The 69,931-nt window shown below is 52.5% G+C and overlaps 4 protein-coding genes across 10 annotated transcripts in view; 3 read left to right on the top strand and 1 right to left on the bottom strand.

The window, feature by feature from the left end:
* The first annotated feature begins 4,114 nt into the window (after positions 1–4,114).
* LOC127585956 (uncharacterized) lies at positions 4,115–34,807 on the top strand. Its single transcript, XM_052043712.1, has 20 exons — positions 4,115–4,232; positions 4,715–4,972; positions 7,526–7,798; positions 8,106–8,369; positions 8,691–8,786; positions 9,000–9,032; positions 9,396–9,438; positions 11,988–12,064; positions 14,611–15,253; positions 15,341–15,912; positions 16,847–16,961; positions 18,709–18,893; positions 22,135–22,266; positions 26,223–26,480; positions 30,630–30,902; positions 31,218–31,481; positions 32,142–32,237; positions 32,451–32,483; positions 33,132–33,254; positions 34,296–34,807. Exons 1-20 carry the CDS (start codon positions 4,163–4,165, stop codon positions 34,376–34,378), a joined length of 3,891 nt encoding a protein of 1,296 aa, XP_051899672.1. The 5' UTR covers positions 4,115–4,162; the 3' UTR covers positions 34,379–34,807.
* LOC127586084 (40S ribosomal protein S23-like) lies at positions 16,205–16,573 on the top strand. Its single transcript, XM_052043893.1, has one exon. It carries the CDS (start codon positions 16,205–16,207, stop codon positions 16,571–16,573), a length of 369 nt encoding a protein of 122 aa, XP_051899853.1.
* An 8,482-nt stretch (positions 34,808–43,289) lies between the features above and the next one.
* Positions 43,290–58,654, top strand: LOC127586083 (class I histocompatibility antigen, F10 alpha chain-like). 6 transcript variants are annotated; one of them, XR_007958630.1, is made up of 8 exons: positions 43,290–43,434; positions 44,741–44,998; positions 51,125–51,397; positions 51,699–51,962; positions 52,645–52,740; positions 52,934–52,966; positions 53,536–53,691; positions 57,336–58,654. XR_007958630.1 is itself a non-coding variant. In XM_052043892.1 (8 exons), exons 1-7 carry the CDS (start codon positions 43,365–43,367, stop codon positions 53,580–53,582), a joined length of 1,041 nt encoding a protein of 346 aa, XP_051899852.1. In that variant the 5' UTR covers positions 43,290–43,364; the 3' UTR covers position 53,583; positions 57,336–57,348. The 6 variants fall into 6 exon arrangements, 2 of the variants coding, with proteins under 2 accessions (XP_051899852.1, XP_051899850.1); XR_007958631.1 differs by having other exon boundaries at positions 53,536–53,641; XR_007958628.1 differs by lacking the exon at positions 57,336–58,654 and adding an exon at positions 54,689–55,691.
* Positions 58,655–62,067: 3,413 nt separating this feature from the next.
* Positions 62,068–69,931, bottom strand: part of LOC127586082 (complement C4-like) — a 108,513-nt gene continuing 100,649 nt past the window's right edge. For both annotated transcript variants that reach the window (XM_052043889.1, XM_052043888.1), the window contains 4 exons: positions 68,304–68,396; positions 66,571–66,657; positions 63,837–63,966; positions 62,068–62,344 (listed from right to left, as the gene is read on the bottom strand). In XM_052043889.1, the coding sequence (XP_051899849.1) occupies positions 62,203–62,344; positions 63,837–63,966; positions 66,571–66,657; positions 68,304–68,396 (452 nt within the window). In that variant the 3' untranslated portion in view covers positions 62,068–62,202. The remainder of the gene's footprint in view (positions 62,345–63,836; positions 63,967–66,570; positions 66,658–68,303; positions 68,397–69,931) is intronic.

Raw genomic sequence — 69,931 nt, forward strand, 5'->3', positions numbered from 1 at the left:
CCAGGATGACGGGGTTCTGCAGTCCGCTGTGCTCCACCCGACAGGAGAACTGTCCCAGGTCCTCGGGATCGACCTGCACCCACTTCCAGATCTGGTGGGTCCCGTCGTGATTGGGCAGGAGCCCACTGGAGTGGGCCCCTATGGAGGATGGTCCCTTTCCTCCACAGGGTCACCTCGATGGACGAGGGGTGGAAGCCGGTGGCCAAGCAGGAGAGGTGGGGTGTGTGGGCTGAAGGGTTGAAGGTCACCTGGGGGGAACTGGGGCAAGGAAGAGGGGTGAGAGCAGGGTTCTGGGAAAGAGGACAGACAGACGCTGGCCCTTACACACGCCTCTGTAGATCCACCCCCACAAGGAGATCACCCACAGAGAATTCCAAGGAGAAGTTGCGAGATGTCTCCCACCTAGAATTCTACTTTTTGTAGGTAAGGACCATGTTCCACTTCACAGATGCATCAATCATACACTTCAGAGGCATAGACCGAGTGGACAGTCAGACTTTTCCCCAGGGCGACAATGGCTAACACGAGGGGACATAATTTTAAGGTGATTGGAGGAAGGTATAAGGGGGATGTCAGGGGTAAGTTTTTTCCCACAGAGGGTGGTGGGTGCATGGAACGCACTGCCTGCAGAGGTTGTGGGGGCAGATACATTAGGGACATTTAAGAGACTCTTAGGTAGACACATGAATGATAGAGAAATGGGGGGGGCTATGTGGGAGGGAAGGGTTAGTTAGATCTTAGAGCAGGATAAAATGTCAGCATAACGTTGTGGGCCGAAGGGCCTGTACTGCGCTGTAGTGTTCTATGTTCTACGTTATCTTCATTTAACATTGGAACTCCCGAGTGGTCCAACCACACTGTTCTGAAGTGTTTGTGGTATCCAGGGTCGTCTTCTGAATTCCTTTGCTTGCAAGTGGCGACCTTTCCCCAGTCCATTGGTGTTGGCGTCTGCTCATTCAACCACAGCTTCATGGCACTCCAACAATCTTGTAGATTTTGCTCATCCTCCGCTCTGTCGGTACTAACTTTACACATATGTAGTATGGGAGCACACGGCTGTCACGTGGCAGTAACAATACTGACCCCTCTGGTCGGAGGACAGCATTGCCTATTGTATCGGAAGTGACACCATTGTCAATCAAGGTTTGGCTCCACCCCACCCATCAGGTGTGGGCGTAGGGATTGGCCTAGGAGAGCACCTTTGTTCCAGAACCTGCCTGACCATTGGCCTTGGCAGGCATCTTTGCCTTTGACCTCCAAGTCATTGGCCTGTCTAAATTACCTGGCTGGGCTCCACCCAACCTCCCAGCACTATAAAAAGTGTTGCGCTCCCCCTCTTTACTACCCCAGGAGTAGTGAGACAATGCTGCAGAGACCAGTGGTAAGAGTGTGCATCTGGTTTGGGATCTGGTATCACGTGGTTTGGGAGTGTCTTAGTCGGATTCCAGTGAGTGTTAGGGCCAATGCTTGTTTGGGTCAAGGTATTCAGGCATTGAAGTGTTTATCCCTTGATAAACTGTACCTTGTTTATTGTGCGTGTGTGGGTATCTAATCCTCGTTGCGATTCCCCCTCACGTCCGCGGTCTCCTGTGTGTGTGTGTGTGACTGTGCATCTGTTCTCACTCATTCTGTCCCCCCGTTTGTCTTTGTGATCAAACTATTTTTAAAATCCAAAGCCTATGTCCAGAGCCCTCTGTCTTTAAGATTGCAAAAGAACCTTTTCACACAACACATCAACTGCCTGACTTGACGAGGAGACGAAATAGTGGTCAGAATTTGGATGCCATCAGATGGGTGCAGGCCGTATATATTCTTCACCTGCAGAAGTTCAGCCCAGGTCTCGGTGTGGATCCTCTTTGGACCATCTATCAGTTTTCTCAGGTTCAGCAGATTGGTGAGAAAACACCCGTCTTCTTTCGAGGGATTCATCGCCATTCTTGCGCAGCTTCACTTACTTGGTCTTTATTGGAGCCAGTCCTGTTTTCTCATCATTGTCATTATCCCTTCAATCACCAGAGGTGGCTGCAGAATCTGGGTCAGGTCCATTCTGCAGTCGCTCTATGTTCAGACGGAGGTGCTGCTTTGCTTTGTTGTCTGATGTAGGGGGTGTATCCCAAGGAGGAGGGGTCAGTGACAGGACCACCCCTCTGAGGACCTCTGTGGATGGTGGGACAAACAGACTTCTGACGATGTGTGGTGGGTGGACATTTAAGACCGGGGTTAAATTTCTTAATGTTCAAGCTTCTGTCACAGGCAGACATACCCAACAGAATAAACACGAGTGCAAGATTGAAAGAAAGAAATCTAAATATCGTCTGAGGTAGAATTAGGGTTTTTCAGGTGGGTTCAAGAACCTGACGGCAGTGGGGAAGAAGCTGTTGTTGAACCTTGAGGTGTGGGTCTTCAGGCTCCTGTACCTCCTGCCTGATGGCAGCATCAAGAAGAGGGCACGGCCCGGATGGTGGTGCTCCCCGATAATGGATGTTGCCTTCCTGAGACGTTGAGTGCGAGGTTGTTGTTACAACACCACTCAACCAGCTGATCTATCTCACTCCTGTACACCTTCTCGTCACCATCTGAGTTTCTACCAACAATAGTCTCAGCAGTGTTTGAGCTGTGCCAAGCCACACAGTCATGAGTGCAGAGAGAGTAGAGCAGTGGGCTGAGCACACATCCTTGAGATGCGCCTGTGTTGAGTGTCAGCGAGGAGGAGATGTTACTGCTGATCTGCACTGACTGTGGTCTCCCGATAAGGAAGTCAAGGGTGCAGTTGCAGAGGGAGGTCCAGAGGCCCAGGTTTTGAAGCTCATCTGTTAGTACTGAGGGGATGATGGTGTTGAACGCAGAGTTGTAATCGATAAACAGCAGCCTGATGTATGTCTTGCAGTTGTCTAGATGTTCCAAAGCAGAATAAAGATCCAGGGAGACTGCGCCTGCTGTAGACCTGTTACAGGAATAGGTGAACTGCTGTGGGTCCAGGTCCTTGCTCAGGCAGGAGTTAACTCTACCCATGACCAACCTCATCATAGTAGCCGTGAGTGCTACCAGGTGATAGTCGTTGAGGCAGCTCATTGATGCCCTGTTGAAGCAGGTGAGAACCTCCAGCTGCAGCAGTGAGAGGTTGAAGATGTCCTTGAGCACTCCAGCCAGTTGGTCAGCACAGGTTTTCAGTACCCTGTCGGGGCCTGATGCCTTGCGAGGATTCACCCCTCGAAGGATGTTTTGATGTCGGCCTTGGAGACGGAGATCACAGGATCGCTGGATGCTGCTGCAAGTAAGTTTTTCATTGCACCCGTGCACACCTGGACTTGTGCAGATGGCAATGAACTGCATTGTGACTGTGAGAGCGGTGCGACAGAGCAGCTCACTGACTGGGGCGGTCACTCTCACAAGCTCAAAGGTTCCGCCCAACCTTCATTTCCACCCCACACACAACCCATCCACACCCACACCCCATGCCAAACACACCCCGTCCACACCCTACCCCACCCCACCCACACCCTACCCCACCCCAAACACAACCCATCCACACCCACACCCCACCCCAAACACAACCCATCCACCCCAAACACAACCCATCCACCCCACCCCAAACACAACCCATCCACACACACACACCCCACCACAAACACACCCCGCCCACACCTCACCGCACCCACACCCCACCCCAGGCACAACCCATCCACCCCAAACACACCCCACCCCAACCACACCCTGCCCACACCCCACCCCAAACACAACCCATCCACACCCACACCCCACCCCAAACACACCTCGCCCACACCTCACCGCACCCACACCCCACCCCAGGCACAACCCATCCACCCCAAACACACCCCGCCCACACCTCACTGCACCCACACCCCACCCCAAACACACCCCATCCACCCCAAACACACCCCATCCACCCCAAACACACCCCGCCCACACTCCACCCCAACCCCGGCCACACCTCACCCCACCCACTCCCACCTACAGCTGGCTCCGCCCACCCACACCCCACTCCCCCGCCACCCCGCCCACACCAGACCACAACCTCAGCGCTCTCCTACCCGGAGACTGGTGACGTTTCCCCCGGCGATGTTTCTGATTGGACACAAGCCCCATCGGAAGCTGTAGGAACTGGTTCCCTTCACTTCTGTTGAGCTCTGGGGTCCCAGACATGGAGGGGACGGGCCCCCTGAGGGTGGGGCTGACAGTGTTGGTCCTCCTGTGTGGAGGGGTCTCCGCAGGTGAGTGATGGTGGGGGAGGGGTCAGTGTGGGTCTGGGGAGGGGGCATTGAGCCTCAGTGGGTGATGGGGGTTTGGGGGGGTTCAGAGGCTGGGGAAGGGGTTTCCCTCAGACGGGGGGGGGGAGTTGGGAGGGTGGGTGTCAGGGTGGGGAAGGTGGGGGACAGGGCTCGGGAACGGGGCCGGGGAGACAGTCGGGGTGGAGCTGGAGACGGGGCTTGGGTGGGGGGTGTGAGGGGAGGAAAGGGGGTGGGGGAGCGGTGAGGCCCCTGTGCCTGAGCCCACACGTGCGTGTGTGTCTCTGTGGGTGTGTGTGTCACTGGGGGTGTGTGTGTCACTGTGTGTGTGGGTGTGTGTTTAGGTCTGTGTTGCACCAACCAGCACCAACCTCAGTGAGGACCGGTGTGGGACAAGGCTGTGTCATTGCCCCAATGCCCCACCTTCCTCACTGTGATGTTACCCCTCACCTCTCTCTCTATTTCAGGCTCTCACTCTCTGCGATTTTTCCTGACATCCACAACTCAGATTCCCGGTTTCCCGCAGTTTGTGGGCGTCGGTTACGTGGACGGTGTCCAGTTCATCATGTACGACAGTGATCGGAAGTTGGTTCCCCGGGAGCAGTGGATGGTGGAGAGTGAGGGGGCTGTGGGCTGGAAGAGGAAGTTGTTTCTTGCCCAGGGTCAGGAGATAAACCTGAAAGATAATATTCCGTTGTTTATGTCTCGGACCAACCAGTCGGGCGGTGAGTCCCCGTCTCCCGTGTTCCCACCAGTTTATTCCCACAGGGAATGTTTTCAAAATTGAGGCAGAATCTGTGCATAAAGTAAGTGAGCCCAGGTTTCCCGGTGACTGGATTTAAGTGAGTGACTGGTCAGTGTTTCAAATGCGGCGGGGTCGTGGGGAAGGCACCGGACCGACTGTCTCACTTCCGCACACACTTTGGTTTTAATTTCAAAACTAGATTTTGTTCCCCAAAATATTCACAGGGAACACAACACAATCGGTACACGCCCTTGGTCACATTCCCAGTCTCATCCAGTTAATACATTCTGTGTGCAAAGCACCAATGCCTCTCGTGGTCTGTGTGCACAACCCACCCTTCCAGTGTTGCGGGACTGTTCCACAGGACCCAGCCCCTCAGACTGTGTTCCTTCCCCACAAAACCTCTGCGGTGACTCCACTGAACGTCAAGATGTGGAATCCTTGAAATGTGCAGAATGGAAGTGATTCATGTCCGGGAACGACCTCGGGCAGCAGAGCGGCTCAGCTGGTGGGGCGGATCTGCTGCAGATTCTACACGGACGTGAAGATCAACAGGGTAACGAGGGAGAGAACAGGTCCGCTTTAGGATCAGTGGGGTCACCACGTGTGGAGCCCCAGGAGACGGGTGAGGAGGATAAAGGAGGGAACGTGTGCTGGGAGGTGGAGGATGTGGGTGAGGTGCTCAATGAGTACTTTGCATCGTTATTCACCAAGGAGAAGGACGTGCAGGACAGTGAGATCAGTGTGGGGCGATCTGATGTGTTTGGGATTTCGAGATACAGGAGGAAGCAGTGTTGGGTCTCTTAAAGAACATGAAGGTGGATCATTCCCCAGGATCTGATGGGATATGGCCCAGGCTATTGAGAGAGGCAAGAGATGAGATTGCTGGGGCCTTGACCGATATCTTTGTGTCCTCTCTGGCCACAGGCGAGGTCCCAGAGCACTGGGGAGTAGTTGATGTTGTTGTTGCATTATTCAAGAAGGGAAATGGGGAAAATCCTGGAAAGTATTGACCAATGAGTCTCACATCAGTGGGAGGGAAGTTACTGCAGAGGATTGTTAAGGGCTGGGATTGATGAGCATTTGGAAGACCATGGCATAGTTAGGGACAGTCAGTGTGGCTTTGTGCAGGGCAAGTCATGTGGTACTAAGTCAACTGAGGTTTTCGAGGAGGTGACGGAGGTAAATGATGAAGGTCGAGCTGTGGGTGCTGTCTACAGAGGTGTAGATAGAGTAGACAGCCGGCATCTTTTTCCCAGGGTCGAAATGTCTAGTACCAGAGGGCGTGCATTTAAGGTGAGGGGGAAAGTTCAAAGGAGATGTGCGGGGCAGGTTTTTTTACACAGAGCGGTGAGTGCCTGGAATGTGCTGCCAGGGGTGGGGGTGGAGGTAGATATAATAGAGGCGTTTATGAGGCTCTCAGACAGGCACATGGATGTGCAGGGAGTGGGGGGATGTGGACATTGTGCAGGCAGAAGAGATCAGTTTAGTTCATCATTAATTACCAGATTAACTAGTTCAGCACAACATAGTGGGCCGAAGGGCCTGTTGCTGAGCTGTACTGTTCCATGGTCTGAATATCTGGATGAGCACTTGAATTGCCAAGGCAGAGAGGTGACGGACCAGGTGCTGGGAATGCACCAGTCCCCAGGGAAGGGTCTGCAGTGGAAAGGGTGAGCAGTTTCAATTTGTTGGGTGTCAACTGGGCCCAGCACATTGGTGCAACCATGAAGGTGTGCCAGCATCTCGACTTTCTTGGAAGCTTAAGGAGATTTGACACATCATTGAAGACTCTGACAAACCTCTGCAGATGTACCGAGGAAAGCATCCTGACTGGTTGCATCGGGGCCTGGTGTGGACACTCCAACACACAGGAACGCAAGGGGCTACAGAGAGTGGTGGACTCAGCCAGTTCCATCTCGGGTACAGCTCTCCCCACCATCGAGGACATCTACAAGAGGTGATATTTTAGGAAGGTGACGTCCATCATCAGGGACCCCCACCATCCGGGCCGTGCCCTCTTCTCGATGCTGCCATCAGGCAGGAGCTACAGGAGGCTGAAGACCTCACACCTCAAGGTTCAACAACAGCTTCTTCCCCACTGGCACCTGGTTCTTCATCCCACCTGAGAAACCCCAACACGACCTGGGACTGTCTTTCTTTGCTCTCTCTCAGATTGTTATTTTGTTCTGCAAGTTGTGTAAAATTGATGACAATTTATGTTTGCTGACGTTTGCCATGTCTGTAATGTACTGTGCTGTTGCTGACAGAGCTCATTTTCATGGCATTTGTCCCTAGTGCATGTGTCCCACTGACAATAAACTTGAACTGAAACGGGATGAGTGTGGATGGGTACTTGCTGGTCAGCATGGACATGTTGGGCCGAAGGGCCTGTTTCTGTGCTCTGTTACTCTGTACAGATGGTCTTGTTTACTTAAGGGCCCTTTAACTGCACGTGTCTGCTTCTCCGAACACGCAGAGCAAGTTCCAGGGGCTCCCTTAAACCCCTGTCAACTGTTTGTGTTGTTGACAGGAATCCACACCATCCAGCAGATGGTCGGCTGTGACCTGAAGGAGGATGGGACCACGAGCGGCTTTGCCCAGTACGGCTGGGACGGAGAGGACGTGATCAGCTTCGACAAGGAGCACATGGTGTGGGTGTCACCGGTACCGTGGGCAGTGGGCATGAAATACCAGTGGGATCAGGACATGGTTGACATTCAGAGAGGGAAGGACTTCCTGGAGACGGAGTGTATCGATTGGCTGAGGAGATTCGTGGAGTACGGAGAGAGGGAACTGCGAGTGGGTGAGTGGTGGGTGGGGGGAGATCCCAGGGTATTGGGGCAGGGAACTGAAGGTCACTGAGTGAGGAGGGTGGGTTGTCCTGAACAGGGGGAGGTGGGGGGGGGGGGGGGTGGGAACAGGGACGGTGGGAGTGAGTGTGTGGGTTCTGGGAATGTAGTGGCGAGGATGGTGGTGGTATCTCCGGGTGTGTGTGGTGGTCTCGATGGGTGGGAGTGGGATGTGGGGGTGGGTCTATGTAGGTGTGTGTGGAGGGGAGGGTCTGTCTGTCTGTCTCCCGGACCCTGCTCTCACCCCTTTCTTTCCCCCAGTCCCCCCCCAGGTTGCCTTCACCCCTACGGCCCAAACCCCCCACCTCTCCTGCTTGGCCACCGGCTTCCACCCCCCGTCCATCGAGGTGACCCTGTGGAGGGACGGGACCATCCTCCATGAGGCCCACTCCAGCGGGCTCCTGCCCAATCACGACGGGACCCACCAGATCCGGAAGTGGGTGCAGGTCGATCCTGAGGACCCGGGACAGTTCTCCTGTCGGGTGGAGCACAGCGGACTGCAGGATCCCGTCATCCAGGTTTACGGTGAGCTGGTCGGTCGCCGTAAGAGGGGGTCCAAGTGCACCCATGGGTGGGTCTGTCCATGGGGGGGGAGGGGGAGTTGTGGGGGGAAGTGTCTGAGGATCCGAGGGCTGTGCTGGGGGAGATCTTCAGATACTCCCTGAGGGATCTCGAGCCCCCAGTGTCCCAGGATAGGATGGATTGGGGCCGGTGTACCCAAGGATACGGTATAACAGTAGGGGACGGTACACCCTGTGTTAGTACAGTACGGGACAGTGCACCCTGTGTGATTCCGGCCCCTGTGTATCTGTCAGTCTCTGACACCCTCTCCGATTCTCTCCCCAGTGCGGGGGACTCACTCCCGGCTCCCACTCATCCTCGGGCTCCTGGTCGCTCTCATTGCTCCCACCATCGCTGTTGGTGCCGTCTACAGGTGGCGAGGTAGGGCAGGGGGAGGTGGGGTAACTGGGCAGGGACTGTGGGGGAGGGGTGTTGGGAGGGTGAGGGGTGTGGGGGAGTGTCCTGTGGCAGGGGAGGGACTGTGGGGGGTGGGGGTGTCATGGGGCTATGCCCATGGGTGGGGGGTGTCCGTGGGGGGTGAGGTGTGTGCGTCCCCTCCACCAGCCGCTCTCACCCACTCTCCTTGTTTTGCAGCGGGAGTGAAGAGGAACTACAATCCCACACCGAGTAAGCTCAATGTCGACCCTCCTCCCATCCCCACGTGACTGCGTGACTCTAAACTCCTCGTGGGTCCGACGTACTCAACGACTTGTTGTTCTGACCCCGGGGGTCGACCCAGAACGTTTCCACACGGTGTCTGAGCCCCGGAGTGTTCCCAGCACTTTTGTTCTCCCTCCTCCCCTCCCACTGGGCACCTCCTGAGGTTCTGTCCCTCTCTCTTTCTCTGCCTCTCTCATTCTAATTCTTTCCCTCCCACTGTCAGTTTCTCTCCCTCCCTCTCTACCTCTCACCCCCTCCCTGCATCTCTCCCTCCCACCCCCTCCCTCTCTGACAGCGACCAGTCTCTAACCCCTGCCCTTCCATTCACAGCTTCAGACGGTGCAGGATCCTCGGCCGGTTCCACCGCCAGCGAGTGAGGTACGAATGGTGTTGATGGACACTGTGCTCCGACACTACTGGGCTCCCACCTGGCTCAGTACGGACTCTCCTTACTGTATCGTCTCAGTGTGCCCCTTCGTTCCCCCGGTGTGTGGGTGAGGGGGAGAATCTGGGGGGATGGGTGGGAATGTGGGGAGAATGGGTTACAGGGAAAATCAGTGAAGGAATGGGATCACTCCATGGGCCGGTAGCGACTGGATGGGCCAAATGGTCGTCTTCTGTGGTGCAAGGAAATATGGAAATGTGTGAAGTCTCTCCATATCCCTCGATTCCCTTCATATCCAACAACCTGTTGACCCCAGTCCCGGATACACTCCACATCCCATTGGGAAGAAAATTCCAAGGATGCGCTGGCTCAGGGTGAAGACATTTTCTTCTCATCTCCCACATCTCACCTGGGGTCGAGTCAGACAGCAGGGAAACTGGCCCTTCGGCCCATTGAGTCAGCACCTGTCGTCACCGACCCAGTTACACTCTGAGCATTGGAGTTGTCGAGCAGTACAGCAGGGAAACAGGCCATTTGGCCCAGCTGGTCCATGCCGACCAAGATGCCCGTCTGAGCCAGTCCCATTTGGCTGTGTTGTTATATCCCTCTAAACCTTTCCTGTCCACAACCCCGTCCAAGAGTGTTTTAAATGTTGTTATTGTGGCTGCCTGAACCACTTCCTCTGGCAGCTGGTTCCATAGACCCACTGCCATTGGGTCCCTTTGGAAACTTTCCCCTCTCACCTTAAACTTATGTCCTCTAGTTCTTAATTCCCCAACCCAGGGATAAGGACTGTGTGTGTTCACCCTGTCTCTGCCCCTGATCATTTTATCCACCTCTACAAGGTCACCCCTCTGTCTCCTGCGCTCCAGGGAACAAAGTCCCAGCCTGCCCAACCTCTCCCTGTAATTCAGGCCCTCCAGTCCTGGCAACTGATACCCATGGGGGGAGGTTGATGCTGGTGTGTACTGGCGGGTACTGGTGATGGGAGGGGAAGGGTCTGAGGGAGGGGAGGGAATCGAGGTGGGAGGGGAAGGGGTGCAGTTGACCCTGGGTCCAACTGTTTGCTTCACTCTGATGCGACCAATTTCTCTTCCCCAGTGATCGGACTGGCGATCGGAGATAAAGAGAAACTCTCGGAGACGACAGAAAGACTCCGGGAATGTTTCACCTCGTCACTCTGAGCCAAAACTCCTTCATGCTGTAGGCAAACCCTCCAGATGTGGTCTCCGTGGATCTGTGTTGGTTCCATCAGCTCACACACACTGCAGTTGCTGTACACAACCGGCCCTGCCGTGCTCAACTGAACTGTTGTGGATATTTGTGATGTGTATCACACGCTAACTGTATTCGAAGTCTCTTATTCAACAGATCACACCACCGGTCCACATATGTCGATGCTCCGTTCATGCTGCACTGAATCAGATGGGATTCGTCCCCCGTCACCACCCTCTCTCTCCGGCTCCTCTCTCTCCCCCACTTCCCCATCTCCACATTTGTTGTTTTCCAACCTTTCCCAATTCTGGGGGAGGGTCATTGACTTGAAACGTGAAGCGTTTCCTCTCCCTGGAGCCTGCCATCGGTACGCTGCACTGGAACCTTATCGTGCCTTTTGTAAACATGTGCAAATATTGTAATTAATAGTAAATAACTCAGCATATAGAAGTGAGTAAAGGTTTGGTCTAAATGTTGTTGATTCACGGTGCTGTGTTATCCATTGGTCTGTCCTCAGTGTGAAACCAGTCCACCTTTTCCAAAGAAACTTTGAAGAACCAAATTCCCAGGATTCCACATCGAGAGAATTCCCTGCTCTGGGCTTACCAGCAGCAACAGAGAGGGAAGACCTTGGAATTGGGGCATGGGACTGATGGCATGGCTCTGAGTGATGGCAGGGCTTCAACGGTCTGAATGGCTCTGTATGGCATGAAGAACACTGTGACCAAAGGGCTGCTCAGTGGCACAGCAGGTAGAGCTGCTGCTTCACAGCTCCACAGACCCGGGTTCGATCCCGACCTCTGGCGCTGGCTGTGTGGAGTTGCATGTTCTCACCTTGACCGCGTGGGTTTCCCCCGGGTGCTCCGGTTTTCTCCCACATCCCAACGACGTGCAGCTCGGTGGGTTAATTGGCCGCTGTAAATTGTGAGTGAGGGGTAGAAACTGAGGGGAGTTGATGGGAAAGAGGGGAGAATGGGTTCCAGGGAAATGAGTGGGATTGCTCAGAGCTGGTGTGGGTTCGATGGGCTGAATGGCCTGCATCAAAAGGAAATGCATGAAGCCTGGACGGTGGGAGTGGAGGGGGAACCAGTCTGGGGTCCGGTCTGAGCTGGGTTCACCCAGAGGAAGGGTCTCTTGTCCCGAGTGTGTGTCACAGGGGAGGGGGGTGGGGCTGGCAAGGGGTGGTGGGCATGTCTGCGTCTCCTGTCTCTGGGAAGCCTCGCCCACCCACCACAGCCACAGGGCTGCGTCCTCGGCCCCCTCCTCTGCTCCCTGTACACTCACCACTTCGTGGCTAGATTCTGCTCCAACTCCATCTACAGGTCTGCAGATGACACCAGCGCAGTGGACCAGATCTCAAATGGCAGCAATTATCTGGAGGAAGGAGATCGAGAGCCTCGTGACGTGGTGTCAGGACAACAAACTTTCCCTCAACATCAGCAAAACCAAAGAGCTGGTCACTGAGTTCAGGAAGGGGGCGGTGCACATGTTCCTGTCCACATCAGTGGTGCTGAGGTTGAGAGGGTTGAAAGCTTCAAGTTCCAAGCATTGAACATCACCAATAGCCTGTCACGGACATCCACGTAGACACCATGGCCTAGAAAGCTCACCAGCACCTCCACTTCAGCTAAAGAAATTCAGCTTGTTGGAAGGTGGCACTTGTGATCCAACTGGAGCCATAAAGAGGGAGAGCACAGGAACAGACCCTTCGGCCCATTGAGTCCGTGCTGACAATCAACACTCATTGACACTGATCCCATTTTATTCTCCCCACATTCCCACCAACTCCCCCCAGGTTCTACCCCTCACCCACAGAATTCACAGCAGCCAATTCACCCACTGACCCCACACGTCTTTGGGATTTGGGAGGGAAAGATCAGTCGGTGGGAAACTTGCTGGGATTGACATTTCAGGAAGTGGGAACAGAGGGTCTCGGAAATAGTCACAGGACTGAGTGCAGTCAACACGGACATGAGAGGGGAATAACATCAGCTCGCTCGTGTGCATTTGGATCTTCAGAAGGGGAGGCCAAGGTAGAAGAACCCCAGGGGAATAGGGTTCTCTCTCTGTTCCCACCTCTCACCCACCAGCCTCTGTCTCTAACTCACCCCCTCCCCTTCCCCCACCTGCTTCCGTCTGTCCGTCACCCCCTCCCCCTCACCTGGGTCCACCCATTCACCCACAGAGACATTCGGCATGGCCCCGATGACCCTCACCGATTTTTATGGATGGACCACAGAAAGCATCCTACCCGGGTACAGCACAGCTTGGTGTGGCAACTGCTCTGGCCGAGACCGAAGGAAATGGCAGAGAGTTGTGGACACAGCCCAGTCCATCACGGAAACCAGCCTCCCCTCTGTGGTCTCCGTCTACACCCCGTTGCCTCGGGAAAGCAGCCGACATAGTCAACAGCCCCACCCACCCCGGACATTCTCTCTTCTCTCCCCACCCCCCCCCCCCCCCATCGGACAGAAGATACAACAGCTTGAGAACACGCACCACCAGGCTCAAGCACAGCTTCTATCCTACGGTTATCAGACCCTTGAATGTACATCTTGCACAATAAAGATGGAGTCTTGAGCTCACAATCTACCTCGTCGTGGCCCTTGCACCTTATTGTCTGTCTGCCTGCACTGCACTTTCTCTGTGACTGGGACACTTTATTCTGTGTTCTCTTGTTTCTTTTCCCTGTGCACCACCTCGATGTACTGATGTGCGGAATGATCTGTACAGATGGCGCGCAGACAAAAGCTTCTCACTGTATCTCGGTGCAGGTGACAACAACAAACCAATTACCAATGACCCTGTCTCCCCCTCTCCCTCCCCTCTTCATACCGGCTGCCCCTCCTCACTCTCAGTGCAGGGTCTCCACCCGAAACGTTGACCCTCCCTCTGCCTCCACAGATGCTGCCTGACCCACTGAGTTCCTCCAGTAGTTTGCTTTTTATGATCATATTGAATGGCGGGGGCAGTCTCGATGGGTCGAGTGGCCTCCTGTGTGTGTGAGTGTAATGTGAAAGGTCATGACTGCCATGTGACACCACTGAGTACTGGTCGAAAGTGACACCACTGTCAATCAGGGTTCAGGTCCACCCAGCCATTAGCAGCACACTCTTACCATTGACCCCCGTGCACACCTCTCATACCTGGCCATGACCCATTGGACTTGTTGAATTACCTGAGCTAACTCCACCCAGCTCTCCAGCATAATAAAGGATGCCCCAAGTGTGTGGCTCTTCCTCTTTTGATTGCTGCCAGGGTCGAAACCACGTCGAGGGACCACTGGTAGGAGTGTGCGCATCCACAGGGGTTCAGGGGCGTTTTTCAGTATAGATTCCCAGTAGCATAGAGCCATTGCTTGTCCCAGAGTTGGTGGGGGGGGGGGGGGGGGGGGGGTGGAGTGGTTCAGGCACCGTATTGCGTTTTCCCCTGACCATTTGTAAGTAGCTTACTGTGTGCGTGTGTTCGTGTGCGTGTGTCCGTGTGTGTGTGCGTGTGTTCGTGTGTGTGTATTCGTGCGCGTGCACTTCACCCCTGTTGCGACTCCCCTCACGTTTCGCGATCACCCGAGTGCGAGTGTGCAGCCGTTCCCGTTCATTCTGTTCCCGCGTTTGTCTTTGTAAATAAATTCTTTTTTAAAATCCTAAAACTGTGTCCAGGTCCCTCTGCCTTTGAGATCCAAAAGAACCTTTTCCCACAACAATTGGCGCTGAGGGAAGGGTCTTAAAGGCCATGGCCGGACACAGACGCGGGTAGGATGTTCTGGAACAAGGGGAAGAAGTAAAGTGCAGGCACTGAAGAGAGGATTCCCGGGTGGACCGACGAGAGCAGGGGATTTGGGAGCTTGGCCAGCATGCTGGCAGCCCACGGTAAGCCAGTGGACTGGGCTGAGCAGTTAGACCCACGTGGTAAGATCTGGGGCACCACGTGGTGGCCCTCCTCTAGAAGTCCGGGTTCCCCAGCGTCAAAGGGGTGTCTTCTGGCTCCTGGCGTCCCTCCTGAGGCGTCAGGTTGAGGTTACTAGCCAGCTGCAGAACAGGTCTTCAGAGGGAGAAAGAGATCGGGACACTCCGGGAGCAACGCTGCAGGAGGCAGTGCAGACTGCCCAAACTCGGGCCAATGACCTGAAGGCCAGGGGTACTGAGGTCACCTACTGGTTGAATCAGGTACAGCAGGCACAAGGCGCCCGCAGGCCCGGCTGGCAACCGGACCCGTTTAAAATCCAAGCTTTGGTCCAGCGTGGCGACAAGCTGGACGCATGGCTGGGGGACGGGGACATTTGGATGGTTGAGGATGAGGAGGGGGTGCCCGAAGAGGCCAAGCCCCATCACCGCCGCCCCCAGCCCTATGCGCCCAAGTCCCTGCAGGCTCGACCTGTCACCACGTGGTCCCAGGTCCACCGCAGGAGGGAAGGGAGTCAGGATGGGACCCCCCGCAGGGGAAAGTCCCTTTGGTCCCTCCCGAGACCACGGAGACCCGGGACTTCTCTGTTAAAGAGCTCACCCAGCTGGCAGATCGGTAGCGCCAGCAGTCGGGCGAACAGCTGGCCGCGTGGCTGCTCGAGCTGTGGGACGAGGGGGCCCCCAACGTGAGCCTCTCACCAGGAAGCGAGCGCCCTGGGGAGCTCGTCGAATCAGCAGAGTATTAATTAATAACGGCCTGTGGGCCCCACCAGGAGGGATCGGGGACACGCTACCCTGTGGGATTGGGTAGTGGCCGCCTTGAGGGTCCAGTACCCCACCCTCCTCGAGTGGGACCTATACGGGCGACCACAATGGAGCACTGTCATTGAGGGCACCAGGATCATCCGGGAATGGGCGCTGGTGACTGGCATTTACTCGGGGACAGGCGACTTCGAGCTGCTAGAAAACACCACCACGACCAGTGCGCTAGCAGCTTACCTGGTCGCCACTGCACGCCCCGATCTGAGGCCAGTGGTCCTGCCCCTCATGGGACCGGCCAGCAGGAAGACCGATCGGAAAGCCATCACTCTCCTGGAGGGGTTAGAATACATGCAGCGGGGGGTGGCCATGCAGGTCCGTAGAGCGGAGACGAGGGCTGGGGACACCACTTCTCGTCTCACGCGCAAACAGCTGTACCTGAAACTATTGCGCGCAGTGGTGGACCGTGCTAGCATAGACGGGGTCCCGACCTCGGCTCTACATGTGCGATGGAAGGAGCTCTGTGGGGGAAAGCCCAGCCGGGGGACGACCCGCGACCACCCCGGGGCCAAGACCGACACAGGGGGTGCCCCCAACCACCGGACCACGTCTGCGGCCCCTGCAGACACCGATACTGCCTCCGCCCCTCCCCCATCTGAAGCAGCCTTCCCTGCCCTCCGGGCTCAGCTCCGGGACCTGCTGCGACATGAAATGTCCCACTTTCGCCAGCAGGAACCCTCACCCATGGTGTGGCAGCCCCCACCCCGCTCCCATAGGATGAAGGCCAGGGTCCCCAGTGCGTCTGCTCCGTCACCCTTCCGCGCCCGGGGGACCTGAGGCCACACATACCTGTAGCGGTACACTGGGGAGCCTGCAGCATGCACGAGTGCCGTGGTCTCTTTACAGCCAGAAAGTTGCGTAACCTTCGTCATGATCAGAAATGGCATGACAAGCGGTACAAGAAGGCCCATTTGGGCACAGCCTTGAAGGCCAACCCATTTGGAGGTGCATCCCATGCCAAAGGGATAGTCTTGGAAAAAGTTGGCGTTGAGGCCAAGCAGCCCAATTCTGCCGTCAGAAAGTGTGTTCGGGTGCAACTTATTAAGAGTGGCAAGAAAATCACAGCTTCTGTTCTAAACGATGGTTGCTTGAATTTCATAGAGGAAGACAATGAAGTTCTGGTTGCTGGTTTTGGTCGTAAGGGACATGCTGTTGGTGATATTCCTGGTGTCCGCTTCGTTGGTTAAAGTAACCAATGTACCTTTGTTGGCCCTGTACAAAGGCAAGAAGGAGAGACCAAGATCTTAAATCTGTCATTGTATTAACAAATATGGAAAATAAAACATTTTAAAGGGAAAAAAAAGGGGAACGTGCAGAGGTGGTTGGCACTCGTCGACACGGGGCCCAAATGCAGATGGAGGGGTTGGGGTGGGGGGGTTCCCTTCTGCCCGCAAAGGAAGTCAGGGTCTGCATGACCATCGGGAACCAGCCTCCCCGAACTGTGACTGTTTTAACCGCAGACTCTACGGAATGTATACCGGGGATCAACGTCTTAAAGGGACAGTCCCTGCACACCAACTGGGGCAATTTCACCTTTGGAGCCGCCCAGGCCACGGTGGTTGTCAGGGCGGCCAAGTGGGATCTGGTCGTTGTTCCTCTTCCTTCTGAGGTTGTTTGCAGCTGGCAGTATAGGGTGCCAGGGGGACACCAAGACATCACAGAGGCCGTCCAAGCCCTGCTGCGGGACGGAGTCATTAGACCCACAGCCTCCCCTTTTAATAGCCCCATCTGGCCCACCGGCAAAAAGGAAGGGATGTGGTGCATGACGGTGGACTACTGGCACTTGAACAAGGCTGGCCCCCCCTCACATCCTCAGTACCTTACAACGTCACCTAGGTGGAGAATATCGCAGGGCGCCCAGACAAACCGTGCTATGCAGTGGTAGACCTGGCTAATACATTTCTCTCCATTCCCCTCCGCCAGACCTCCTAGGACAATTCACATTCACCTGGGATGGGAGACAATACACATTCCAATGCCTACCACAAGGATACATCCGCAGCCCCACGATTTGTCATGGGTTAATCTCCCGGGACTTGCAAGCCATTCCCCTACCCCCAGGGGTGTCAGTCAGCCATTATATCGATGACGTACTTTCACAGCGTCCTTCGGAAGCTATTGTCTCGGAGGCTCTTGATATGTTAATATCCTCTCTCAGGGAGCGGGGCTGGGTCATTAATATAGAAAAGGTAAAAGGCCCAGCCTAGAATGTATTGTTCCTGGGAATCCAATGGCTCGCAGGCAGGAGAGACATCCCTGAAACTGCAAGGAACAAAATTTTAAATTTTGCTGTCCCCATTAACAAGACGGACACCCAGAGTTTCATGGGCCTCCTTGGCTACTGGCAGCAACACATCCCTCACCTCACCATACTCCTGAGACCCCTCAGAAAGATCTCCCGCAAGAAAGCCACTTTCTTGTGGGGGCCCGAACAGCAGGCCACCTTTGAAGCAGCCAAGCAGGGTGATAGAACAAGCCCTGCTCCTCGCTCCCCCCTCCAGGAAGGGGTCCCCTTCGAATTGCAGGTCTCCAGTAGCGAGTCGGTGAACGAGTGGAGCCTCTGGCAGAAGGTTCAGGAGTGCAGAGTCCCGCTTGGCTTCTGGACCAAGTCACTGCCGGTGGCCGCCACCCACTGCTGGCCTGCTACCTGGCACTTCTCGCAACCGAGCACCAAACCCGTGCCGACCCCGTGGTCCTTCGCCCCCCACCTGCCCATAATGTGTTGGGTCAAGTCTCCGACTCCACACACAAAGAGGGCTGAGCCCAGAGGTCCTCGATAGTGAAGTATAAGTGGTACATCGCGGACCGGGCCGAACCCGGTCCGGAAGGCGTCAGCTGCCTCCACGAACAGGTCGTGTTCTTCCCCGCCAGTCCCAGGACCCACCCCCAGACATACCTGAGATCAAGCCCTCCCCCGTGTCCTGGGGCCAACCCTTCGACTCCCTCGACCCCGAACAGAAACTGCACTCCTGGTTCACAGACGGCTCCAGCCGCTGGAAAAATGGGAGAAACATTGGAAAGTGGCAGCACTTCATCCCGCCACAGGGAAAACATTAATGAAGGAGGGAGCGGGAGGGTCCAGTCAATTGGCCAAGCTAGCAGCGGTGGCTCTCACTTTACAGAACTCCACCAGGCCAGTTCATATCTATACCGACTCCTGGGCAGTGGCCAACAGTATGGCAGTGTGGATGGTGCAGTGGCATGAAACGGGGTGGGAAATTCATGGATGCCCCCTCTGGGGGCAGGAACACTGGCACTATATCTGGGACCAAGCCGCCCAGAGACGCATATCGGTCCACCACGTGGATGCCCATGCACACAGAAAGACCCAGGAGGCCATCCGTAATGCCACGGTGGACCAGGCTGCCCAGAAATGTTGCGCAACCATTTCCATGGATGAGCCTGACCTCAGTGCCCTAAGAGCGCACTGTAAGAGCGGTCACCTAGGGGCTGACGGTACGCTGCGCTTGGCAGAACAGTTCGTGGTCGCCCTCACAGTGGACCAGTGTAAGACCACTGTCACAAACTGCCCCATCTGCCAACAAGTGAAGCCACGAGGCTGGCCGACGGGGCCACCGGGTCATATTCACCACTGCACGGGAGCGGGTCGCGTGTGGCAAGCAGGTTACATTGGACCGCTCCCACACCACAATAAAAAGCAATACACCCTGACGATGGTGGACACATACTCGGGTGTCCTGGTGGCGGTGCCCTGTGAGAGGGCCGACCAGAACAGCACCATCAAAGGATTGGAGTACCTCTCCTCCATCTATGGAGTCCCGTGGGAGGTGCAATCCGATCAGGGCTCACACTTTGCGGGGGCCAAGGGCCAAGGTACAAAACTGGGCAGCGGAGGCCTGGATCTCGTGGCTGTTTCATATCCCCTAACATCCCCAGGCATCTGGCCTGATAGAAAGAATGAACGGCCTGCTGAAAGAGACAATATGCACGCTGATGCCCTCCCACACACTGCAGGGGTGGTCGGGCGTGCTGCAGCAGGCCGTCGATCAGCTCAGCACATGGCCTACTGGCCAAGGGGTGGGGGGGGTCTCCATTATCCCGTCATCTGGACGACCACCCGACTCGTGAGACCCCGAACCCCCCAAGACCGAGGATTCCGAGAGGGTCTGGGTCCGACAGCCACAAGGTCCCCCTCAAGAAGGGAGAAGTCGTTGTGTGTGGTCCCAGGGACACTCGGGTCGCGATCCTGGGTCGAATTAACCTATCCTGCCTTCATACCCAACACCTTACCCGCCGAGAATGAGTTTGTTCCTCCACCCTCACCCCCCACAGGACGATGGTACTATTCCAATCACTCCTCCTCACTGCGGTGATCGACGTCGGAACGCCTGCTAACACCTTGCTCCGTGTCGCGTACAAATTCACCAACACCTCCAACTGATCAGACTGCTGGATTTGCGTCCGAACCCCAGCACACTCCGGTGAAGCTCTACCACTCACAGTGATTCCCCCCAATGATCTCCAAATGAACTGCCAACACAGACTCTTTGCGCCTGTCGGGTTTGGTATATCGGTTTGGAGGGGGGGGGGGGGGCCCGACGGTAGTCCCCCACCAATCCCCTCAACATTACAGAATATTTCTTCCAGTAATTCCCGATGGGGTGGGTGCTTCAGGAGCTGGTATTTCCCTTCCTACAATTTGACCTCAACCCGAGTCCTGACCCTTGGAGTCATCCCGCAGCCACTGAGCAAGCCGAAAGAATGTTGGTGCAGACTCCAGAACGACCACAGTTCCACCTTTTCAGTCGGCCACAGTGACTGTGAGAGCAACTGGTACCCAGGGGCCACGGTGACCACCGCCGGCGTTGCCGCTAAGCTGGGAGCTCCCTGGACCTTGAACGGCACCCACTGGGTCTGCGGGCACCGTGCCTACCCGTGGCTCCCCACGAGCTGGTACGGTTGCTGCTTTCCAGCATTTGTGGTTCCCTATATCCATGCGCTCGACGACCTCGGGGAGCACCCAGCATAGAGCGGCCACCAGGACAAAAGAGCCATCACAGAGGTGGAGAGGTTCCGGATGATTTCCTTTCCCACGTATGGCACAGCCCCACTGTCCCGATAAGTCATCAAGATGACCAGCGTGCTCCAGGCAATGGCTGACAAAACGAAACTGTCACTGCGACGTATCAAGGATGCCCTGACGAAGACGGCAGCGCAGCTGGCTGCCGTCAGGCTGATGGCCCTTCAGAACCGGATGGCCCTGGACTCCCTACTTGCTGCAGGAGATAGAACCTGTGCAGTGGTCGGGAAGGAGGGCTGCACCTTTATCCCCGATGAGTCCAGCAACATCACCAACCTGGCTACTCACATTGGGGACTCGGTGGCTAAAATTCAAAATGCAAGGGACCAGCTCCTCCAGCAAGACACCTCATGGGGAAACCAGTGGCCGTTTGGGTCCCTGGGGGGATGGTGGGCAACTATCGTCCACTGGGCCACTGCCCTCATTTTAGTTGCAATAGCGTTTTGTATTTTGTGCTGTGCCTGTCAGATTATTAGAACCACTTCTGCCTTCCGTTAGTACCGCACACCGACGCGTAGTTGTTAGCTTAGTGCAGCTATTCCCCTGATTGGCATGTGGTCTAACTTTCGAGGGGTGGAATGTAATGTGAAAGGTCATGACTGTCATGTGACACGACTGAGTACTGGTCGAAAGTGACACCACTGTCAATCAGGGTCTAGCCCCACCCAGCCATTAGCAGCACACTCTGACCATTGGTCCCTGTACACACCTCTCATACCTGGCCAGGACCATCGGACTTGTTGAATTACCTGAGCTAACTCCACCCAGCTCTCCAGCATAATAAAGGATGCGTCAAGTGTGTGGCTCTTCCTCTTTTGATTGCTGTCAGGGTCGAAACCACGTCGAGGGACCACTGGTAGGACTATGCGCGTCCACAGGGGTTCAGTGGTGTTTTTCAGTAGATTCCCAGTAGCGTAGAGCCGTTGCTTGTCCCAGAGTCGGGCAGGGGTGTGGGTTCAGGAACCATATTGCATTTTTCCCTGACCATTTGTAACTAGCTTACTGTGTGTGTGTGTTCATGTGTGTGTGTGTATTCGTGTGTGTGTTCGTGTGCATGTGTGTGTGTGCGCGTGTGTGTGTTCGTGCGTGTGCACTTCGCCCCTGTTGCGACTCCCCTCACGTTTCGCGATCACCCGAGTGCGTGTGTGCGAGTGTGCATCCGTTCCCGTTCATTCTGTTCCCGCGTTTGTCTTTGTAAATAAATTCTTTTTAAAATCCTAAAACTGTGTCCAGGTCCCTCTGCCTTTGAGACCCTAAAGAACCTTTTCCCACATCAGTGAGTGAAGGGAGAGAGACTCAGTGAGTGTAGATCAGGTGTGGGCTGTTGTCAGTGTCTGTGACCCACCGCTGCTCCCCCACCGGCCCACCCTGATTCTCTTGTTCTCACTGTCTCCTTCTGGTCTCATTTTGTATAATTTCTGTTTAATTTCGTTCTTCTTGTGAATGTTGGTCTTTTGATGCTCTGTGCCTGTGGAGCTGCTGCCTGTGCACGGCTGGACTTGTGCAGATGGCAATAAACTGGACTTTGACTTTGAGACCAGCGCGACAGAGCAGCACACAGCAGGTCAATGACTGGGGCGGTCACTCTCCTCATCAAACCCATTGCAGGGTCTTGTCCTGCCCCACCCCATCCTCACAACCCGCTCAGAGCTCTCCTACCCGGAGACTGGTGACGCTGCCCCTGGTGATGTTTCTGATTGGTCACAACCCCCTTGGTCAGCCACAGGAGCTGGTTCACTTCACTTCGGTTGAGCTCTGGGGTCCCAGACATGGAGGGGACGGGCTCCCTGAGGGTGGGGCTGACAATGTTGGTCCTCCTGTGTGGAGGCGTCTCCGCAGGTGAGTGATGATGGGGGAGAGGTTAGTGTGGGTCTGGGGAGGGGGCATTGAGCCTCAGTGGGTGATGGGGGGTGGGAGGGGTTCAGAGGCTGGGGAAGGGGTTTCCCTCAGACATGGGGGGTGGGAGTTGGGAGGGTGGGTGTCAGGGTGGGGAAGGTGAGTGACAGGGCTCAGCGAGGGCAATAGACAGGAGATTCTGTGAGCCCGAAAGGGATACCCAGATGGTGTGTTGCCTCCCTGGTGCCAGGCTACGGGATATCTCAGATCGGGTCTAGAGTATTCTGAGGGGAGAGGGTGACCAGCCAGAAGTCTTGGTACATGTTGGGACCAATGACATAGATAGAAAAAGAGAGGAAGTCCTGAAGGAAGATTACAGGGAGTTAGGAAGAAGGTTGAGAAGCAGGACCTTCAGGGTAATAATCTCAGGATTACTGCCTGCGCCACATGTTAATGAAGGTAAGAATAGCAGGATCAGGCAGATGAAGGCGTGGCTGAGTAACTGGTGCTGGGGGCAGGGCTTCAAATTCTTGGATCATCGGGATCTATTTTGGGGGAGGTGTGACCTCTTCAAAAAGGATGGGTTACACCTGAACTCTAAGGGGACCAATATCCTGGCGGGAATGTTTAATACAGCTGTTGGGGAGGGTTTGAACTAATTTGGCAGGGGGAAGGAAACCAGGATGTTAGGATAGAGGAAGAGGAGTATAGAAACAAGTCCAAGACAGTGCACAGCAAAGATGGTAAGAGGGACAGGCAGGTGATAAACCAGGATAATCTGCTGAGCTATAGAAATGCAGTGAAATCGGTAGCAAATACGGGTCTAAATGTACTGTATTGAAATGCACATAGCATTAGGAATAAAGTAGATGACTTTGAAACACGGCGACAGATGAAAAAATATGACATTGTGGCCATCACCAAGTCATGGCTGGATGATGGATGTTTGATTGGGAGCTGAATGTCCAAGGGTACACAGTGTATAGGAAAGATGGGCGGGTAGGCAGAGGGGGTGGGGTGGGCCTGATGGTTAGCAATGATATTAAATCAATAGAAAGAAGGGACATAGGGTCGGAAGAAGTAGAATCTTTATGGGTTGAGTTAAGAAATGGCAAGGGTGAAAGGATGCAAATACAGGCCCCCTAACAGCAGCCGGGATGTGGACCACAAGTTACAGTTGGAAATAGAAAAAGCATGTCAGAGAGACAATGTCAAGATAATTATGGGGGATTTTAACATGAAGGTGGATTGGGAAAGCCAGGAAGGTAGTGGATCTCAGGAGAGAGAGTTTGTGGAATTCCTACAGGATGGGTTTTTGGAGCGGCTTGTTGATGAGTCCACCAGGGGATCGGCTGCTTTGGATTGGGTGCTGTGTAATGAACCTGAGGTGATTAGGAAACTAAAGGTAAAGGAACCATTAGGAAGTGGTGATCATAATATGATTGAGTTCAGTTTCAAATTTGAAAAGGTGAAGCTGAGATCAGGTGTGTCAATATTTCAGCGGAACAAAGGAAATTACAGTGGCTGAGAGAGGAACTGGCCCAAATTGATTGGACGAGTAAGCTAGTTGGAGGGACGGCAGAGCAGAAATGGATGAAATTTCTACAAGAAATGAGGAAAGTGCGGGACAGATATATTCCAAGAAAGAAGAAAATTAGGAATGGAAAAATGGCACAAATGTGAATAACGACAGAGGTTAAGGCTAAAATAAAAGCAAAAGGGAGGGCATACGAGGAAGCAAAAATTAGTGGGAAAACAGAAGACTGGGAAACTTTTAAAAACTTACAGAAAGAAACTAAGAAGGTCATTGGGAAAAAAAGATGAATTATGAAAGGAAGTTGGCAGATAATATTCAAAAAGATACTAAGAATTTTTTTAAATATATGAAGAGTAAAAGAGAGACCTGGGTTGATATAGGACCATTTGAAACCGGTGCGGGAGAGATTATAATGGATAACAGAGAGATGGCAGAGGAGCTAAATGAGTATTTCGCATCAGTCTTCACCGTGGAGGACATCAGCAATATAGTTGATAGACAGGTGTCTCAGGGGATAGAACTGAGTTCAGTCAAGGTTACTAGAGAGAAGGTGCTCGGGAAGCTAAGTGGACTCAGGACAGATAAGTTTCCCAGACCGGATGAAGTGCACCCTCTTGTTCTGAAGGAGGTGGCTTCAGAGATTGTGGAGGCATTGGAGATAATTTTCCAGGTATCAATAGACTCCGGCATGGTTCCGGAGGACTGGAGGGTCGGAAATGTAGTTCTGCTGTATAAGAAAGGTGGGTGGCAGCATAAAGGAAATTACAGACCTATTAGTCTGACATCGGTGGTGGGAAAGTTATTGGAGTCGATCCTCAAGGACGAGGTTATGGAATACCTAGAGGGGCAAGGCAAGATAGGTCCAAGCCAGCATGGTTTCGTGAAGGGATGATCTTGCCTGACCAACCTATTGGAGGAAATCTCAGGCAGGATGGATAAGGGAGATGCTGTGGATGTTGTGTATTTAGATTTTCAAAAGGCCTTCGACAAGGTGCCGCACAAGAGGCTGATTAATAAGATGAGAGCTCATGGAATTACAGGAAGGATATTAGAACGGGTGGAGCACTGGCTGGTCGGCAGAAAGCAAAGGGTGGGAATAAAGGGATCCTGTTCTGGTCGGCTACCAGCCACCAGCGGTGTTCCGCAGGGGTCGGTGTTGGGGCCGCTTCTTTTTACACTGTATATCGATGATTTAGATTATGGAGTAAATGGTTTTGTGGCCAAATTTGCAGATGACACCAAGATAGGTGGAGGAGTAGGGAGTATTGAAGAAACAGGAAGGTTGCAGAGAGACTTAGATAGTTTAGGAGAATGGGCAAAGAACTGGCAGATGAGATTCAATGTTGAGAAATGTGCGGTTGTACACTTTGGAAACAGAAATAAACAGGCAGATTATTATCTAGATGGGGAAAAAATTCAAAGTACAGAAGTGCAAATGGATTTGGGGGTCCTCGTGCAGGATGCCCTAAAGGTTAACCACCAGGTCGGATCGGCGGTAAAGAAAGCGAATGCTATGTTGGCATTCATTTCGAGAGGTATAACGTATAAAAGTAAGGAAGTGTTGGTGAGGCTCTATGGGGCACTGGTGAGACCTCATTTGGAGTACTGTGTGCAGTTTTGGGCCCCGTATCTTAGGAAGGATGTGCTGATGTTGGAGACGGTTCAGAAAAGATTTATGAGGATGATTCCCAGAATGAAAGGGCTGACATACGATGAGGGATTGTTGGCTCTTGAACTGTACTCACTGGAGTACAGAAGAATGCGAGGGGACCTCATAGAAACATTTCGAATGTTGGAAGGACTGGACAGAGTAGATGTGGCCAAGTTGTTTTCCTTGCTGGGTGAGTCCAGGACTAGAGGGCGCAGTCTTAGAATTAGAGGGTACCCATTTAGAAATGAGGAGAAATTTCTTTAGCCAGAGGGTCGTGGATTTATGGAATTTGTTGCCACATACAGCTGTGGAGGCCCGATCATTGGGGGTGTTTAAGGAGGAGATAGATAGGTATCTAATTAGTCAGGGTGTCAAGGGATATGGGGAAAAGGCCAGGAATTGGGGCTAGATAGGAGAATAGTTTTATCCAATGATGAGGTAGTGAGCAGACTCGATGGACTGAATGGTCTACTTCTGCTCCTTTGTCTTGTGATGTTGTGAACGGGGCCGGGGACACAGTCGGGGTGGAGCTGGAGACCGGGGCTTGGGTGGGGGGTGAGGGGAGGAAAGGGGGTGGGGGGAGCGGTGAGGCTCCGGTGCCTGAGCCCACACATGTGTGTGTCACTGTGTGTGTGTGTCACTGTGGGTGTGTGGACACCACCAACCAGCACCAACCTCAGTGAGGACCGGTGTGAGACACGGCTGTGTCGTTGCCCCAATGCCCCACCTTCCTCACTGTGATGTTACCCCTCACCTCTCTCTTTATTTCAGGCTCTCACTTTCTCCGATTTTTCCTGACATCCACAACTGAGATTCCCAGTTTCCAGCAGTTTGCGGGTGTCGGTTACGTGGACGGTGTCCAGTTCATGACGTACGACAGTGATCGGAAGTTGGTTCCCCGGGAGCAGTGGATGGTGGAGAGTGAGGGGGCTGTGAGCAGGAAGCAGGTGTTGCTATTTGCTGAACGTCGGGAGACGCTCCTGAAGGGATACATTTCGTTCCTCATGTCTCGGACCAACCAGTCGGGCGGTGAGTCCCCATCTCCCGTGTCCCCACCAGTTTATTCCCACAGGGAATGTTTTCTAAATTGAGTCAGAATCTGTGCATAAAGTAAGTGAGCCCAGGTTTCCCAGTGACTGGATTTAAGTGAGTGACTGGTCAGTGCTTCAAATGTGGCGGGGTCGTGGGGAAGGCACCGGACCGACTGTCTCACTTCCGCACACACTTTGGTTTTAATTTCAAAAATAGTTTATTCCCCGAAATATTCACAGGGAACACAACACAATCGGTACACGGCCTTGGTCACATTCCCAGTCTCATCCAGTTAACACATTCTGTGTGCAAAGCACCAATGCCTCTCGTGGTCTGTGTGCACAACCCACCCTTCCAGTGTTGCGGGACTGTTCCACAGGACCCAGCCCCTCAGACTGTGTTCCTTCCCCACAAAACCTCTGCGGTGACTCCACTGAACGTCAAGATGTGGAATCCTTGAAATGTGCAGAATGGAAGTGATTCATGTCCGGGAACGACCTCGGGCAGCAGAGCGGCTCAGCTGGTGGGACGGATCTGCTGCAGATTCTACACGGACGTGAAGATCAACAGGGTAACGAGGGAGAGAACAGGTCCGCTTTAGGATCAGTGGGGTCACCAACATGTGGAGCCACAGGAGACGGGTGAGGAGGATAAAGGAGGGAACGTGTGCTGGGAGGTGGAGGATAAGGAAATACTAAGGAAGGAAATCAGGAAGGCAAAAAGAAGACATGAGGCTGCTTTGGCAGATAATGTGAAGGTAAACCCGAAGGGTTTCTGCAAGTATATTAAGAGTAAAAGGATAGTAAGGGACAAAATTGGTCCCCTGGAAGATCAGAGTGCTCGTCTATGTGTGGAGCCTCAGGAGATGGGGGAGATCTTAAACGGTTTTTTTGCATCAGTATTACTTGGGAAACTGGCATAGTGGATATGGAAGGAAGGGAAACGAGCAGCAGTGTCATGGAACATATAGAGATTAAAGAGGAGGAGGTGCTTGCTGCCTTCCAGCAAATAAAGGAAGATAAATCCCCCGGGCCTGACAGGATATTTCCTCGGACCTTGAGAGAGACTAGTGTAGAAATTGCAGGGGCCCTGGCAGATATATTTTAAATGTCCTTCAACCACGGGTGCGGTGCCGAAGGACTGGAGGGTAGCTCATGTTGTTCCGTTGGTTAAAAAAGGCTCTAAAAGTAAACCAGGTAATTACAGGCCGGTGAGCCTGACATCAGTAGCAGGTAAATTATTGGAAGGTGTTCTGAGAGATCGGATATACATGTATTTGGACAGCCAGGGGCTGATTAAAGGTAGTCAACATGGCTTTGTGCGTGGTAGATCGTGTTTAGTGAATCTTGTAGAGTTTTTCGAGGAGGTTACCAAGAAAATCGATGCTGTGGATGTTGTCTACATAGACTTCAGTAAGGCTTTTGACAAGGTCCCACATGGGAGGTTAGTTCAGAAGGTTCAGACACTAGGTATCCATAGAGAGGTTGTAAACTGGATTCGAAATTGCCTGTGTGGGAGAAGACAGAGAGTGGTAGTGGATGATTGTTTCTCAGACCGGGGGCCTGTGACTAGTGGTGTGCCTCAGGGATCTGTGCTGGGGCCATTGTTGTTTGTTGTCTATATCAATGATCTAGATGATAATGTGGTAAATTGGACCAGCAAATTTGCTGATGACACTAAGATTGGAGGCATTGTGGACAGCGAGGGAGGCTTTCAAAGCTTGCAGAGGGATCTGGACCAGCTGGAAGAATGGGCCAGAAAATGGCAGATGGAATTTAATGCAGACAAGTGTGAGGTGTTGCATTTTGGAAGAATAAATCAAGGTAGGACATACACAGTAAATGGTAGGGCACTGAGGAGTGCGGAGGAACAAAGGGATCTGGGAATTCAGATACATAATTCCTTGAAAGTGGCGTCACAGGTAGACAGGGTTGTAAAGAAGGCTTTTGGCATCCTGGCATTCATAAATCAAAGTATTGAGGATAGGAGTTGGGATGTTATGGTGAGGTCGTATGAGACATTGGTGAGGCCAAGTTTGGAGTATTGTGTGCAGTTCTGGTCACCTAACTATAGGAAGGATATCAGTAAGATTGAAAGAGTCCAGAGAAGATCTACTAGAATGTTGCCGGGTCTTCAGGAGTTGAGTTACAGGGAGAGATTGAACAGGTTAGGACTTTATTCCTTGGAGCGCAGAAGAATGAGGGGAGATTTGACAGAGGTTTACAAAATTATGAGGGGTATAGACAGAATTAATGTGAGTAGGCTCTTTCCACCTAGATTAGGAGAGATAAGTACGACAGGACATGGCTTTAGGTTGAAAGGGGAAAGGTTTAGGGGAAACATTAGGGGGAACATCTTCACTCAGAGAGTGGTGGGAGTGTGGAATGACCTGCCATCTGATGTGGTAAATGCGGGCTCACTCTTAAGTTTTAAGAATAAATTGGATAGATACATGGACAAGAGAGGTCTGGAGGGTGATGAACTGGGTGCAGGTCAATGGGACTAGCGGAATAAAGTTTCGGCACAGACTAGAAGGGCCGAATGGCCTGTTTTCTGTGCTGTAGTGTTCTATGGCTCTATGTGGGTGAGGTCCTAAGTGGGTACTTTGCATCATTATTCACCAAGGAGAAGGACGTGCAGGACAATGAGATCAGTGTGGGGCGCGCTGATATGTTTGGGATTTCGAGATAGAGGAGAAAGCAGTGTTGGGTCTCTTAAAGAACATGAAGGTGGATCGGTCCTCAGGATCTGATGGGATATGGCCCAGGCTACTGAGAGAGGCAAGAGATGAGATTGCTGGGGCATTGACCTATATCTTCGTGTCCTCTCTGGCCACAGGCAAGGTCCCAGAGCACTGGGAGTAGTTGTTGTTGTTGTTGCATTATTCAAGAAGGGAAATGGGGAAAATCCTGGAAAGTATTGACCAATGAGTCTCACATCAGTGGGAGGGAAGTTACTGCAGAGGATTGTTCAGGGATAGGATTTATGAGCATTTGGAAGACCATGGTGTAATTAGGGACAGTCAGTGTGGCTTTGTGCAGGGCAAGTCATGTCTTACTAAGTTGATTGAGGTTTTCGAGGAGGTGACGGGGGTGATTGATGAAGGTCGAGCTGTGGGTGCTGTCTACAGAGGTGTAGATAGAGTGGACAGCCGGCATCTCTTTCCCAGGGTCGAAATGTCTAATACCAGAGGGTGTGCATTTAAGGTGAGAGGGAGATGTGAGGAGCAAGTTTTTTTACACAGGGAGCACCAGTCCCCAGGGAAGGGTCTGCAGTGGAAAGGGTGAGCAGTTTCAATTTCTTGAGTGTCAACTGGGCCCAGCACATTGGTGCAACCGTGAAGAAGGTGTGCCAGCATCTCGACTTTCTTTGAAGTTTAAGGAGACTTGACACATCATTGAAGACTCTGACAAACCTCTGCAGATGTACCGAGGAAAGCATTCTGACTGGTTGCATCAGGGCCTGGTGTGGACACTCCAATGCACAGGAACGCAAGGGGCTACAGAGAGTGGTGGACTCAGCCAGTTCCATCACGGGTACAGCTCTCCCCACCATCGAGGACATCTACAAGAGGTGATGTCTCAGGAAGGCGACGTCCATCATCAGGGACCCCCACCATCCGGACCGTGCCCTCTTCTCGATGCTGCCATCAGGCAGGAGATACAGGAGGCTGAAGACCCCACACCTCAAGGTTCAACAACAGCTTCTTCCCCACTGGCAGCTGGTTCTTCAACCCACCTGAGAAACCCCAACACGACCTGGGACTGTCTTTCTTTGTTCTCTCTCTCAGATTGTTATTTTGTTGTGCAAGTTGTGTAAAATTGATGACAATTTATGTGAACTGACGTTTGCCATGTCTGTAATGTACTGTGCTGTTGCTGACAGAGCTCATTTTCATGGCATTTGTCCCCAGTGCATGTGTCCCACTGACAATAAACTTGAGCTGAAACAGGATGAGTGTAGATGGGTACTTGCTGGTCAGCATGGACATGTTGGGCCGAAGGGCCTGTTTCTGTGCTCTGTGACTCCATACAGACGGTCTTGTTTATTTAAGGGCCCTTGAACTGCACGTGTCTGCTTCTCCGAACACGCAGAACAAGTTCCAGGGGCTCCCTTAAACCCCCGACGACTTTGTGTTGTCGACAGGAATCCACGTCCTCCAGCAGATGGTCGGCTGTGACCTGACGGAAGATGAGACCACGAACGGCTTTGTCCAGTACAGCTGGGACGGAGAGGATGTGATCAGCTTTGATAAGGAGCACATGGTGTGGGTGTCACCGGTACCGTGGGCAGTGGGCATGAAATACCAGTGGGATCAGAACAAGGTTCGCAGTCAGAAATGGAAGAACTTCCTGGAGACAGCGTGTGTCGAGTGGCTGAGGAGATTCGTGGAGTACGGAGAGAGGGAACTGCGAGTGGGTGAGTGGTGGGTGGGGGGAGATCCCAGGGTATTGGGGCAGGGAACTGAAGGTCACTGAGTGAGGAGGGGGGGTTGTCCTGAACAGGGGGAGGTGGGGGTTGGGAACAGGGACGGTGGGAGTGAGTGTGTGGGTTCTGGGAATGTAGAGGTGAGAACGGTGGTGGTATCTCCGGGTTTGTGTGGGTGGTCTCCTTGGGTGAGTGGATGGGTGGGAGTGGGATGTGGGGGTGGGTCTACGTAGGTGTGTGTCGGGGGGATGTCTGTCTGTCTGTCTGTCTCCCGGACCCTGCTCTCACCCCTCTTCCTTCCCCCAGTCCCCCCCCAGGTGACCTTCACCCCTTCGGCCCAAACCCCCCACCTCTCCTGCTTGGCCACCGGCTTCCACCCCCCGTCCATCGAGGTGACGCTGAGGAGGGACGGGACCATCCTCCATGAGGCCCACTCCAGCGGGCTCCTGCCCAATCACGACGGGACCCACCAGATCCGGAAGTGGGTGCAGGTTGATCCTGAGGACCCGGGACAGTTCTCCTGTCGGGTGGAGCACAGCGGACTGGAGGATCCTGTCGTCCTGGTTTACGGTGAGCTGGTTGGTCACCGTGAGGGAGGTGGTCCAAGTGCACCCATGGGTGGGGCTATCCGTGGGTGATGGGCAGCTGTGGGGTGAGGTGTCTGAGGATCCCAGGGCTGTGCTGGGGGAGATCCTCGGACACCCACAGAGGGAGGTCGGGCCCCCAGTATCCTGGGATAGGATGGAGCGGGAACTAGCATATCCCAGGTTAGGACAGAGCAGGCATCAGTGTAACACACAACATGGGAAGAGGGCCTTCAGCCCACAACATTGGGCCAAACTAATTAAATTAATAATCAAATGCCCAGCTAAATGAATCCCTTCTGCCCACACAATGCCCACGTCCCTCCATTTCCCACACATTCATGTCCCAGTCTAAGAGACCCTTGAACGCCCCTATTATATCTGCCTGCACCCCCAGCCCTGGCAGCATATTGCAGGCACTCACCACTCTCCCTGTAAAAAAAAATGCCCCGCAAGGTGCACCCTGGGTTATTACAGCACAGGACGGTGCACCCTGGGTTATTACAGTACGGGATGGTGTACCCTGGGTTATTACAGCACAGGACGGTGCACCCTGGGTTATTACAGTACGGGACGGTGCACCCTGTGTGATTCCGGCCCCTGTGTATCTGTCAGTCTCTGACACCCTCTCCGATTCTCTCCCCAGTGCGGGGGACTCACTCCCGGCTCCCACTCATCCTCGGGCTCCTGGTCGCCCTCATCGCTCTCACCATCGCTGTCAGCGCCGTCTACAGGTGGCGAGGTAGGGCCGGGGGAGGGGGGTAACTGGGCAGGGACTGAGGGGGAAGGGGGTGGGGAGGGTGTGTGGGTGTGGGGGAGTGTCCTGTGGCAGGGGAGGGACTGTGGGGGTGGGGGTGTGATGGGGCTATGCCCATGGGTGGGGGGTGTCCGTGGGGGGGTGAGGTGTGTGCGTCCCCTCCACCAGCCACTCTCACCCTCTCTCCTTGTTTTGCAGCGGGAGTGAAGAGGAACTACAATCCCACACCGAGTAAGCTCAATGTCGACCCTCCTCCCATCCCCACGTGACTGTGACTCTAAACTCCTTGTGGGTCCAACGTACTCAACAACGTTGTTCTGACCCCGGGGGTCGACCCAGAACGTTTCCACACAGTGTCTGAGCCCCGGAGTGTTTCCAGCACTTTTGTTCTCTCTCTCTCTGACTCTGTGTGTGCGTCTCTCTCTGTCACTCTCTCTCTCTCAAACTGTCACGCCCTTGTGCTCTCTCTCATTCTCTCATTGTCACCTCTTTCTCTTCCTCTGTCTCTCACCTTCTCTCAGTAACTCTCTCAGCCTCTCTCTCTCTCTCACTGTCTCTCAGGCTCTGCACACTCCCAGTTACTCTGTACTCTTTATCCCTCTCCCTCCCCCTCTCCCGCTCCTCCCACTGGGCACCTTCTGAGAATCTGTCCCTCTCTCTTTCTCTGCCTCTCTCATTCTAATTCTTTCCCTTCCCACCGTCTCTCTCCCCTCCCTCTCCCCCAATATCCCCCCTCCCTCCCTTTCTCCCTCACAACCCCCTCCTTCCCTCCATCTCCTCCCCCTCCTTCTCTCCTTTCTCCATCTCTCCTCCCACCCCCCCCTCCTCCCTCCCTCTCCGACAGCGACCAGTCTCTAACCCCTGCACTTCCATTCACAGCTTCAGACGGTGCAGGATCCTCTGCCGGTTCCACCGCCAGCAAGTCAGGTACAAATGGTGTTGATGGACACTGTGCTCCGACACCACTGGGCTCCACCTGGCTCAGTACGGACGCTCCTTACGGTATCGTCTCAGTGTGCCCCTTCGTTCCCCCGGTGTGTGGGTGAGGGGGGGGAATCTGGGGGGATGGGTGGGAATGTGGAGAGAATGGGTTTCAGGGAAAATCAGTGAGGGAATGGGATCACTCCATGGGCCGGTAGCGACTGGATGGGCCAAATGGTCTTCTTCTGTGGTGCAAGGAAATATGGAAATGTGTGAAGTCTCTCCATATCCCTCGATTCCTTCATATCCAACAACCTGTTGACCCCAGCCCCGGATACACTCCACATCCCATTGGGAAGAAAATTCCAAGGATGCGCTGGCTCAGGGTGAAGACTGTTTTCTTCTCCTCTCCCACGTCTCACCTGGGGTTGAGTCAGACAGCCCGGAAGCTGGCCCTTCGGCCCATCCAGTCTGCACCAGCATCACCCACTCTGAGCATTGGAGTTGTCGAGCAGTACAGCAGGGAAACAGGCCCTTCAGTCTGAGTGGTCCATGCCGACCAAGATGCCCATCTGAGGCAGTTCCATTTGCCTGTGTTTGACCCATATCCCTCTAAACCTTTCCTACCCACGTCCCTGTCCAAGAGTGTTTTAAATGTTGTTATTGTAGCTGCCTGAACCACTTCCTCTGGCAGCTGGTACCAGAGACCCACCACCCTTGGGTCCCTTTGCAATCTCTCCCCTCACCTTAAACCTGTGTCCTCTAGTTCTTGATTCCCCAACCCAGGGATAAGGACTGTGTGCATTCACCCTGTCTCTGCCCCTGATCATTTTATCCACCTCTACAAGGTCACCCCTCTGTCTCCTGCGCTCCAAGGAACAAAGTCCCAGCCTGCCCAACCTCTCCCAAGAACTCAGGCCCTCGTATCAAGAACTGATACCCATGTGGGGGAGGTTGCTGCTGGTGTGTACTGTGGGTTGCTGCTGATGGGACGGGAAGGATGGAGGAGGAGGGGAAGGGTCTGAGGGAGGTGAGGGGATGGAGGTGGGAGGGGAAGGGGTGCAGTAGACCCTGGGTCCGACAGTATGCTTTACTATGATGTGATCGATTTTTGTTCCCCAGTGATCGGACTGGCGGTTGGAGAGGACGAGAAACTCTCGGAGACGACCGAGGGACTCTGGGAACGTTTCACCTCATCACTTTGAGCCAGAACTCCTTCATGCTGTAGGCAAACCCTCCAGATGTGGTCTCCGTGAATCTGTGTTAGTTCCAGCGGCTACCACACACTGCAGTTGCCTGGCCTGCCGTGCTCGACTGAACTGTTGTGGATATTTGTGATGTGTATCACACTCTAACTTTGTTCGAAGTCTCTTATTCAACAGATCACACCACCGGTCCACATATGTCGATGCTCTGTTCATGCTGCACTGAATCAGATGGGATTAGTCCCCCGTCACCACCCTCTCTCTCCGGCTTCTCTCTCCCCCACTTCCCCATCTCCACAGCTTGTTGTTTTCCAACCTTTCCCAATTCTCTCCCTGGACCCCGCCATCGGTACACTGCAGCGGAACCTTATCGTGCCCTTTGTAAACATGTGCAAATATTGTAATTAATTCTAAATAACTCAGCATATAGAAGTGAGTAAAGGTTTGATCTAAATGTTGTTGATTCACGGTGCTGTGTTGTCCATTGGTCTGTCCTCAGTGTGAAACCAGTCCACCTTTTCCAAGGAAACTTTGAAGAACCAAATTCCCAGGATTCCACAACGAGAGAATTCCCTGTTCTGGGGTCTCAGCAGTGACAGAGAGGGAAGATCTTGGAATTGGGGGATGGAACTGATGGGATGGCTCTGAGAGCCGGCAGAGGTTCGATGGACTGAATGGCTTCCTTTGTCATGAGGAACACTGTGACCAAAGGGCAGCTCAGTGGCGCAGCGGGTAGAGCTGCTGCCTCACAGCTCCGGAGACCCAGGTTCGATCCCGACCTCTGGCGCTGTCTGTGTGGAGTTTGCACGTTCTCCCTGTGACGGCGTGGGTTTCCCCCGGGTGCTCCGGTTTGCTCCCACATCCCAAAGATGTGCGGGTCGGTGGGTTAATTGGCCGCTGTAAATTGTGAGTGAGGGGTAGAAACTGGGGGGAGTTGATGGGAATGAGGGGAGAATGGGTTCCAGGGAAATGAGTCGGATTGCTCAGAGCTGGTGTGGGTTCGATGGGCTGAATGGCCTACATCAAAAGGAAATGCGTGAAGCCTGGATGGTGGGAGTGGAGGGGGACCCAGTCTGGGGTCCGGTCTGAGCTGGGTTCACCCAGAGGAAGGGTCTCTGTCCCGAGTGTGTGTCACAGGGGAGGGGGGTGGGGCTGGCAAGGGGCGGTGGGCATGTCTGTGTCCCCAGTCCCCGGAAATCCTCACCCAGCCTCGCCCACCCACCACATCGACAGGGCTGTGTCCTCAGCCACTCCTCTGCTCCCTGTACACTCACCATTTCGTGGCCCGTTCTGCTCCAACTCCATCTACAGGTCTGCAGATGACACCAGTGCAGTGGGCCAGATCTCAAATGGCGGCAATTATCTGGAGGAAGGAGATCGAGAGCCTCGTGACGTGGTGTCAGGACAACAAACTTTCCCTCAACATCAGCAAAACCAAAGAGCTGGTCACTGAGTTCAGGAAGGGGGCGGTGCACACGTTCCTGTCCACATCAGTGGTGCTGAGGTCGAGAGGGTTGAAAGCTTCATGTTCCAAGGAGTGAACATCACCAATAGCCTGTCGTGGTCCAACCACATGGACACCATGGCCTAGAAAGCTCACTAGCGCCTCTACTTCCACAGGAGGATAAAGAAAGTCAGCAGGTCTCCTTTCACCCTCACCAATTTTTATCGATGTACCATGGATGCATCATGGCTTGGTACAACATCTGCTCTGCCCGGGAGAGCAAGAAACTGCAGAGAGTTGTGGACACAGCTCAGCACATCACAGAAGACATCCTCCCCTCCATTGACTCTGTCCACACTTCTGGCTGCCTCAGGAAAGCAGCCGACATAATCAAAGACAACACCCACCCCGGACATTCTCTCTTCTCCCCCCTCCCATCGGGCAGAAGATACAAAAGCCTGAAAGTAGCAACCACCAGGCTCAAGGACAGCTTCTACCCTGCAGTTGTTAGACTGTTGAACAGTTCCCTGCTGTGACAAGATGGACTCTTGACCTCACAATCTGCCTCGTTACGGCCTTGCACCTTATTGTCTGCCTGCGCTGCACTTTCTCTGTAACTGTGACACTTGATTCTGCGTTCTGTTATTGTTTTCCCCTGTACTACCTCAATGCACTGATGTGATGAAACGATCTGTGTGGATGGCATGCAAACAAAGTTTTTCACTGTACCTTGGTACATGTGACCATCATCAAGCAACTTAATTGACTCCCCCCTCTCCTGCAGCCGGCAACAGTCAGGTACAGGGGCAGGGAGGCTGCACATGGCAGCTGGTGTTGGGGGGGAGAGGGGAAGCCGTCTGGAGGTCTCCCTCCCCTCCTCCGGACATCTTGCAGCGACCGTCCACTGCCCCACACCTCTCTCCGTCAGCTCTCGTCAACCCTGAGACCTTTCTGTGCTGAGATTGGGTCTCACTGAGTTACACGGCAGCCAGTGACTGCACAGTTGGTGCTGGTCAGGGGGGCGGTGAGGGGGAAGCTGGTGTCAAAACAAGGTCTGAGAGAGGGGGAGTGTGGGAGAGTGAGAGAGGTAGCGGGAGGGGGAGAGCCTGAGAGAGAAAGAGTGTGTGAGAGAGAGTGAGAGGGAGAGCGAGAGTGAGAGAGTGAGGCAGTGAGTGTGTGAGGGAGAGAGTGAGAGAGAGGGAGTCATAGAGTCATAGAGCAATACAGCAGGGATACAGGGCCTTCGGCCCCACGAGTCCGTGCTGATCAAGGTGCCACCCAGATGGTCCCAATTTCCTGTGTTTGGCCCAAATCCCTCTAAGCCCCGCCCCTCCATGTACCCATCCAAGTGCTTCGTAAACGACACTGTTGTACCTGCCTCGACCACTTCTCTGGCAGCTCGTTCCATACACTCACCACAGAGTGAAAAACTTGCCCCTCAGGTGCCATTTAAATCCTTCCCCTCTCACCCTAAATCTCTGCTCCCTAGTTTTGGACTCCCCTACCCTGGGGAATAAGGCTGTTATCATCCACCTTATCTATGCCTCTCATAATTTTTTAAAATTTCTATAAGGTCGCCCCCTCATTCTCTTATGTTCTAAGGAATAAAGACCTAGCCTGGCCAACCTCTCCCTATAACTCAGGCCCTCTAGTCCTGGCAACATCCTCAAAAATCTTTTCTGCACCTTTCCCAGTTTAACCACATCTGTCCTAGAACAGGGTGACCAAAACTGTGCACGGTGCTCCAAGTACGGCCTCACCAGTGACTGACACAACTGCAACATAACGTCCCAACTCCTGTACTCAATGCTCTGACTGATGAAGGCCACTGTGCTAAATGTCCTTTTCACCACCTGTCTACCTGTGACACCACTTTCAACGAACTATGCACTTGTTATGGCAAGCTCCGTAGGATTTGTTAGTCCACACAATTAACAACCACTTGCAAAAGCTGCTTTCGTCTCTTCTCTGCTCCTCAACGTTTGTGCCCACCCACCACCACTCCCCTCACACCCCCCAGCCGAGGTCTGAGTTTGTCTGCATAAGCTGAAACCATGCAGCCTCAGAGGGACTGACCTTCAAGGTGTTATAATTCTCCTCCTGCATTACCACCCTTGAAGATCCTGTGAAAAATTAGATATGAATTTGAATGATCAAGGTTTAAGGGAGTTTTCCTATATTCATGATCATGGTTCAATTGATGCCATAGATATTATCTACTGCTTGCTAAGCATTGCATGACATTGCAGCAGATAATATTTAGATATGTCACGAGGAGGGAACTGGAGACCCACACCTCTGATGGCCAAATAGCTTCAGATGCTATTTATGTCCAGCACTTCTACTGCAGCTGTCAATTTGGAAAAAATTGGAGAGCTGCTTCTAGTTTTCTGTTCTGGTGTAGGGTCCTAGAACCATAGAACCATAGAAAACTACAGCACAGAAAACAGGCCATTTGGCCCTTCTAGTCCGTGCCGAAACATTATTCTGCTAGTCCCATTTGCCTGCCCCCAGCCCATACCCCTCCAGACCTCTCTCGTCCATGTATCTACGCAATTTACTCTTAAAAGTTAAGTGCGAGCCCACATTTACCACATCAGATGGCAGCTTGTTCCACACCCCCACCACTCTCTGAGTGAAGAAGTTCCCTCTAATGTTCCCCCAAACCTTTCCCCTTTCACCCTAAAGCCATGTCCTCACGTACTTATATCTCCTAACCTAGGTGGAAAGACCCTACTCGCATTGACCCTGTAAATGCCCCTCATCATTTTATAAACCTCTATCATATCTCCCCTCATTCTTCTGCAGGATTTTGACCTGAATCATCGACAATTCTTTCCCCCAACCCCTCACAGATGCTGCTCAATCTACTGAGTTCCTCTAGCAGATAGTTTGTTTCCAAATTCTTGTGTGTCTGGTTTTCTGTTGCTGCCTGCATCATGTTGCACAGACTTCTGCAAAAGCAACCAAGCCATGGAGTGAGAATAATAGCAGGCATTGAATGGTAGTACAGAGATCAGTTTTCAGCGTGTGTGAGAGAGAGTGAGAGAGCAAGAGAGAAGGGGAGAGTGTGAGGGAGGGGGAGTGGGAGAGAGGGAGCGTGTGGGGGGGGTGGGGGAGGGTATGGGTTGGGAAGGAGAGAGGGAGTGTGTGGGACGGGGAGGCTCTGAGGAGAATAAAATGGGTCCCTGGGTCAGTGTGGGGTCAGTGGGCCGAAGGGCCTGTTCTCAGGCTGGGCTCTCACAAGCAGCAGAAAACCCCTCTGGGAGAAATGAATGAGACTGAAAGGTGATGAACCCCCACCCCCACCCCCACCCCCAAGGGTGTGGAAGGAGGCGGCTGTAGAGAGAGTGGGTGGACTGGGTGTCATCGTCCAACATTCCCTGGTTTCCTGAACACTTCCCCTAGGTTGGAAGATAACTCTTGTGACCTGACTGGTCATAGAGAGATCCAGCAGGGAAACAGGCCCTTCAGCCCATCTATGCCGACCACCAACCATTGACACCTATCCCATTTTATTCTCCCCACATTCCCAGCAACTCCCCCAAGGTTCTACCCCTCACCCACACAATTCACAGCAGCCAATTGACCCACTGACCCGCACGTCTTTGGGATGTGGGAGGGAACCGGAGCACCCGGGGGAAACCAACGTGGTCACAGGGAGAACGTGCAAACTCCACATGGACAGGGCCAGAGGTCGAGTTCAAACCCGGGTCTCTGGGTCTGTAAGGCAGCAGCTCGACCCACTGCACCACGGTGCCAGCCTGAGAGAAAGCAGGGAGAAAACAGAAACTATAAACGGGTTCTCCAGACATCAGTCGGTGGGAAACTTGCTGGGATCTACTTTTGAGGAAGTGGGAACAGGGTTTAGGAAATAGTCACAGGACTGAGTGCAGTCAACACAGACATGTAGGGGAATAACATCAGCTCGTTCATGTGTGCATTTTGATCACAAGATCACAAGACAAAGGAGCAGAAGTAGGCCATTCGGCCCATCAAGTCTGCTCCATGAGCTGAACTAAAACTATTCTTCCGTCGAGCCCCAATTTCTGGCCTTATCTCCATATCCCCTGAAACCTTGACTATTTAGATACCTATCAATCTCCTCCTGAAACGACCCTAATGATCGGGCCTCCACAGCTGTATGTGGTAACAAATTCCATAATCTTACTACCCTCTGGCTAAGGAAATTTCTCCTCATTTCTGTTTTAAACCGGTACCCTCTAATTCTAAGACTGTGCCCTCTAGTCCTGGACTCACCCACCAAGGGATAAAGCTTACCCACTTCTACTCTGTCCAGTCCTTTCAACATTCTAAATGTTTCTATGAGGTCCCCTCTCATTCTTCTGTATTCCAGTGAGTACAGTCCAAGAGCCGACAAACGCTCATTGTATGTCAGCCCTTTCATTCCTGGAATCATCCTCATAAATCTTTTCTGAACCCTCCAACATCAGTACATCCTTCCTAAGATAAAGGGCCCAAAACTGCACACAGTACTCCAAATGAGGCATCACCAGTGCCCCATAGAGCCTCATCAACACTTCCTTACTTTTATACGTTATACCTCTCGGAATGAATGCCAACATAGCATTGGCTTTCTTTACCGCTGATCCGACCTGGTGGTTAACCTTTAGGGCATCCTGCATGAGGACCCCCAAGTCCCTTTGCACTTTTGAACTTTGAATTTTCTCCCCATCGAGATAATAATCTGCCCGTTTATTTCTTTTTCCAAAGTGTAAAATGGCACATTTCTCAACATTGAATCACATCTGCCATTTCCTTGCCCATTCTCCTAAACTATCTAAGTCTCTCTGCAACCTTCCTGTTCCTTCAATACTCCCTACTCCTCCACCTATCTTGGTGTCATCTGCAAACTTAGCCACAAAACCATTTACTCCATAATCCAAATCATTGATATACAGTGTAAAAAGAAGCGGCCCCAACACCGACCCCTGCGGAACACCACTGGTGACCGGCAGCCAACCAGAACAGGATCCCTTTATTCCCACCCTTTGCTTTCTGCCGACCAGCCAGTGCTCCACCCGTTCTAATATCCTTCCTGTAATTCCATGAGCTCTCATCTCATCAATGAGCCTCTTGTGCGGCACCTTGTCAAAGGCCTTTTGCAAGTCTAAATACACAACATCCACAGCATCTCCCTTATCCATCCTGCCTGAGATTTCTTCAAAATATTCCAATAGGTTGGTCAGGCAGGATCATCCCTTCACGAGACCATGCTGGCTTGGACCTATCTTGCCTTGCACCTCTAGGTATTCCATAACCTCGTACTTGAGGATCGATTCCATTAACTTTCCAACCACCGATGTCAGACCAATCGGTCTGTAATTTCCTTTATGCTGCCTCCCACCTTTCTTATACAGCGGAACTACATTTCCGACCCTCCAGTCCTCCGGAACCATGCCGGAGTCTATTGATGCCTGGAAAATTATCACCAATGCATCCTCAATCTCTGAAGCCACCTCCTTCAGAACCCATGCGTGCACTTCATCCGGTCCAGGAGACTTATGTGTCTTAAGTCCATTTAGCTTCCTGAGTACCTTCTCTCTAGTAATCTTGACTGAACTCAGTTCTATCCCCTGAGACACCTGACGATCAGGTATATTACTGATGTCCTCCACAGTGAAGACTGATGCAAAATACATTTAGTTTCTCTGCCATCTCTCTGTTATCCATTATAATCTCCCCCGCAATGTTTTCAATTGGTCCTATATCAACCTGTGTCTCTCTTTTACTCTTCATATATTTAAAAAAACTCTTAGTATCTTTTTGAATGTTATCTGCCAACTTCCTTTCATAATTCATCTTCTCTTTCCTAATGACCTTCTTAGTTTCTTTCTGTAAGTTTTTAAAAGTTTCCCAGTCTTCTGTTTTCCCACTAATTTTTGCTTCCTTGTGTGCCCTCCCTTTTGCTTTTAAGTTAGCCTTCACCTGTCTCGTTATCCACATTTGTGCCACGTTTCCATTCATAACCTTTTTTCTTGGAATATATCGATCCTGCATTTTCCTTATTTCTTGTAGAAATTCCATCCATTTCTGCTCTGCCGTCCCTCCAACGAGCTCCAATTATCTTCAGAAGGGGAGGCCAATGTAGAAGAACCCCAGGGGAATAGGGTTCTCTCTCTGTTCCCACCTCTCACCCACCAGCCTCTGTCTCTAACTCACCCCCTCCCCTTCCCCCACCTGGTTCCGTCTGTCCGTCACCCCCTCCCCCTCACCTGCTTCCACCCATTCACCCACAGAGACATTCGGCATGTCCCCGATGACCCTCACCGATTTTTATGGATGGACCACAGAAAGCATCCTACCCGGGTACAGCACAGCTTGGTGTGGCAACTGCTCTGCCCGAGACTGCAGGAAATGGCAGAGAGTTGTGGACACAGCCCAGTCCATCACGGAAACCAGCCTCCCCTCCGTGGACTCCGTCTACACTTCCCGCTGCCTCGGGAAAGCAGCCGACGTAGTCAACAGCCCCACCCACCCCGGACATTCTCTCTTCTCCCCCCTCCCATCGAGCAGAAGATACAACAGCTTGAGAACACGCACCACCAGGCTCAAGCACAGCTTCTATCCCACGGTTATCAGACCCTTGAACGGACATCTTGCACGATAAAGATGGACTCTTGACCTCACAATCTCCCTCGTCCTGGCCCTTGCACCTTCTTGTCTGCCTGCACTGCACTTTCCCTGTGACTGGGACACTTTATTCTGCGTTCTGTTGTTTCTTTTCCCTGTGCACCACCTCGATGTACTGATGTGCGGAATGATCTGTACGGATGGCGCGCAGACAAAAGCTTCTCACTGTATCTCGGTGCAGGTGACAGCAACAAACCAATTACCAATGACCCTGTCCCCCCCCCCCTCCCCTCTTCATACCGGCTGCCCCTCCTCACTCTCAGCGCAGGGTCTCCGCCCGAAACGTCGACCCTGCCTCTGCCTCCACAGACGCTGCCCGACCCGCTGAGTTCCTCCAGTAGTTTGCTTTTTATGATCATATTGAATGGCGGGGGCAGTCTGGATGGGCCGAGTGGCCTCCTCCTGTGTGTGTGAGTGAAGGGAGAGAGAGACTCAGTGAGTGTAGATCAGGTGTGGGCTGTTGTCAGTGTCTGTGACCCACCGCTGCTCCCCACCGGCCCACCCTGATTCTCTTGTTCTCACTGTCTCTTTCTGGTCTCATTTTGTACAATTTCTGTTTCGTTTCGTTCTTCTTGTGAATGTTGGTCTTTTGATGCTCTGCGCCTGTGGAGCTGCTGACCCTGCACACCTGGACTTGTGCAGGTGGCAATAACTGGACTGTGAGTGTGAGAGCGGCGGACAGAGCAGCTCACTGACTGGGGCGGTCACTCTCCTCATCAAACCCATTGCAGCCTCTGGTCCTGCCCCACCCCAGCCGCACAACCCGCTCAGCGCTCTCCTACCCGGAGACTGGTGACGCGCCCCTGCTGAAGTTTCTGATTGGACACACCCCTCGGTCGGACGCAGCAGCCGGTTTGTTTCACTTTGGTTGAGCTCCGGGTCCCAGACATGGAGGGGACGGGCCCCCTGAGGGTGGGGCTGACAGTGTTGGTCCTCCTGTGTGGAGGGGTCTCCGCAGGTGAGTGATGGTGGGGGAGGGGTCAGTGTGGGTCTGGGGAGGGGGCATTGAGCCTCAGTGGGTGATGGGGGGTGGGAGGGGATCAGAGGCTGGGGAAGGGGTTTCCCTCAGACGGGGGGGGGGGAGTTGGGAGGGTGGGTGTCAGGGTGGGGAAGGTGGGGGACAGGGCTCGGGAACGGGGCCGGGGAGACAGTCGGGGTGGAGCTGGAGACCGCGGCTTGAGTGGGGGGTGAGGCGAGGAAAGGGGGTGGGGGGAGCGTTGAGGCCCCTGTGCCTGAGCCCACACGTGTGTGTGTGGGGGGGGGGGGCACCACCGACCAGCACCAACCTCAGTGAAGACCAGTGTGGGACAAGCCTGTGTCCTTGCCCCAATGCCCCACCTTCCTCACTGTGATGTTACCCCTCGCCTCCAACACACTTACCCCTCGAGCTGATCTTCACAAGGGCTCCCGGTGAGACCCTGGAACACGGGGACCACCTCCCGTGCGTCAGGAGCCGGCGCTTGGTGAAGGCAGACGTGGAGAACGGGATCTACACTCAATGAGCCAACACAGGAGCTGGTCGATTGGGAAAAGTGGGGTTGAAGATCGAGACCACGGACCCGGCACAACACTCCCGGTCGACGGGACAGCGGTGATCCCTACCCTCCCGTGTGTTCCTGAGAACTGGACCCCCCACAGCCAGCATTTCCTGGCACTGGGAAACACCCCCAGCACTGTCTCCACAACACACCCTGGACCCAGGGGAAGAGTGTGGGAACCGACCTCAGTGACCCCTCCCTCCCAGACCCACATCCCCAGCACTGAGGCCCAGTCACACTCGGTCCGCTCCGGTGGGCAGGTCTCATCGTTCACAGGTCCCACACCCGAATCCTGAAGCACACACTCTGTCCCGGGGAGAGATCACCAGGTGGACAGAGGAGATGGATCAAGGATGGGCTCAAAGCTTCCTTGGAGAAATGCGACATTCCCCACCGACTCCCGGGAATGTCTGGCCCACCATCACGCTACATGGAGGAGAATTTGGGGTGGGATTGGGACCTTCAGCGTCAGGAGCGCCCAGAGGCCCCACTGACTGGTGAAAGGAGTGCGTTACCTCACAAGTTACCCACCCACCCCACCGGTCACCTCCTGCCCCAGCTGTGGAGGAGTGGGAGGAACCTCAGGCTGTTGGATCTGGGTCTTGTCCTGTGAGGGACTGAGCTCGGGGAGCTGTGTCCCGGACTGTCCCTCGGTCTCGGCGTTGTGTCGGCTGCCACAGGTTACCTCGCTCTGTGCCCTGATTTTTCTCCCTCTCTGTTTTTCAGGCTCTCGCTTTCTTCGATTCTTCCTGACATCCACAACTCCGATTCCCGGTTTTCCACAGGTTGTGGTTGTCGGTTCCGTGGACGGTGTCCAGTTCATGATGTACGACAGTGATCGGAAGTTGGTTCCCCAGGACCAGTGGATGGGGGGGAGTGAGGGGGCCGAGTGGTGGATGAGGAAGCTGGAACTTCTCGGGTTCCGTGAGATGCCCATGAAAGAATTTATGTCGTTCGTAATGTCTCAGACCAACCAGTCGAGCGGTGAGTCCCCGTCTCCCGTCTTCCCACCAGATTGTTCGCACACGGACTATTTTACAAATTGAAGCCACCTTGAGGCTGAATCTGTGCATAAAATGAACGAGCCCAGTGACTGGACTTAGTGAGTGACCGGTTAGAACATTGAACAGTACAGCACAGGATCTGGCCCTTCGGCCCACAATGTCTGTGCTGAACACGATGCCAAATTAAACTACATCTCTTCTGCCTGCACACTGGCATTGGTATCGATTTATTATTGTCAGTTGTACTGAGGTACAGTGAAAAACTTGTCTTGCATACCGATCGTACAGGTCAATTCATTACACAGTGCAGTTACGTTGAGGTAGTACAGAGTGCATTGAGGTAGTACAGGTAAAAACAATAACAGAACAGAATAAAGTGTCACAGCTGCAGAGAAAGTGCAGTGCAATAAGATGCAAGGTCACAACAAGGTAGATCGTGAGGTCAGAGTCCATCTCATTGTATAAGGGAACAGTTCAATAGTCTTATCACCGTGGGGTAGAAGCTGTCCTTGAGCCTGGTGGTACGTGCCCTCAGGCTCCTGCATCTTCTACCTGATGGAAGAAGAGAGAAGAGAGAATGACCCAGGTGAGTTGGGTCTTTGATTATGCTGCCTGCTTCACCAAGACAGCAAGAGGTAAAGGCAGAGTCCAAGGAGGGGAGGCTGGTTTCTGTGATGTGCTGGGCTGTGTCCACAACTCTCCGCAGTATCTTGCAGTCCTGGGCAGAGCAGTTGCCGTACCAAGCCATGATGCATCCAGATAGGATGCTTTCTATGGTGCATCAATAAAAGTTGGTGAGTTTCAAAGCGGACACACCGAATTTCTTTAGCCTCCTGAGGAAGTAGAGGCGCTGGTGAGCTTTCTTGGCCGTGGCGGAAATGTGGTTGGACCAGGACAGGCTGTTGGTGATGTTCGCTCCCAGGAATTTGAAGCTCTCAAACCTCTCGGCCTCAGCACCATTGATGTAGACAGGTGCATGTACACCACCCCCTTTCCTGAAGTCAATGTCCAGCTCTTTAGTTTTGTTGACATTGAGGGAAAGGTTATTTTCATGACACCATTCCACTAAGATCTCTATCTGTACTCCAACTCATTGCTGTTTGAGATATGGCCTACAACGGTGGTATCATCTGCAAATTTGCAGATGGAGTTAGAGCAGAATCTGGCCACACAGTCGTGAGTGTATAGGGAGTAGAGTAGAGGGCTTGGGACGCAGCCTTGTGGGGCACCAGTGTTGAGAATCATCGTGCCGGAGGTATTGCTGCCTATCCTCACTGATTGCGGTCTGTTGGTTAGAAAGTCAAGGATGCAGTTACGGAGGGAGGTGTTGAGTCCCAGGTCCTGGAGTTTGGTGACAAGTTTGCTTGGGATTATAGTATTGAAGGCAGAGCTGTAGTCAGTAAACAATAGTCTAACGTAGGTGTCCTTACTGTCCCAATGCTCCAGAGCTGAGTGTGGAGCCAGGGAGATGGCATCCACTGTAGACCTGTTTCGGCGATAGGCGAATTGCAGTGGGTCGAGGTTGTCTGGGAGGGATATGATTCATATCCCTCCATTCCCTGCATATTCAGATGTCTGTCTTTGAAAGCTTTTAAATACCAGTATTGTATCTGCTTCCACCGTGACCCCTGGCAGCCTGTTCCAGGCACCCACCACTCTCTGTGTAAAATGAAATACACACATCTCCTTTAAACTTTCCCCTCTCACCTCAAGTGCACGTAGATGACATTTCCACACTGGGAAAAAGAGTCTGAGTGTCTGCCCTATCGATGCCCTTCGTATCATCTGTCAGGTCTCCCCTCAGCCTCCGGCGCTCCAGAGAAAACAACCCAAGTTTGTCCAACCTCTCACTGTATCTAATACCCTCCAGTCCAGTCAGCATCCTGGTGAACCTCTTCTACACCGTTTCCAGAGTGGTGGATGAGGAAGCTGGAACTTCTCGGGTTCCGTGAGATGCCCATGAAAGAATTTATGTCGTTCGTAATGTCTCAGACCAACCAGTCGAGCGGTGAGTCCCCGTCTCCCGTCTTCCCACCAGATTATTCCCACATGGACTATTTTACAAATTGAAGCCACCTTAAGGCTGAATCTGTGCATAAAATGAACGAGCTCAGTGACTGGACTTAAGTGAGTGACCAGTTAGAACATTGAACAGGAACAGGCCCTTCGGCCCACAATGTCTGTGCTGAACATGATGCCAAATTAAACTACATCTCTTCTGCCTGCACATTGGTATTGATATAGGTTTATTATTGTCACTTGTACTGAGGTACAGTGAAAAACTTGCCTTGCATACTGATCGTACAGGTCAATTCATTACACAGTCCAGTTACATTGGGTTAGTACAGAATGCATTGATGTAGTACAGGTAAAAACAATAACAGTACAGAGTAAAGTGTCACAGCTACAGAGAAAGTGCAGTGCAATAAGGTAGATCATGAGTTCAGAGTCCATCTCATCGTATAAGGGAACTGTTCAATAGTCTTATCACAGTGGGGTAGAAGCTGGCCTTGAGCCTGGTGGTACGTGCCCTCAGGCTCCTGTATCTTCCTACCTGATGGAAGAGGAGAGAAGAGAGAATGTCCCGGGTGGGTGGGGTCTTTGATTATGCTGGCTGCTTCACCAAGACAGCGAGAGGTAAAGACAGAGTCCAAGGAGGGGAGGCTGGTTTCTGTGATGCGCTGGGCTGTGTCCACAACTCTCTGCAGTTTCTTGCAGTCCTGGGCAAGCCGTGATGCATCCGGATAGGATGCTTTCTATGGTGCATCGATAAAAGTTGGTGAGAGTCAAAGGGAACATACCGAATTTCTTTAGCCTCCTGAGGAAGTAGAGGCGCTGGTGAGCTTTCTTGGCCATGGCGTTTATGTGGTTGGACCAGGACAGGCTGTTGGTGATGTTCACTCCCAGGAATCTGAAGCTGTCAACCCTCTCGACCTCAGCACCATTGATGTAGACAGGTGCATGTACACCGCCCCCTTTCCTGAATTCAATGACCAGCTTTTTAGTTTTGTTGACATTGAGGGAAAGGTTGTTGTCATATCACCATGTCACTATGCTCTCTATCTCCTTCCTGTACTCTGACTCATTGCTGTTTGAGATACGGCCTACAACGGTGGTATCTCCTGCAAACTTGTAGATGGAGTTAGAGCAGAATCTGGCCACAGAGTCGTGAGTGTATAGGGAGTAGAGTAGAGGGCTTGGGACGCAGCCTTGTGGGGCACCAGTGTTGAGAATCATCGTGCTGGAGGTACTGCTGCCTATCCTCACTGATTGCGGTCTGTTGGTTAGAAAGTCAAGGATGCAGTTACAGAGGGAGGTGTTGAGTCCCAGGTCTCAGAATTTGGTGATGAGTTTGCTTGGAATTATAGTATTGAAGGCAGAGCTGTAGTCAATAAACAATAGTCTAACGTAGGTGTCTTTACTGTCCAGATGCTCCAGAGCTGAGTGTGGAGCCAGGGAGACGGCATCCGCTGTAGACCTGTTTCGGCGATAGGCGAATTGCAGTGGGTCGAGGTTGTCTGGGAGGGATATGATTCATATCCCTCCATTCCCTGCGTATTCAGATGTCTATCTTTGAAAGCTTTTAAATGCCAGTATTGTATCTGCTTCCACCGTGACCCCTGACAACCTGTTCCAGGCACCCACCACTCTCTGTGTAAACAAATACTTGCCCCACACACCCCCTTTAAACTTTCCCCCTCTCACCTTAAATGCATGTAGATGACATTTCCACCCTGGAAAAAATTCTCTGTACCTGCCCTATCGATGCCTTTCACAACATCTGTCAGGTCTCCTCTCAGCCTCCGGTGCTCCAGAGAAAACAACCCGAACTTGTCCAACCTCTCACTGTATCTAATACCCTCCAATCCAGGCAGCATCCTGGTGAACTGCTTCTACACCGTTTCCAAAGCCTCCACACTGTTCCTGCAATGGGGTGAGCAGAACTGCACACAGTGCTCCAAGTGTGGCCTAACCAGAGATACAAATCCCTGCGCTATGTTTCTGCTGCAGAACACAAAGTTCACATCATCTAAGTCAGTGATAATAAATCTCATTCTTATTCTGACGTGACATCCTGACCCTGAAACTCACTGCCCCGACCAATGGAGGCAAACATGCCGTTCACCTTCTTCACCGTTCTATCTACCTGTGTTGGCACTTTCAGGGAGCAGTGGACTTGGACCCCAACATCCCTCAGTACGTCAATGCTGTTAAGGGTCCTGCCTTTAACTGTGTACTTTGCCCTTACATTTGACCTTCCAAAGTGCAACACCTCACACTTGCTGGGATTAAACTCCACCTTCCATTTCTCTGCCCTTACCTGTAACTGCCCGATACCCTGCTGTATCCTTTGACAGCCGTCTACACCTTCCACAACACCACTAATCTCTGTCATCTGCAAGCCGACTCACCGACCCATCTACCTGTTCATCCAGGTAATTTATGTACATCACAAACAACAGGAGCCCCAGCACCGTTCCCTACGGAGCACCACTGGTCACGGACCTCCAGCCAGAATAACACCCACCACATGCCTGGAATGCGTTGCTTGATAGGGTGGTGGAGGCAAATTCATTGGGGGATTTTAAGAGGGGCTTGGATGGGCCCATGAGGAAACTGGAGGGATCTGGGCATTCTGTAGGTGTGGGATTAGCTATGTCAGCACAACATTGTGGGCCGAAGGGCCTGTTCTGTGCTGTACTGTTCTATGTTCTATGTTACGGATGTTCCACAGGACCCAGCCCCTCACATCTTCAATCTAGTCTTTCCCCACAAACCTTTGCGTTGGCTGCACCGAGCTTCAGCGCGTCCCTCGGTACGTACTCCTGCCAGCCAGAAGACCAACAAGTTCAGGCCCGACCAAGGTGTTCCTGTCACTGATCTGCAGTGTCGATCAGATGGGAAGTTGGGCGAAGCATTTGTCCACATGTACTGCCCCTTCTCTGTCACATTATATTCTGCAGTCTGTGTTTTTCTCCTTCTGTATGACCTTGATGTAGTGACATATGGCATCTTCTGTCTGGACGGCTCACAAACAGGGGTACACGTGACAATAATAAACCAGTTCCCAACTTAAAAAAGGGAGCTGCAATGTCAGTCAGATGGAAGGTTTGGCAGAGTGTTGGAAAATGGGTTGTAATCCAGAAAAATGCGAGGTGATGCATTTTGGGAAGGCAAGCAAGGGTTCGACGGACACGGTAAATGGTTGGGCCCCAGGGTGTGGTGATGCACTTAGTGTGGTGAAGGGGGCACAGGGGATGCTGGCCGTCATTGGCTGTGGCACAGAATATCAGAGAGGAGAATCCCCTGAGGCAGCATGGTGGTGCAGTGGGTCGAGCCGCTGCCTCACAGCTCCAGAGACCCGGGTTTGATCCCGACCTCAGGTGCTGTCTGTGTGGAGTTTGCACATTCTCCCTGTGACTGCAGGAGGTCATAAGGTGCACGATCGTGCAGTCAATCAGTAGAGCATTGACCCTGATGCAGCTCTCAGAGACCAACCAAGGATGTTCAGTGATCCCTGTACTGCATGACGTGGTCTGGGTCACGTGTGTTAAAGCAGCATTAACACATCACAGGGTCCTGTTTCAGGGGAAGTAAAGAGGTTTCAAGTTGCCTTTAATGACACATGATGTGTACAAAATCATGAGGGGCAGAGACGGGGTAGATAGTAGGAAACTTTACCCCAGGGCAGAGGTGTCAGAAACCAGGGGGCATAGGCTGAAGGTGAGGGGTGAGAGGTGGAGAAGGGATCTGTGCAGGATTTCTTTCCCCCAGGGGGTGGGTGGAACCTGGGACACACTGCCTGAGGGGGTGGTGGAGGCAGAGACCCTCACAACATTACAGAAGTATCTGGACGAGCGCTTGAATCACCGAGGCAGAGAAGGATACGGAGCAGGTGCTGGTGATTGGGATGCGTGTAGGTGGGTACTTGCTGGTCAGCATGGACATGTTGGGCCGAAGGGCCTGTTTCTGTGCTCTGTGACTCCATACAGACGGTCTCGTTTATTTAAGGGCCCTTTAACTGCACGTGTCTGCTTCTCCGAACACACAGTGCAAGTTCCAGAGGCTCCATTAAACCCCCGCCGACTGTTTGTGTTGTTGACAGGAATCCACACCCTCCAGGGGATATTCGGCTGTGACCTGAGGGAAGATGGGACCACGAACGGCTTCGTCCAGTACGGCTGGGACGGAGAGGACCTGATCAACTTCAACAAGGGCCGCATGATGTGGGTGTCGTCAGTACCATGGGGAATGGGCATTCAACACCAATGCAATGTTAATGTGGGCCGCTTTCAGAAATGGAAGGACTTCCTGGAGAGGGATTGTGTCGAGTGGCTGAGGAGATTCGTGGAGTACGGAGAGAGGGAACTGCGAGTGGGTGAGTGGTGGGTGGGGGGAGATCCCAGGGTATTGGGGCAGGGAACTGAAGGTCACTGAGTTGTCCTGAACATGGGGAGGTGAGGGGAGTGCGTGTGTGGTGTGTGGGTCAACGTGTGTGTGCGAGTGGGGTGTGCATGTGTATGTTGGGGGATGTGTATGGTGGTGTGTTTGTGTGTGTGTGGGGATGGAGTGTGTGTGGGTTGTGGGTGGAGATCTCTCTCTCTCTCGTTCTCTCTCGCTCGCTCTCTCTTTGTTCCTCATTCCCCGGACCCTGCTCTCACCCCTCTTCCTTCCCCCAGTGCCCCCCCAGGTGACCTTCACCCCTTCGGCCCACAACCCCCACCTCTCCTGCTTGGCCACCGGCTTCCACCCCCCGTCCATCGAGGTGACCCTGTGGAGGGACGGGACCATCCTCCATGAGGCCCACTCCAGCGGGCTCCTGCCCAATCACGACGGGACCCACCAGATCCGGAAGTGGGTGCAGGTCGATCCCGAGGACCCGGGACAGTTCTCCTGTCGAGTGGAGCACAGCGGACTAGAGGATCCCATCGTCCTGGTTTACGGTGAGCTGGTCGGTCGCTGTGAGGGAGGGGGTCCGAGTGCACCCATGGGTGGGGCTGTCCATGGGGTGGAGGGAGAGTTGTGGGGGGAGGTGTCTGAGGATCCCAGGGCTGTGCTGGGGGAGATCCTCAGACACTCACTGAGTGAGGTCGAGACCCGGGTGTCCCGGGATAGGACAGAATGGGGCAGGTGCATCCAAGGATAGGGTATAACAGTACACGTTGGTGTACCCTGGGTTATTACAGCACAGGACGGTGTACCCTGGGTTATTACAGTTGGGGATAGTGTACCTTGGTTTACTACAGTACAGGACGGTGTACGCTGGGTTACCACAGTATGGGATGGTGCACACTGGGTTATTACAGTACGGGACGGTGCACCCTGGGCTATTACAGCACAGGAAGGTGTACCCTGGGCTATTACAGTACTGGACGGTGCACCCTGGGTTATTACAGTACGAGACAATGTATCCTGCGTTATTACAGTACGGGACGGTGCACCCTGGGTTATTACAGTACGGGACGGTGCACCCTGGGTTATTACAGTACGGGACCATGTACCCTGGGTTATTACAGTACGGGACGGTATACCCTGGGTTATTACAGTACGGGATGGTGCACCCTGTGTGATTCCAGCCCCTGTGTATCTGTCGGTCTCTGACACCCTCTCCGATTCTCTCCCCAGTGCGGGGGACTCACTCCCGGCTCCCACTCATCCTCGGGCTCCTGGTCGCTCTCATCGCTCTCACCATCGCTGTCGGCGCCGTCTACAGGTGGCGAGGTAGGGCCGGGGGAGGGGGGTAACTGGGCAGGGGCTGTGGGGGAGGGTTGTGGGGGAGTGTCCTGTGGCAGGGGAGGGACTGTGGGGGTGGGGGTGTGATGGGGCTATGCCCATGGGTGGGGGGTGTCCGTGGGGGGTGAGGTGTGTGCGTCCCCTCCACCAGCCGCTCTCACCCACTCTCCTTGTTTTGCAGCGGGAGTGAAGAGGAACTACAATCCCACACCGAGTAAGCTCAATGTCGACCCTCCTCCCATCCCCACGTGACTGTGTGACTCTAAACTCCTCGTGGGTCCAACGTACTCAACGACTTGTTGTTCTGACCCCAGGGGTCGACCCAGAACATTTCCACACGGTGTCTGAGCCCCGGAGTGTTTCCAGCACTTTTGTTCTCTCTCTCTGACTCTGTGTGTGCGTCTCTCTCTGTCACTCTCTCTCTCTCACTGTCACACCCTTGTGCTCTCTCTCATTCTCTCATTGTCACCTCTTTCTCTTCCTCTGTCTCTCAACTTCTCTCAGTAACTCTCAGCCTCTCTCTCTCTCTCACTGTCTCTCAGGCTCTGCACACTCCCAGTAACTCTGTACCCTTTATCCCTCCCCCTTTCCTGCTCCTCCCACTGGGCACCTTCTGAGGTTCTGTCCCTCTCCCTTTCTCTGCCTCTCATGCTAATTCTTTCCCTTCCCACTGTCAGTTTCTCTCCCCTCCCTCTCCCCCAATGTCCCCCCTCCCTCCCTCTCTCTCTCCTCCCTCCCTCTCTGACAGCGACCAGTCTCTAACCCCTGCCCTTCCATCCACAGCTTCAGACGGTGCAGGATCCTCGGCCGGTTCCACCGCCAGCGAGTGATGTACGAATGGTGTTGATGGACACTGTGCTCCGACACCACTGGGCTCCCACCTGGCTCAGTACGGATGCTCCTTACTGTATCGTCTCAGTGTGCCCCTTCGTTCCCCCGGTGTGTGGGTGAGGGGGGGAATCTGGGGGGGGTGGGTGGGAATGTGGGGAGAATGGGTTACAGAAAAATCAGTGAGGGAATGGGATCACTCCATGGGCCGGCATCGACTCGATGGGCCAAATGGTCTCCCTCTGTGGTGTAAGGAAATATGGAAATGTGTGAATTCTCTCCATATCCCTCGATTCCCTTCATATCCAACAACCTGTTGACCCCAGTCCCGGATACACTCCACATCCCATTGGGAAAAAAATTCCAAGGATGCGCTGGCTCAGGGTGAAGACATTTTCTTCTCATCTCCCACATCTCACCTGGGGTCATGTCACACAGCAGGGAAACAGGCCCTTCGGCCCATCCAGTCCGCACTGGCCATCACCCACCCAGTTACACTCTGAGCATTGGCGTTGTCGAGCAGTACAGCAGGGACACAGGCCCTTCAGCCTGACTGGTCCATGCCGACCAAGATGCCCATCTGAGCCAGTCCCATTTGCCTGCATTTGACCCATATCCCTCTGAACCTTTCTTACCCACGTCCCTGTCCAAGTGTGTTTTAAATGTTGTTATTGTGGCTGCCTGAACCACTTCCTCTGGCAGCTGGTACCACAGACCCACCGCCCTTGGGTCCCTTTGGAACCTTTCCCCTCTCACCTTAAACCTGTGTCCTCTAGTTCTTGATTCACCAACCCAGGGATAAGGAATGTGTGTGTTCACCCTGTCTCTGCCCCTGATCATTTTATCCACCTCTACAAGGTCACCCCTCAGTCTCCTGTGCTCCAAGGAACAAAGTCCCAGCCTGCCCAACCTCTCCCTGTAACTCAGGCCCTCGAGTCCTGGCAACTGATATCCATGGGGGAAGGTTGCTGCTGGTGTTTACTGAGGGGTCCTGGTGATGGGAGGGGAAGTGTCTGAGGGAGGGGAGGGGATGGAGGTGGAAGGGGTGTAGTTGACCCTGGGTCCGACCGTTTGCTTCACTCTGATGCGACCGATTTCTCTTCCCCAGTGATCGGACCGGCGGTTGGAGAGGACGAGAAACTCTCGGATGACAGCCGAGAGACTCCGGGAATGTTTCACCTCATCGCCCTGAGCTAAAACTTCATACAGAAGACAAACCCTCCAGATGATGTCTCCGTGGATCTGTGTTGGTTCCATCGGCTCCCGCACACTGCAGTTGCTGTACACAACCTGCCCAGCCATCCTCGACTGAACTGTTGTGGATATTTGTGATGTGTATCACACTCTAACTTTGTTCGAAGTCTCTTACTCAACAGATCACACCACCGGTCCACATATGTCGATGCTCCGTTCATGCTGTACTGAATCAGATGGGATTAGTCACCCGTCACCACCCTCTCACTCCGGCTCCTCTGTCCCCCACTTCCCCATCTCCACAGCTGTTGTTTTCCAACCTTTCCCAATTCTGGGGGAGGGTCATTGACTTGAAACGTTAACTGTTTCCTCTCTGGAGAACCTGCTATCGGTACACTGCACTGGTACCTTATATTGACAAATGTGTACTCTCTGAATCAGCTTTTATAACTGAATAAAGTTTTGCTGTAAATGTTGTTGATTCACGGTGCTGTGTTGCCCACTGGTCTGTCCTCAGTGTGAAACCAGTCCACCTTTTCCAGGGAAACTCAAGAGTTTTAAGAACCAAGTTCCCAGGATTCCACATTGAGAGAATTCCCTGCTCCGGGCTCACCGGCAGCAACAGAGAGTGAAGACCTTGGAGGTGGGGGGGGATGGGACTGATGGGATGGCTCTGAGGGATGGCATGGGTTTGAATGGGCTGAATGGCCACATTCTGAGTCATGATGAACACTATGAACAGGGCAGCACAGCGAGTAGAGCTGCTGCCTCACATTCCAGAGACACGGGTTCGATCCCGACCTCCGGCGCTGTGTGGAGTTTGCACATTCTCACTGTGACGGCGTGGGTTTCCCCCGGGTGCTCTGGTTTCCTCCCACAGCCCAAAGACGTGTGGGTCGGTGGGTTAATTGCCCGATGTAAAGTGTCCCCAGTGTGTGGGTGAGGGGTAGAATCTGGGGGGGGGGGGGGGAGAAGAGTTGATGGGAATGAGGGGAGAATGGGTTCCAGGGAAATGAGTGGGATTGCTCAGAGCTGGTGTGGGTTCAATGGGCCGAATGTCCTGCGTCAAAAAGAAATGCGAGAAGCCTGGATGGTAGGAGTGGAGGGGGACCCAGTCTGGGGTCTGGTCTGAGCTGGGTTCACCCAGAGGAAGGGTCTCTGTCCTGAGTGTGTGTCAAGGGTGGGGCTGGCAAGGAGCAGTGGGCATGTCTGTGTCCCCTGTCCCCAGGAATCCTCGCCCAGCCTCGCCCTCCCACCACACCCCCCTCTCCTGCAGCCGGTAGGTACAGGGGAAGGGGGGGTGCACAAGCCCACCAGTGTTGGTGGGTGGGCGGGGGGGGGGGGGTGGTGAATGAGGGGGAGTTGTCTAGAGGTCTCCCTCCCCTCCTCCGGAGGTCCCGCAGCAACCGTCCACTGCCCCACACCTCTCCCTGTCAGCTCTCCGCATCCCTGGGATTGTTCTGCTCCACCGCCAGCAAGTGAGGTACGAATGGTGTTGATGGACACTGTGCTCCGACACCACTGGGCTCCAACCTGGCTCAGTACGGACGCTCCTTACTGTATCGTCTCAGTGTGCCCCTTCGTTCCCCCGGTGTGTGGGTGAGGGGGAGAATCTGGGGGGATGGGTGGGAATGTGGGGAGAATGGGTTACAGGGAAAATCAGTGAGGGAATGGGATCACTCCATGGGCCGGCATCAACTCGATGGGCCAAATGGTCTCCTTCTGTGGTGCAAGGAAATATGGAAATGTGTGAAGTCTCTCCATATCCCTCAATTCCCTTCACATCCAACAACCTGTTGACCCCAGTCCCGGATACACTCCACATCCCATTGGGAAGAAAATTCCAAGGATGTGCTGGCTCAGGGTGAAGGCATTTTCTTCTCCTCTCCCACGTCTCACCTGGGGTCGAGTTACACAGCAGGGAAACAGGCCCTTTGTCCCAACTCGTCCATGCTGACCATGGTGGCCATCTCAGCAAGACCCATTTGCCTGTGTCTGGCCGATATCTCCCTCAACCTTTCAATGTACCCGTCCAAATGGGTTTTAAATGTTGATACTGTTCCTGCCTCAACCACGTCCCCTGGCAGCTCGTTCCATATATGCACCGCCCTCTGGTTGAAGAAGTTGCCCCTCGGGTTTCTTTTAAATCTTTCCCCTCTCACCGTAAATCTCTGCCCTTGAGTTTTTGATTCCCCAACCCTGGGAGAAAGGCTGTGTACATTCACCCTGTCTCTGCTCCTCATGGTTTTATCCGCCTCTACAAGGTCACCCCTCAGTCTCCGATGCTCCATGGAACAAAGTCCCAGCCTGCCCAACCTCACCCTGTAACTCAGGCCCTCCAGTCCTGGCAACTGATACCCATGGGGGGAAGGTTGCTGCTGGTGTGTACTGGGGGGTGCTGGTGATGGGAGGGGAGGGATGGAGGGGGAGAGGAAGGGTCTGAGGGAGGGGTGGGGACAGGAGTTGGGAGGGGAGGGGATGGAGGTGGGAGGGAAGGGGTGCAGTTGACTCTGGGTCCGACCTTTTGGTTCACTCTGATGCGACCGATTTCTCTTCCACAGTGATCGGACCGGCGGACGGAGAAGATCTCGGAGACGACAGAGAGACTCCGGGTATGATTCACCTCGTCGCTCTGAGCTAAAACTTCATGCAGAAGACAAACCCTCCAGGTGTGATGTCTGTGGATCTGTGTTGGTTCCATCGGCTCCCACACACTGCAGGTGCTGTACACAACCTGCCCTGCCGTCCTCGACTGAACTGTTGTGGATTTTTATAATGTGGTGAACACTACACTTATTCCCCACAGTCCCTTCCATTCCATCCCACCCCTCACCTACACATCCCTCCAGACTGATCCGATGTGATGAGCCTACCTCCACCCACCGGTGTCCCCCACCTTCCCCAGTTCTGATGCACGGTCATTGGGCTGAAATGTGACTGCCATTTCCCTCTCCACGGATGCTGCCCGACCCACTGAGTATCCCCAGCGTGCAGGGTTTTATTTCGGAACGCCTGCCCTTTGGTGCGTGGGTCTGGTGGGCTTCAGTGGGAGTGGGGGGAGGTTACTGCTGGTGGTCACGGGGGAGGGGTGGTGATGGGAGGGGAGGGATGGTGGGGGGATGTGGAGGGGGAGCAGAAGGGTCTGAGGGTGGAGAGGGGATGGAGGTGGTGGACGGGAGGTGTGTGGTTGGGAGGGGTGCAGTGACCCTGGGTCCGACCGTTTGATTAACTCTGATGTGACTGGTTTCTCTTCCACAGCGACCTGACTGGCGGTCGGAGAGGACGAGAAACTCCCTGCAGAGAGAACCGAGAGACTCCGGGAATATTTCCGCTCATCGCTCCGAGCCGAAGATCCGTGATACCCTCCAGTTGTGGTCTCCGTGGATCACCACGGCATTGGACCATGGGGCAGGTGTGTCGGACGTGTCCAGCCGTTGGACATCTCCAGGTGGCCAGACTGTGCTGAAGGAGACAGAAAAACCGAGCAACACGACGACAGACAGAAATGGCCAGTGCAGATCGAGTGAAAGTGTGTGTATCTGCTGGATATGGTTGGATATGATGGATGTGTGGGACATTGGGCATGTTGGCCATTGGGCATGTTGGACATTGGACACTGGACGTGGATGTGACCAATACAGAGAGAATAAAAGAGTGCATTTACTTGTTGGATTTGGTTCATCATCTCCGATCCCATTGACAACAGAGGAGGTGCTGGCAGTCTTAAAGCATATCACAGAAGATAAATATATACCATATATTTGCACCATAGAAAGCATCTGATCTGGATGCATCTCGGCTTGGTACGGCAACTGCTCCGCCCAGGACCACAAGAAACTGTAGAGAGTTGTGGACACAGCCCAGCACGTCACAGAAACCAGCCTCCCCTCCTTGGACTCTCGCTGCCTTGGTGAAGCAGCCAATATAATCAAAGACCCCACCCACCCAGGTCATTCTCTCTTCTCTCCTCTTCCATCAGGTAGAAGATACAGGAGCCTGAGGGCACGTACCACTAGGCTCAAGGCCAGCTTCTATCCCACCGTGATGAGACTATTGAATGGTTCCCTTATACGATGAGGTGGACTCTTGACCTCACGATCTACCTTGCTGTGACCTTGCAACTTATTGCACTGCATCTTCTCTGTAGCTGTGACACTTTACTCTGTACTGTTATTGTTTTTACCTGTACTACATCAATGCACTCTGTACTACCTCAATGTAACTGCACTGTGTAATGAATTGACCTGTACGAACAGTATGCAAGACAAGTTTTTCACTGTGCAAGTGACAATGATATACCAATACCAAATCCCCGGAGCCTGAACAAGTGTATTGGAGGACATTGCGGCAAGTTTGGGAAGAAATTGCTGGGGCGCTGGCAGAGATATTTGTAAATCCATTAGCTACAGGGGTGAGGTACCAGATGACTGAAGGGTGCCTTTATTTATTTCAGAAGGGCTGCAAGGACAAGCCATGGAACTACAGTCCGGTGAGCCACACATCAGACTGGAAAGTAAGTGGAGGGGATTCTGAGGGACAGGATCTACCATCAATTGGAAAGGCAAGGATGGGGGATGGTCAGTACGACACTGTGTGTGGGAAATCGGGTCTCATGAATTTGATTGAGTTTTTTTTGAAGAGGATTCACAAGGGCAGGCTGGTGGACCTTGTCTACATGGACTTCAGCAAGGCCTTTGACAAGGTTCCGCACGCTAGGGCTGGTCTGGAAGGTTGGGTCACAAGGGATTGAGAGTGAGCTAGCCAGTTGGATAATAAACTTGTTTGGTGGTAGGAGTCATCGTGGAGAGTGTTTTTCAGATTGAAGGCCTGTGACCAGTGGTGTTCCATTGGGATCGGTGCTGGGCCGGCTGTTGCCAATCTTCGATGAGAATGTATTTGGCAAGGTTTAGTAAGTTTGCAGATGACACAAAAAGAGGTGGTGCAGAGGACTGTGTAGAAGGTTACCTACGATTACAACAGGACCTGGATCGACTGGCAAAGTGGGCCAAGGAACGGCAGATGAAATTTAATCCAGACAAGTCTGAGATGTTGCAGTTAAACCAGGGCAGGACTTGCTCAGTAAATGACAGAGCCCTGGAGAGTGCTGTAGAACAGGGAGACCCAGGGGTGCAGGTACATGGTTCCCTGAAAGCGGAGGCACAGGAAGACAGGGTAGTGAAGAAGGCGTTTGGCACGCTTGCCTTCATCGGTCAGGGCACTGAGTACAGGAGTTGGGACGTTATGTTACAACTGTACAAGACGTTGGTGAGCCCACACTTGGAGAATTGTGCGCAGTTCTGCTCGCCCAGCTATAGGAAGGGTGTCATTAAAGCTGGGAAGTGTGCAGGAAAGATTCAGAAGGATGTTACTGGGATCGGAGGGCGTGAGTTATAAGGAGAGACTGGACAGGCTGGGGCTGTGTTCCATGGAGTGTCAGAGGCTTGAGGGGTGACCTTATGGAAATTTATAAAATCATGAAGGGCTGTAGATAAGGCAAATGGTCACAGTCTTGTTCCCAGGGTAGGGGAGTCTGAAACTTGAGGGCACAAGTTTAAGGTGAGAGGTGAAAGATTGAAAATGGTCCCGAGGGGCAACTTCTTCACACACAGGGTGGTGGGTATATGGAACGAGCTGCCAGAGGAAGTGGTGGAGGCGGGTTCAATTACAACATTTAAAAGACATTTGTACAGGTGCATGGGTAGGAAAGGTTTAGAGGGCCAAACACAGGCAACTGGGACTAGCTCAGGTAGGCATCTAGGTTGGCATGGATGAGTTGGGTCGAAGGGCCTGTTCTATCACCTCCTCTGGCAGGATATTTGAGATATCAACCACTGCGTTTAAAACAAAATTACCCCTCAGTGTATAAAATCACAAGGGGCATAGATAGGGTGAACAAACAAAGTTTTTTTTTCCCCAGTACTGGGATACCAAGGACTAGAAGGCATAGGTTTAAGGTGAGAGGGGACAGATTTAGTAAGAATCTGAGGGGCAAATTTTTCACACAGAGGGTTGGTGGGTATGTGGAACGAGCTGCCAGAGGAAGTTGTTGAGGCAGGTGCAGTAACAGTTTTAAGACAGTTACGTGGATAGGAAAGGTTTAGGGGGATATGGGCCAAACCTCATGATTTTACACACCTCCATAAGATCACCACTCATTCTCCTACACTCCAAAGAGTAAAGTCCCAAGCAGCTCAACCTCTCTCCATAACTCAGTCCCTCAAGTCCCGGCAACATCCTATGGAATACAGAAGAATGAGAGGGCACCTCATAGAAACATTTTGAATGTTGAAAGGACTAGACAGAATAGATGTGGCTAAGTTGTTTCCCTTGGCGGGTGAGTCCAGGACTAGAGGGCACAGTCTTAGAATTGGAGGGTACCCATTTAAAACAGAGATGAGGAGAAATTTCTTTAGCCAGAGGGTTGTGGATTTATAGAATTCGTTGCCACATACAGCCGTGGAGGCCCGATCATTGGGGGTGTTTAAGGAGGAGATTGATAGGTATCTAATTAGTCAAGGTATCAAGGGATATGGGGAAAAGGCCGGGAATTGGGGCTAAATGGGAATAGTTTAGCTCATGGTGAAGTGCCGGAGCAGACTTGATGGGCTGAATAGCCTACTTCTGCCCCCTTTGTCTTGTGATCTTCTGATCCTCGTAAATCCCTTGGGTTCAGCTGAGTGAAACTCAGGCCGAAATTGGGTGCTGCTTCCCGCTGCCTTCAAGCTCACTGGGTTCGCTGGAAGGTTTGTTACACTACCGCAGAACACATTAGACGTGTGAATAGAAGTGTGTTGGGATATTAATCGGAGTTACCTCTTTTGGTCCGGTCACTACTAAAGTTGCAAGGGTTCTGGAGTATTCGGGTCATAGAGTCAGAGGGAGATGTAACACGGAGACAGGCCCTTCAGCCCATCGACTCTGCACTTACCAGCAACCACCCATCTACACTCATCCCAATTTACTCTCCCCCAGAGTCCCATCAACTCCCCCCAGATTCTACCCCTCACCACATTCACTGGGGGCAATTCACAGCAGCCAATTAACCCACCGACCCCAGACGTCTTTGGGATGTGGGAGCAAACGGGAGCGCCCGGGGGGAGGGGAAAAACGCAAAAGGTCACAGGGAGAATGTGCAAACTCCAGACAGACAGAGGTCAAGATCGAACCCGGGTCTCCAGCATCAGGAGGGAGCATCTCTACCGGCTGCGCCACTAATTCGCCCCAATTTTGGGAGGTCAAGCTCATCTTCCTGTCACCATCTTGACAGCAATCCATTGCAAAAATCTGCAGACAGACAGTGTCACAGTCCGGTTTATTCAAAGTGCGCCTTACTTTTGTTATCTCATTCCAACTTTACTGAAACAATGACTGCATTTCATTTCGCAGTGGAAGGTTTGACACCAGAGGCAGTACAACTGCTGACCAAACTTACAGTCTGCATCCGTGCATCAAGAGGTCGTCCAAGAAGGCATTCAGGTGCTGACAGGACTCTCTGTAGTTCAGAAGGCCACAAGTGGTTGATGGTGGAATGGCTTCGATCCACGTGGTGTCACTGAGGAGATACTGCATCCTGTAGACAGACACAATAAGTCTGCATTCAATTGAGGTCAGCAAAGCGTCACAGTAAAACAAAAATCAAAGACAGAGATGCTGAGAATCTCTGAAGTGTACTAGGCCTGTTTCTGATCTGTGCACAGCTACCTCACTCAGGGGCCATCTTAACAAGACTTCTACAACTGAGCTGGTATTAGCAAGGTTTCTGATTCAGTATTAAGGTGTTCTCAGAATGAAATTTTTAAAAAAATTAGATGTTGGAAATCTGAAATTAAAAACACAAAATGCTGGAAACACTCAGCAGGTCAGGCAGAAGCTGTGGAGGGAGAAACTGTGAGCGTTTCAGCAACAGACACAAAAATACTGGAGGAACTCAGCAGGTCAGGCAGCATCTTTGGAGGGAAATAGTCGAAGTTTCAGGTCGAGACCCTTCATCATGTGATGAACAATGTTGATTGTCCACACTGCACTACACTATATTCTGTTATTGCCGTTCCCTTTGTACTACCTCAATGTGTAATGGAACAGAGGGACTGAGGAGTACAAATGCATAGTTTGTTGGACGCAGTGTCACAGGTAAACAGGGTGGTGAAAAAGCCATTTAGCACGCTGGCCTCGGCCACTCAGGGCACTGAGTATTGAAGTTGGGACATTACATTGCAGTTGTATAAATAGTTGGCGAGGCTGCACTTGGAGAACTGTGTGCAGTTTTGGTCACCCTGTTGTGGGAAAGACGTGGTTAAACTAGAAAGAGTGCAGAGAAGATTTACGAGGACGTTGCCAGGGCTCGAGGGCCTGAGTTACAGGGAGAGGTTGGCCAGGCTAGGTCTTTATTCCTTGCAGCGTAGGAGAAAGAGGGGCGACCTTACAAAAGTGTTTAAGATTATGAGAGCCACAGATAAGGTAGACGGTAATAGTCTTTTCCCCAGGGTAGGGGAGTCCAAAACTAGGGGGAATTGAGTTAGGACGAGAGGGGAAAGATTTAAAAGGGACCTGAGGGGGCAACTTTTTCACGCAGAGGGTGGTGAGTCCATGGAAGGAGCTGCCAGAGGAAGTGGGTGAGGCAGGTACAACAGTATCATTTACGAAGCACTTGGACAGGTACATGGAGGGGTGGGGCTTGGAGGGATATGGGCCGAACGCAGGAAATTGGGACTAGCTAGGTAGGCACAGTGGTCTACATGGACTGGTTGGGCCGAAGGGCCTGTATCTGTGCTGTATTGCTCTATGACTCTGTGTACTTGTGTTTTGAACTGATCCGTGTGGATAGCGTGTAAAACGAAGGTTTCCACGGTACCTCGGTACATGTGACAATGATAAACCGATTACCAGGGAGAGCTGGAGCGTCCTCCCAGGTTGTGGGTGGGCACGGGGTCCGTATCACTGGCAGGGCACTGGGACCGGGACAGGGTGGGACGGTAGGGCCACTGGGTTCAGCGAGCTGCCCGCGCCCCCCATGGAAATGCCTGCCGTGTTCCCGCATGGGGAAACCCCGGATCCCGACTTACCCCCCACCGGTGTCGCTGCCTCTCCCGGTTTTCCCCATCAGCAGGAATTCCGCGCCCTCCTTCATCTGCAGCCGGCAAGACTTCCGGTTGAGGAAAGACCGGATGTCGCTCTTCCGAACCTCGTCACTCTCTGGGGAAGGGGAAGAGAGCCGGGTTACCTTGGTTACGGTGGGGAGGGGGAGGGGGGGACGGAGGGGAGCTGGGGCCCTGAGCTCACGGAGACCGCGTTCATCGTCATCGGTCACCCCGTTGGACCGCTGGCGCAACACTGCCCCGTGACCACGCGTGGGCAGCGAGACCGTCCGACGCTCACCAGGAACGTGAGTGGAATCAGATGTTGGCTACAGCACCGATCCCTCTCACACCCCCTTCCCAATGGTGCTGGCACATTCTCAAACCCTTCAGTCTACCTCTTCCGTTATTGTCACTTTCTTTTTGCACTACTTCAGACTTACACTTCTACAGATGTGCTGTTGGAAGTGTCCTGACTGGTTGCATCACGGTCTGGGACGGCAATTCGAATGTGCAGGAACGTAAGAAGCTTCAGGGAGTTGTGGACTCATCCTTCCCTACCATCGATAGTATCTACAGGAGGCGCTGCCTCAAGAAGGCAACATCCATCATCAAAGATCCTCACCATCCGGGCCGTGCCATCTTCTCGCAGCCACCGTCGGGCAGGAGGTACAGGAGCCTGAAGTCCCACACCACCAGGTTCAGGAACAGCTACTTCCCTTCACAACCATTCGGTTCTTGAACCGACCGGCACAACCTTAATCACCACCTCAGTTCAGCAACACCGGGACCACTTTATACTAAAAGAGAAGTCATTTTGTTTTGTGTTCTTGTTCGTAAAAATTGTGTCTAATTTATGTTTAACTTATGTCTTTCTTGTGAATGCTGCTTATCTGATGCTCTGCACCTGTAGTGCCGCTGCAAGTAAGTTTTTCGTTGCACCCGTGCACACCTGGACTTGTGCAGATGATAATAAACTCGACCTCGACTTTACCATCTTTGCAGCACTCTGCTGTTTTGCTCTCATCACTGTATTACTGTAGGTAGGAAAAAGGTCAGTATGGACAGAGTGGGCCAAAGGGCCCGTTTCTGTGCTGTACGACTTTATGACTCTGTGACTTGGGAACAGCTTCTTCCCCACCACTGTCAGACTCCTGAACCGTCCACCTCTCTCACATTCCCTTCCCGGCGGTGCTGCCATGTTCTCTGACTCCCTAACTCTCTGTCTCTCTCTCTCGGTTATCCCATTATTGTCACTTTACCATTTCTTTCTGCACTACTTCAGACTGCACGGCAATCAATCCGCTGCTCAGCGCTCTTCACTGTATTCATTATTACCATGTGTACTGTTTACTCTGTGAGCTTCATGCGAGCAAATTTCATTGCACCCTGGTGTGTGAGATAATAAACTAATCTGAATCTGATCCACTGTAGGAGCCGTCGAACCTCACTCTCCACCTCCTCCCACAGCCCAGCAACGTCCAAACATTCAGATACTCATCTAGCAACCTTTCCAGTCCCTGAGACCACCCCTGGCAGTGCATTCCAGACCCCCCAACACTCACTTCACAAGGATGTTACCGGGACTGAATGTGATGCGATCTATGAAGGATCACAGGTAGGTTTCTTCAGAAGGTCAGAGGGCATGGGATCCAGGGAAGCTTGGACATGTGGATTCAGAATTGGCTTGCCTGTAGAAAGCAGAGGGTTGTGGTGGAGGGAGTGCATTCGGATTGGAGGGCTGTGACTAGTGGTGTCCCACAAGGATCGGTTCTGGGACCTCTGCTTTTTGTGATTTTTTTATTAATGACTTGGATGGGGGGTAGAAGGGTGGGTTGGCAAGTTTGCAGACGACACAAAAGTTAGTGGTGTTGCGGATAGTGTGGAGGATTGTTGAAGATTGCAGAGGGACATTGATAGGATGCAGAGCTGGGCCGACAGTGGCAGATGGAGTTCAATCCGGAGAAGTGTGAGGTGATACACTTTGGAAGGACAAACTCCAAGGCGGAGTACAAAGTGGATGGCAGGATTCTGGGTAGTGTGGAGGAGCAGAGGGATCTGAGGGTTCATATCCACAGATCACTGAAAGTTGTCTCACAGGTGGATAGGGGAGTTAAGAAAGCTTATGGGATGTTAGCTTTCATAAGTCATGGGATCGAGTTTAAGAGCCGTGAGGTAATGATGCAGCTCTACAAAACTCTGGTTAGACCACACTTGGAGTACTGTGTTCAGTTCTGGTCGCCTCATTATAGGAAGGAATGTGGAAGCATTGGAAAGAGTGCAGAGGAGATTTACCAGGATGCTGCCTGGTTTAGAGAGTATGTACTATGAGGAGACACTAAGGGAGCTAGGGCTTTACTCTTTGGAGAGGAGGAGGATGAGAGGAGACATGATAGAGGTGTACAAAATATTAAGAGGAATAGATAGAGTAGACAGCCAGCGCCTCTTTCCCAGGGCACCAATGCTCAATACAAGAGGGCATGGCTTTAAAGTAATGGGTGGGAAGTTCAAGGGAGACATCAGAGGAAGGTTTTTTATCCAGAGAGTGGTTGGGGCATGGAATGCGCTGCCTGGGGTGGTGGTGGAGGCAGGTACATTGGTCAAATTCAAGAGATTACTAGATAAGCATATGGAGGAATTTAAAATAGAGGGATATGTGGGGGGAAGGGGTTAGATAGTCTTAGGTGAGGTTTAAAGGTTCACCTCTCCAAACAATACTCACCATGCACTTTGAAAACATCGGTGATAGACATGATGTAATTGTCAAAATATCCCACCGAGGTCTTGTTCACAACTTGCACCTTGTAGGCTGAAAAGCAAATGTGAAGAAAAATGGGTGAGAAATGTTAGGAGACGGCAGTGTTCCACCAATCAATCTTTCGCTCTCATTCATGTAACATGTTTTGATCTTTATTCTCTTCCTGTGGGGAAACGGTATGAAATAGTGTGCGATTGATCGACTGATCGACAGTCTGACGACGTTATTGCTTTTGTACCTTTGTATTCCTTCTCCGGACAATAGTGAGAAGTAGAGAGAGGATTCAGTTTCTGACAACCATCTGGCAGGGTGTTGTTACTACTGTTTTTGTATCTTTAATTCCGCGCCCCGCCCGCCCGCCCCCCCACTCCGCCCTCCCCAGAGAACTGTGTGTGCAGTGAGAGGATTCAGTTGTGGTCGCCCCATCACAGGAAGGATGTGGAGGCTTTGGAGAGGGTGCAGAAGAGGTTCACCAGGATGCTGCCTGGATCAGAGGGCAGGTGCTATCAGGAGAGGTTGGACAAACTTGTTTGGTTGTTTTCTCCGGAGCAGCAGAGGCTGAGGGGAGACCTGATAGAATAAGATTATGAGAGGCTTAGATAGACAGCCGGTATCTTTTTTCCACGGTTGAAATATCTAATACTGCAGGGTTTGCATTTAAGGCGAGAGGGGGAAAATTCAAAGGAGATGTGCGGGGCATTTTTTACACAGAGAGCGGTGGGTGCCTGGAATGCCCTGCCAGGGGTGGTGGTGGAGGCAGGTGTGATAGAGGCATTGAAGAGGCTCTTAGGTAGGCACATGAATATGTAGAGAATGGAGGGATATGGGCCATGTGCAGGCAGAGGGATCAGTTTAATGAATTTGGCACAACATGGTGGGCTGAAAGATCTTTCCCTGTGCTGTACTGTTCTATGTTCTATGTGTTATCTGATTTAACTGTCCAGCAGGATGGTAGTATTATTGTCCTTGTATCTTTATATCTGTTCATTGGAGAATGGGCTGGGTAGTGGGAGGATTGTTTTGAACTTAACAGTTTGACAGCGTGATGATTTTATTGTTTCTTATCTGGATGTTCATTCCCTAGAGAACACCGCGTGTAGAGGGATTCACTGTCTGACAGGCTGATGAGGTTATATAACAGCAGAAGATGCTGGAAACACTCAGCAGGTCAGGCAGCGTCTGTGGAGAGAGAGAAACAGTTCACGTTTCAGGCTGAAGACCCTTCATCAATACAGGGGTCTTCAATCTGAAACATTTACTGTTTCTTTTCTTTCCACAGATGCTGCCTCACCTGCTGAGTGTTTCCAGCATTTTCTGCTTTTATTTCAGGTTTCCAACATCAATTTTTTCACACAGAGGGTGGTGTGTATGTGGAATGAGCTGCCAGAGGAAGTTTTTTTTAAAATTTTTTAAAAAGATTTTATTTACAGCGCGGTAACAGGCCCTTCCGGCCCAACGAGTCCGAGCTGTGCATTTTAAACCCAAATTAACCTACCCGTAAGTCTTTGCAATGTGGGAGGAAACCGGAGTGTTAGTGGTAGTGTTAACTCTGTTCCTCTCTCCACAGATGCCGCCTGACCTGCTGAGTGTTTCCAGCATTTTCTGGGGTTTTTTTAATATCATTGGAAAGGAAACATTCCTGAAACCCTTTGAACAGAAGCTCAGAAGGACGGGAGGGATTGTCCGATCACACGTACCGTAATCCACAACTGGACTGTAGCAGGCAAATTCACTCCGAGGACTGTCTTTCCTGTTTACGTGTAAAGTCTGTTGGATCTGTGGACAGGGGCCTGGTGGAATGGTTTAAGGAATAGTTTAAGCACTTCCTTATTGAAATCTCTACACAAAATATTAATTAGTTCAAGAAAGTTTTCAATGAATGTCACAATCTGTGGTAAACCTGGAAAATCAAAGTCAAAGGTGAGTTTATTGTCATCTGCACAAGTACACGTATGCACAGGTGCAGCGAAAAACTTACACGCAGCAGCATCAGATAAGCAGCCTTCACAAGAAAAACATAAATTAAACACATTTGGTAACCAGGTGGTACCATAGACAGAGAGAGAGACAGCGAGATGCACAAACAGAAAGGCAGACATTAAATGGTACTGGTATTGGTGTCAGTACTGGACTCGGTATTGGTTTACTGTTGTCACATGTACCAAGATACAGCGAAAAACTTTCGTTTGCATGCTATCCAGACAGATCATTCCATGCATAAGTACAACGAGGTAGTACAGAAAGGAAAACACAAGGCAGAATATAGTGTAGCAGTTACCAGAGAAAGTGCAAAGCAGGCAAATAAAGTGCAAGGGCCACAGCAAAGTAGATTGGGAGGTCAAGAATTCATTTTTATTGAAAGAGAGTCTGATAACCGTGGGCTAGAAGCTGTCCTCGAGTCTGGAGGGACGTGCTCTCAGGCTTTTGTACCTTCTGCCCGATGGGAGGAGAGAGAAGAATCAGGTTTATTATCACCGACTTATATGACATGAAATGTGTTGTTCTGCGGTAGCAGTACAGTGCAAAGATATAAAATTACCATAAATTACAAAAATAAATAAATAGTGCAATAAAAGGAGAAATAACAAGGAATAATGTGTTCACGAACCACTCAGAAATCTGATGGCGGAGGGGAAGAAGCTGTATCTGAATGGTTGAACCTGGGTCTTCAGGCTGCTGTGGAGAATGACCGGGGCGGGAGGGGTCCTTGATTATGTTCGGCTGCTTTCCCGAGGCAGCGGGAAGTGTAGACAGAGTAAATGGAGGGGAGGCTGGTTTCCGTGATGGACTGGGCTGTGTTCACAACTCTCTGCCGTTTCTTGCGGTCTTGGGCAGAGCAGTTGCCCTACCAAGCTGTGATGCATCTGGGTAGGATGCTCTCACAGAGAAAGGTGGAGAGATCAGTGGAGATAGGAAGCTCAATCAGTAGATTGACAAGGGAACATTTATAGACCAATGTGAATGGATAAATAGATCAATAACCAGAGAATTGTTGACCGGACATCTAGACCGCACCACATTATTGTACCATTACTTCATCTGTTCCTGAGAAATAACCATCCCATTACTTTGTTATCTCCAACCATGGGAATAACCCTTTAAATGGGGAACAGAGACATTTAATATAAATTAGACTATTCGCCAAGATCTGAGTTACAAGACTTTTCATAATTGCAGGAGCTTTGACACTTACCAATCATACCACCAACACGAGGCAGAATCTGTGGAATTCATTGCCACAGGGGGCTGTGGAGGCCAAGTCATTGGGTGTATTTAAGGCAGAGATCGATAGGCTCGTGATTGGTGGGGGGGGGGTTAAGGGTTA

The sequence above is a fragment of the Pristis pectinata genome, chromosome 34, assembly GCF_009764475.1.
Source record: "Pristis pectinata isolate sPriPec2 chromosome 34, sPriPec2.1.pri, whole genome shotgun sequence".
Taxonomy (NCBI): domain Eukaryota; kingdom Metazoa; phylum Chordata; class Chondrichthyes; order Rhinopristiformes; family Pristidae; genus Pristis; species Pristis pectinata.

Bases quoted from the DNA above. Each gene is read 5' to 3' on its own strand.
- LOC127586084 (XM_052043893.1), top strand. From the start codon at position 16,205: ATGCACGAGTGCCGTGGTCTCTTTACAGCCAGAAAGTTGCGTAACCTT.
- LOC127586083 (XM_052043892.1), top strand. From the start codon at position 43,365: ATGGAGGGGACGGGCCCCCTGAGGGTGGGGCTGACAGTGTTGGTCCTC. The intron at 51,963-52,644 runs GTGAGCTGGTCG...TTCTCTCCCCAG, and splicing joins TCCCATCGTCCTGGTTTACG to TGCGGGGGACTCACTCCCGG. The intron at 52,741-52,933 runs GTAGGGCCGGGG...CTTGTTTTGCAG, and splicing joins CGCCGTCTACAGGTGGCGAG to CGGGAGTGAAGAGGAACTAC.
- LOC127585956 (XM_052043712.1), top strand. From the start codon at position 4,163: ATGGAGGGGACGGGCCCCCTGAGGGTGGGGCTGACAGTGTTGGTCCTC. The intron at 7,799-8,105 runs GTGAGTGGTGGG...TCTTTCCCCCAG, and splicing joins AGAGAGGGAACTGCGAGTGG to TCCCCCCCCAGGTTGCCTTC. The intron at 18,894-22,134 runs GTAAGACCACTG...GATTGGTCACAA, and splicing joins CGCCCTCACAGTGGACCAGT to CCCCCTTGGTCAGCCACAGG.